Consider the following 60,948-nt stretch of genomic DNA (forward strand, 5'->3'; position numbering starts at 1 on the left):
TTGCACATAGCAACGGGATCTTATTTTCCACAATATCCTGCCTGTGACCCGCGCGCCGAGCCCGGGGAATCGCCAGAGAGAAGCCCAGCGCCGCAGCGAGGAGCCCAGCAACCTGAAACGGAGCCGGAGACTCCCCTTCTGCGCCCCGCCGGACGAGCCCGGATTCGCGGGGTGCCCACCCGGGACCGTGCCTCTCCTTCCCTCCACGCAGTATTTCCGAGACATGTCTTGGGGATTTTTTTCTTAAGTATTTGCCTTCCAAGAGGCCGTTGGCTCTCCCGAGGAAGCAGGAACAAGCTGTACTGGGGACTGGCAAAAGGGGAAGATGGATAATATTTAAGTTATACTCCTCCACCCAACGGACTGAGAGGGACTTGCGTCTGTTACTTGGTGTTTGGAAGGAGGAATTGCATGTGCTGTTGAACTGAGCCAATTAAACTGTAAATATAGGTACAGTCTGCTCCATCCTCACCCTTCCCCACTCCTATTCATAGAGATTTATATAAAAGAAGTAAATTTTGTCCAATGGATGTAAACTACTGTAATTAAGTGCAATTCCTTCATCTGTATATATTGTTCCCGAATCTCTTCTCTTTCTCCCTTTTTTTTGTTTTTTGTGGGGGTTTTTTTTTTGTAAAGGTCAGAGTTGAGGATGGTTTTGGTTTTGTATTTTTCTTCTTCCCTTAAATGAGTTAATTCAAAGACCTGGGCCTATGCAAGGACGCCGGTCAGGCAGCACCGGGCTCTGCTCTGCGGGAGGACAGGCGCACGCGTGCCCTTGCACGGTGACGCCCCACGCGAAGGAAGGGCACGGGCCGTACCGAGTGGAGTCCCGGCAGGACCTGGACGATCCTGTGGGGACGACTGCTGCTACGGAGGTCTCAAGGGACTCTTCTGCTTTTGGGGACTCTGAGATGGACTGGGGTGGGGTGGGGAAGTGCTCAGCAGCCCGGTTGACACATCCAGACCGCTGGGAAGCATTCAGCATCGGCAGTTTTCAGGTGAGCCTGTAGCATTTGCTGCTACAGAGGTGAATGAGGCTGCAAGAAATTCTGGTGGGACCTTCCTCAAATGGGGTTCAGAGACTGCCTCCCTTTTCTCCCCTCCTTGGGACGCAGAAGGGATTGGGTGCCCAGTTGCTACTTTGTCTCCTGCCCAGTAAATGGCCAGTACAGGTGGCTTATTTTCTGCCATTAGCGGGTTGATGATGAACCTCGTTGGCTCCACCCTTATCAGTAAGCACGGTGCTCCTGTCCTCATGATGTCACCTCCGAGCCGCAGCCAGACGGACGGGCACTGGGGTGTGTTGTGAGCACTCTGGTCCGCGGTCCCCGCTGGCTGCCTGCCTTGCCTGGCAGCAGCTCTTGGAGGAAAAGCTTTGCAGCAAGATCTCCAGCTTATGAATGAGCCCACCTCCATGGTGAGGGCGCGTCCCAGCTGGGTACCCGCTGAGGACACCGAGCTCCACACCCTCCAGAGCCCTGAAGGGCTTTAGGTGCCCAAGTCCTATCTCCCAAAGCTGCGGAAGCTGTAAAAGGCATCGTCTCCCCGCCGTGGGACACAAGCCCTCCATACCTGCTCCCCTTTGTAAACGGATCTAACGCTCACCAGCTGTGCAAATTTTTCTCGAACTTTGCAGCGTGTGCCAACTGCTGCGAGTGGTTTAGGAGGTGGAGAGCAGTAGAGGTGCCGATGGACAGATGACCACTGCTAAAAAGAAAACCACTGGATTCTTTCTTGGGGCAAGAAAGGCTCTTTTGCTCTGTGTTTGTACAATGTCTAGCGCAGTGGGACCCTAACTCTTGCTGGAGTAATAGGAGTTGCCCTACGGTGAATAAGTCATCAGGAATTGGAGACCAATATTCAGAATGACATTTAATTTAATGTATACCATAATTAAATACCATTTCTTCTGACTCACTGGTGCCATGTGGTCTGTAAGTTCCCCAGTCTTCATCTGCCGTGCTTTGGCAGACGTCGGTCCGGCAGGCAGCGGGAGGCAGGGACGCAGGCTGGTGGCAGTGACATGTCTCTCCCGCCGTCCCTTGCAATGCTGATCTAGGTTTCTACCTGCCTGAATGTGGTGAATCGAGTATTTCATATGAAGGCCCAGGTATCAGCCAAAAATAGCAAGAGGCTCTAGGAGGTCGGCAGACCTGTGTGCTCACGCTCCTAATGATGCACTAATGATGTTGCCCTTAGTCCAGCACAGTTTATTCCTCATCCTCCGCTAACTTTAGCAGCTGAGTGTTAAGCAAACCAATTAGGAGCTGAGTGCCAGACGCAGCCAAACTCCATCCCTTTTGGATGCTGAGCCCGTGGGTCAGTGAAGCACGAGGGGGAGGCGGGAGGGTGCTCGGCGGTCGCTGTAAAGCTTTTGAAGATCTTTGACTGCAAAGAGCTGACATAGCTGAGTGACCCAGAGCACATCAGTAGGAAAGGGTGGCCCTTCTGAGGATGCAGTGCAGGGCTTTGGTTTTAATCACCTTCAAAAAAGCCTGGTTTTGGTTTGGCACTTTTTTTTTTTTTCCCCATAAGTTAAGTGTGGGTTGCTGTGGGCAAGGCTTTCAGTGCAGCAACCTGTTGCTCACCTTCATAGCCGGAGCAAGACAACCCGATAAAAATCTTCTCACAGAGTTTCTTTGTTTCTGAGAATTTTGTCTACCCCAGACAAAAACTGGAAGCGCAAAGCTGGAAGAGGACGGGAGGCATGAAGACTGCTCAGTCCCTTTCATGCACACTCAGAAGTGATGTGCTCTTTCCAAGTTTGGAGATCAAAGATGCAGGTTTTATCCTAAGAGCCCCTTTGCACCTTCCTGCTCAGCAAGTCCCTTTCAACACACCTGAGTGCCAGGCAGAGCTCAAATTCTGCTCCTAAATATTGCATTCCCAGCAGTGCCTCACCAATTGGGGTGGAAATGACTTGGACTCTTCTACTTATGCCAACAACGTTTTGGTCTGTGGGTGGCTTGTGAAGCTAAACGGGCTAAGCTTTCCCCAGCTGATGCATATCCAGCATCAGGTTGAATTGGTCCTACAGAGGAACGGGTAATCTGGTGGGAAGGGGGGGACAGGAAGAAGGAGGCAGTATCAGTGCTGCTCTCCAGAAAGCCCTGCAGAGAAGGTAAGTGAAAACCTCGGGGAAAGGAGACTTTGAGATGCAGCCCCACCAGAAAGGGACCTGGTGAGGGAAAGGGGAGCTGAGCCAAAAGAAAACTGGGAAAAAAGGCACAGGACAAATGCAAAGACACCAATGGAGAAGGTGACTACCATGGAGGAAAGAGTGTGTGATAAAGCAGGCAGGATAAAGTCAATAATATGACTAGAGCAAATGATTAAGAACAGATAGTGTTTACCCAAGAGGTGTGAATTTATGAAGTTGCCAAACAGCTCATTGTGTGCAGTCACCCACCCCTGGGTAGCAGGAGACGGGAAGGTAGAAAGCATGGCTGGCTGCTAGAGGATGCTGTGGATGCTATGCTACCAACATCCTCATGGGGAGGAAGGCTGCTTTGATTTGGATTTAACCTCTGGCTGAGGAAACCTTTCTGCCCTGGGAAGTACCACCCAAAACCGCTTCCCTGAGCAGCCTGGCCTGGGGCTGAGGCTGTCCCTGCCCAGACCTCACCTTGTGCTGGAGAAGCACTGGGTGGGGTGTTTGCTCCCGCAGACGCCCTACCTCTGGCTGCCTCATTAAGTTGTTGGAAAATAGCATGTAATGTTAAATGAGGCTCCTGGAAGACTTTTTTTTTTCTCCAGTGGCTGTTGGGCATGTTGTGTTTGTCCATGATGCAGTTGTTATGGAGCAAAGAAACTAGCAGAAACATGACAAAGTTCATTTATGACCAATGCAGTTTTACAGGGCTGCGTGATTATTTTAACAGTTCAAAGTTGTTCACAAGGGAATTCCTTGTACACCAGGATTCGCAGGCTGCCACGAGGCTTTATCGATCACTCTTCACATTCATAACAAAACGCAGCCTCCTCCATGGCAGAGCATAGGGACACCGCTGCATTTAGTGTGAAGCGTAGATGTGGATGCAAAGGAAAAATCCCCAAATCCTTCTAACAAGGCCAGGGAGTAACAGCAGGGTTACTGTCATGGCTCCCTGCAATGTGCAGACCTGCTCTCTCCAGGGAGGTATTGCTCAAAGCTCGCTGTGTTTTGATGCTCCTTCCCCGACCGGGATGCGCAGGCTGTGGGGCAAGGGATGCGCATGGGGAAGCCCCGAGAGGTGCCGAGGTGGGATGCAGGAGGGCTGGGCAGGAGCATGCCCTCTCGTTTACCTCCAGAGGAGAGCACAGCCCGCTGACACCTGCCCAGACGGGTAAAATCCCGTGCCCCGGCTGCCTCCTGTTTGCACTGCAGTACTGGCGATGCTGCCAGTGAAGTCACTCGGTCAAAACCAGGTTAGCGCTGCGCTCACCTCCTGCCCCAGAGCTGCAATAGGGCTTTATCGGACCACGAGCTCTCGGCGTGGGGCTGTGGCTGACCCTAGGGAGCAGGGCTCCTTCGCATTTACCACCTCTGTAGTAGTGGGGAGGAATGGAGCCAGGGAAACTCCATCCAGGGCCAAAGCCTGCATGCTGGCAGCTGGCCAGAGGGCTGGGGCACCCCGGGGCTGGGCTCCCCGTCCCCAAGTGTGTGACAGCAGCCCACTGGTGGTGCGAACCTCGCTGCCAGAGCAGTGCCGGGGCTGGAGCAGTGCCGGGGCTCCGCCGCCATCCCCAGTGTTCCAGTGCTGGCCAGGCTCTGGCCCTGCGGCAGCCAGTCTAGCTCGCATCGGCCAGCACCGGGCATGCAGATTGCTAAGGAAGTCCCAGGCCATCCCCGTGGAGGAGCAGACGACCTGCTGGCCGTGAAGGCAACGGCCTCTCCAGTGATACCGAAATACAGACAAGTTATTTCAGCAACTTTAAAAATGTCGTTTGGCACGCATGTAAATGTAACGCGCAGTTGCACAACAGCACCCGGCTCCAAACGTGTGGTCTTTCCAGACTTGTTCTGCCAGTCCAGCCAGATGGCCGGATCTGCTGGAAAATTCAGCAGGAAAACCAGCAGCAGTGGTGCGGGGCTGTGCAGAGCCTTGGCTCTGGTGGGGCTGTGCTCCCCACTGGTGCAGCCGGCACCCCACACACCATTGCCCAGCAGTCCCAGCACTGCCTTGCTGCATGACGGGTCAAAAGGGAAAGCAATGTCAGTCCCCTGCGGACAGCAAACACGCTCTGCCCTTTGAAGCCTTTGAGCGGATTTGGTTGGGCTGGTGGCGGAGTTTGAGGAGTACACAGAGAGGAATGCAGAAAGTGCTTGTGTTGGGAGGCCAGGCTGTTTGCGGATGTTGCCAGCTCCCCGCTGCGCTGCGGTCTGGCCATGGGAGCAGGTATAGGGAGCCAGGGGAGTCCTGCACCAGGCGGGTGGCAGCTTCAGGCAGCGTGCATTGATCCCATCCCCTGCTGACCTGGGGTTTCCACGATGTGTTTGCAGGAGGTCTTCACAAGCCTGTGAAAAGGTTTGACGGAGGGAGAGTTGTGAGTCATAAAGACCAGCAGCAGCAGAGAACAGCACCATAATGGTTTACTGTCCTAAACCAACGCACTGCGGCCAAGCACCTTAAAATGCCCTCAGCAGCCAGAGAAAACCTCACTCTCTGCCTGCTCCAGTGTATCTCCGATTGCTCCTGCAGCTCCGGGTGCTGTGACCTCCCCACCCGCTGCTGCACTGCCCCACATGGCCTCCCCCAGCAGCCAAGGGGCCTGCAAATCTGGGGCCTCACCAGTCTGCAAAGATCTCAGGGAGCCTTGAGCTCACTGTCCTCCTACCATGACAGGCCAACGCTTGCAATGCTCCTCATCCCACAGTGGAGCATCCAGGGCTGCCGCTCCAGTTGCAAGCACCAGCAGGTCCATCCCTGCAGCCCCACACACTCACCGCAGCAGAGTCCGGCCAGCGAGCCCTGTGAGCTGCTCCGCACTGTTGGCTCTGCAAAGGTCCTTTGCAGGCAGATGCTCAAGTCGCACGCTTGCCTCTCGCTGCGAGTGCTACGAGATCTTCCACACAGATGAGATGGGCAAAATGTTGCCGTGGGTCCTCTGGTGACAAAGGATGGACGCTTTGCAGAAGCAGTCTGCTTTCTCTGCGTGTGGTCAGGTTAAACATCTGGAGTGAACGGACTGAGCCACAGACTATATGACATGGGCCAGGGAGCTGGGCTAGCCGCTCTGCTGTGCAGATGGGTAAATGCCTAAATGTAAGCTCAGAGCTGACGTTCCCTGAGGCAGAGACCCATGGGAAGCTCCGGGGCTCAGCTGCCCAGCCGGCACAGGGAGCCTGGCTCCCCTCGGCGCTTGCAGGGTGCGTGTTCATTTAATCCTGAAGGGTAATTTTCCCTCTGTGGATGGTGGAAGGCCGACAGCTCCAGCAATGGGGGGGCCACTGGCATCGGGGTGGGGGGAGAGGTCTCTGATCCCCTAGACTTTATTTCTCTGACCCAGGGATAAAAAAAGTCAAAACACTCAAATGTGCACTAAAGAATTGTCCCATCCCGGTACATGTAATACAAAGCCACACAAAAACCTCTGAACCTCAGAGATTTTACATTTTCTTCTAATTCCAGGAACTTTGATTTTACTTTTATATACAGCAAAATTAATTCTCCTCTCTGTAGTTAATATGCTGCTCAAATGGATTCTTAATTACAGATAAATCACAAATCTACACACTCAACTATTATGCTTTTCAAGTAATAAAAGAGATCATTTGTCTTCCTCAGATGAACAGAGACCAACTAGCACACCATTTCCCCCTTTATGAAGAATTCATTTGCCTTAGAAAGAAAGTCTTTAAAAAAACATTGCAAGGATTTCTTGAATAGGGGATCAAAGCTCCCACACTGCTGGAAACCATTTTTGCTAAATAAGATGTGGGTAAAGGAAAAAAAAGTAAAAGTTTTGTGGTAGTGGTTGGGATTACGACACCCTTGGGAGGGACAAGGACGTGGGGTCAAGAAGTTGTGACCAGGTTAGCAACACAGGGAACAGAAGGGGAGGACAAAGGAACAGAAAGTGGAAATGGACAGATGAATGAGGAAGCATGTTTCTTTGCCGAAAGAGAATAGATGCTACATCAATTCATACTGAGAGCTAAGGGATGAGGGCCTGTTAATGGATTGGGGGACACAGCAGGGATCAGAGGTCATGAGTGCACTCAGCTAGGCTAATTGACTGTTATGTGCATATTAGTGATGATAATGTAGTAGGATAGTGGGACGTGGGGAGCAGATATGCAAAAGTTCCACTGACAAGCGCCATCCTGTAATTCCTGTCATACACCTGCTAAACAAATGCACACACACACACAAAATATAGTGGCCTTAGTTGGCTTGCTTCAGGAGGGGAGCCCACGGTAACAGGTAAGCATCTCTGACCTGATTGTGCATGTGATGAAATAAGCTTGCTTGCCAGATTTGCTTTGCAATCCTCTGGGGTTTTTATTTCAGTCCTATGGGTTGGGCGCAGCCCAATGATCTGACCAATGTGTCTCACCTGGGCTGCTTCTACACCGTCGCAGAGGTCCCCTAAGCACCCCTGTGGGATGGGGAGCTGCTTCGGGAGCGGGAGTGTACCCTGCTATTAACCCCTTGCCTGTACCTGCTGCGATCCCCTGGACTGTCTGCAAGAATAACAAATGAAAGTGGAAAACCATACAGCCTGGGCTCTCCCCCATGTCCCAGTCCAGTCCGCAGGCGTCCTGCCAGCAGCTCCAGGCAGAACAAGGCTAGCGCTTACCCTCCTCTGCTATAATTTTATGCCAGACCCAGTGTGTTAGAAGCGCCGTGTTCCACAGCACGTACAAGCAGGTACGGGAGGGGTAATATAAAGACCACGAGATGGTCCAATAACTACCGTGTTCGCCCCATGTGAGCGTGGCTGCGGGGTGTTAACGCCCCCCTTAGCTGGCACAGGCAGCTGTCTCCTGTTTGCTGCAGTGCATACGGAGTGAGAACTCCCTGGCAGGAGGCAGTTTGTTTTCTTCTTTACTGGTTTGGATCACTTATAGGGAACAAAACAGGTCATCCTTGCCTTGTGGTGTTTCTGCAGTGTGCACCTGAGAGGGCTCCTTCGCTGGGAGACTTTACCTCACTCAGCAAAGCAGGAACAACATAGAAAAAGAGTGAAATTGGTTCCAGTTGATCCAGATACGGGATCAGTTTTGGAGGTCAGGTGCAGTTTTGAGCTCACTTTTGTTGAATCGAGATCCAGCCTGGCAAGCGCTGCTAATAAAACAGGATTGCCCAGGTTATGACAGCTTGCTGGAGCATTAATCACTGCCTCCATGGCTGGGCTGGCCTGTGCTCCCTCACCACGCGCACCCTGCAATGGCCTCATTGGTCATCTGGTGTCAGCGCCGACTTGGCAATTAGCACTGAGTAATTGATAGAGCAGCACCAGGGAAGCACAGCTAAACCTGATGCCATGACAAGAGCAGTTTTGCTTTGCATTAAGTTGCTCCATTTTTATACTTCACTGACTTCTCCCTTTCACCCCCGACACACAACATGACCCCTCGTAGCCCAAGTCCTGGCACTGCCCCCTCCGACTTCTCCAGGGCAGACCGACTTCAGCGTAAGGTGGTTCAGCCTCCGGGGCCGCACGTGCTGGAAGACGGGAGCGTGCTGCCAGGGGCTGCTCCTGCCATAGGGTCCCTCGCTCCTGGCATACGACTTTCTGCCCGCCTGGCACCCAGTGCTGTCACCTCGGAAGCAGAGCTCTTTACTTTTTACACAAAGGGATTTCCCAGTTGAGTGATGAAGAGAGTATTTCCCATTTCCTCACTCTTGAATCTGTTGACAGCATCTCTTGGTGAGTGATGGATATTGGAGATGATTTATAGTTCTTTGTTACACAAATGCCTCCACATTCTTCCCTGTCCTCTCACAGCAACCATTAGTCACTTTTCCCAGAGGAAAAGCAAGAGCCTCAGCGCAGGAATGGCCCAAAGGACACGGTGTTGAGTCTCTCTCCCGTACTGGCTTTATTTGCTGTAAATATGCCAGCAGCAGCAGCTGAGCTCGGGGACACAAATGAGAGAAGCATCAGCGTCTTCGTGCTCTGCATCCACCCAGGACTCCGTGTGGCTGCTTCCACCCGTCTGCTGGGAAGTCAAAAGGTTGGCAAAGAAAAAGCACTATAAATCAGGCAGATAGGGGCTGCGGGGAGGATCGTGTTTATGCTATTTGTCATCTCAAAGTTTGTAATTAAAGTAGTGAACATTACAGGAGGAACAGTCATTGCCTGTATTTCTTAGAGCTCTTGGATTTCAGCAATGTAAACGTTTAGCCCTTGAGACTTTTATTACATAAAATAGTTTTTGTAACGCTGTTGTTGCTTAATTGGATTTCTGTTTGTTTTACTTCAAGAACACCAGGAAAAATATCTGTATCGTTTGATCTGATACAGAGTACTAGGAGACTTACTTGTACTGTTGGATCTCACAGTTTATCATAATGAATACATACATGAATTAAATAAATTCTGATCTTAATCTATGCAAAGTTTCTTGATTGCCCTGAGCAGCTGAGCCAGTTGCTGGGTTGCTCCTGCCATTGCCTCTAGCGTTTCTTTCTTCAAGCACAGTGGTGAGGCTGGATTGTATCAGTGGAAGTCAAGGATTAAACAAGTTAACTGGGCACATTCCTGACTTTCATTTAGGTGTCACTGGGACTGCTAACCGGCTTCACATCAAACACATGCTGAAATGTTCTGTCGATGTGGGTCTTAAAATCAGGAGGGTAGTGCAGCATTAAGTACTTTTTAACAAAATGGGTTTGAATCAAACCAAGAGAGAACATTCCTCTGCTTTCACAGGGAAAGGAGGAGCCACTTGTTACAGGTCACAATGGGACTTGCCCGACAATCCATGAGGAGAATATAAAACAAGGGATGATCTAGACAATGAAAAATGATAATAAGCCACTGTTTTGGCTCCTTAGAAATATCCAGGACCCAAGTTGACATCTCTAAGAGGCAGAGTGGTTGTGTCCGGAGGAGCAGATAATCCCTGCTTGCTGGCGCTGTGATGCATAGAAGAGAGGTCAGTCCTTTGAGACCAGCTAATGATACTGTAAATCACCAAAGCACAGACATGTGCGAACAAAAACTTCCCACAAAAGCTTTTGTCCTCTTATTCAACTGAGCCATTCCTTAAAAATAGCTGAAGCAGTCAGCACAATTAACTTGCCATCAGGAAAACACAAAAGGACAAAATGCTGTGATCGGCCTATAAAGATGTAGAACAGTTTTATGGCTCATATGCTGGATTTGACATTTTGGATTCATTTAGACCTCACGCAGATGATAATAAATAAATAAATAAATAAAAATCAACAAACACCACTCTGCTGCAGTAACGGGGTCTGGAAGGGTCTGGACAGGAGGGACTCACAGCCATACAGCTGGCCCGGAGCCCCTGGGGCTGAGGCCTACCCTGCAGTGGGGAAGGGGTCTCTGCTTTCCGCCCTCGGGCTGTGGGGATGGCCGTGCTTCGCCTCGGGGTGGCTTGTCCCGGTGCCTCGGCCCTGGTGCGGCCTAGTGCTGAGCGCGGCCTAGTGCTGAGCGCGGCCCGGAGGAGCCTAACCGCCTGGTTGCCATGGCAGCACGGCGCCATGATACCCGGCGGGGTGGTTGCTATGACACCCAGCCAGGCACGTGCTCGGTTCCGCCTCCGCGCTCCCGGAAGTCCTCGCCATTTCCGGGGGCGCCGCGGGGAGTTCTGGGTGTGGGGCGGCATGGAGGCGCAGGAGTTGTTTTGGCGGTTGGGTGCCGGTGCTCGCTTTGACGTGCGGCGCTTCGGGCTCGATGCGCGGCGCTTCGGGGTGCGACGCCACCGGGGGTTGGCTGGGACGGGCCTGGGCACTGTTCGCTCCGCGACGCGGGTTTCCCAAGCCCCGTCCCTACCGCGCGGCGAGACCTCGGGCCTACCTGCGGCCCTGTGGTAGCGGTCGGGGAGGCGCTGGGATCTAGCCAGGCCGTCTCACCGTTTTCCGTGCTCTCGCCTCCAGGTTATAAAGGGGAGCGGTGGCAGCGTCTCACTGGAGAGCCTCGACTTCTTCGGGCGCAAGGAGGAAGCCCCCCTGAGGTCTGCCGAGGAGGGCTGGGCGCTCGCAGGGACTGGACAGGAGGTAAAGGGTGGAAAGCAGCAGAAGGAGGATGGAGCGGGGAAAAACAACGGAGAGATGGCAGGAAAGAGAAAAAGAGCAGCAGAAAGCAGTGAAGGGAAAAGAAAAAAGAAAAAGACACGAGGTATTTATATATACGTATATCTTGAAGGTCCTTTCCAACCTTGTGATTCTGTGTGCTTGGCAGAATGCCCTGATGAAGTTCATGCTTCTTGCTTGTTTCGGTTTACTTTAAATCTGCAGGTACTGTAAGTCATTTTACCAGAAAAAAAAGAGGCTTCTGGGTTCCTTGTCTGGCTTGTGTCAGAGCTGATGGAGTAATTGGGCCAAGATTTGGTGTTAAGGCATGGGGATGTGGTTGCCATCCTTCTGGAGTCCTCATCAAATTTAGGGAGAATGAGAGAAAAAAAGGTTTTGAGGTGTCCTTTTTTACCAAATAATTTTTGTCTGGATGTTACTAATGGAAATTTCAATTTTTTGAAACTTCCAGAAGCAGTATCAATGCCAGAGTTGTCAGAAGGTAATGGAATAAAGTGGATGTCCGCTCTGGAAGCAAAATTTGAAGATGCAAAAGACAAAAAACCTACTGCAGAAAAACTTGAACGCTTGAGAAGAGAAAAGGTGGGACCATGGAATTCTAACATAGCAACAGGTTATTTGGTTTCTGTGGGTGTTTCATCCAAAAGTTGAGGTTCATTTATAGTCACTTCTCTCGGGGGGAGGGTGACTAAGTATGGGGAAAATAACCAGGAGATGAATCCATATATATTTAGTTTTATGCTGGCAAAGGAAGAAAGAAAGAGTTTGTCTTTTGCCTTTTAGATAAACCGTTTCAGAAATCAACATAAAATCAATGTTCAAGGAACAGATCTTCCTGACCCGATTGCCACATTTGATCAACTTCAAAAGGAATACAAAATACACCCTAAAATCATGGAGAACATTCAAACTGCTGGTTTCCAGGTCCCAACACCCATCCAGATGCAGGCTATTCCCGTCATGCTTCATGTAAGTCTTCTCATACTATATTTTATTACAGGGAATGTGGCAGAATTTGGAGAGTGGCCTCTCTTTAGGATCAAGGGAGTGGTGGTACATCGTTAGAGATCTATCAACTACATCAGAGTTCAGAACTTAGCCATTACAATATTATGTATTTTGGGTTATTTTGTAGCATTAGTATTTATGTGACTGTGATTTTTCTTTGGTGTTTTTGTGTCTTTCTTTTCTCGTAAAATACCACACCCTTGGTTTTTCTTACAGGGTCGGGAACTTCTAGCTTCAGCTCCTACTGGGTCTGGAAAAACACTGGCATTTTGTATTCCTCTTTTAACACACCTGAAGCAACCTAGGAACAAAGGATTCAGAGCTCTGATCATATCACCTACCCGAGAACTTGCTAGCCAGGTGTGTGTTGAGGGGAAAGGCGTTGTTGTTGTATTGAGGAACTTCAAAGTTTTTTCTCTGAATTGGTAAAGTAGCACCTTAGTAAATATATTTTTCTTTTATTACCCTCAGATATCGGAAAAAGCTAATTTAAACATTTCTTTTAAGTCTCTTCTGTGAAATAGCTACATATCTAGCATCTCAATCTAATCTAGATGATTAGATTAGAGGCTTAAGATTCTTTGATCATATTTTAAAACTGCCCAGTGCTTAGGTGCTCTTAATACCTACCTTCATATTTGAGATTGCAACAAGATATTTATCTGCCCCAAACACAGAATTTCAATGAATAACTTTATATTGAAGCTTTGTTATTAAACTGAAATAAAAATTACAACTCTTTGGGCAGAGTTCCATTTTTATTCGAATAGGAGAGGGGGCTTATGGGAGCTACATCGTTAGAGTCAAAATATGGTAGTAAGACTTGTGAGAACTTTCAAGTGAATAATACATGTTAGAAAGCTGCATTTTATTATGCTAAGAAAACTAGACAGCTTTCTCTTAACGCTGAAATCGGAGTGGTGGTTGAAGCTGTATCATCAGGATTGCCTGCAGTTTTTCTGCTTAGAAAACCTAATCATCTCAGTTTGAAAATTTAATCTCTCTTGCTGCCTTTTCAGACACATCGGGAGCTGGTGAAATTGGCTGATGGGACAGGCTTCAGGATACATATGATCCACAAGGCAGCTGAAGCAGCAAAGAAGTTTGGGCCCAAGTCTTCTAAAAAATTCGGTAATTGTTTTAACTCCTGAAGTGCTTCTAAAAATTTAAAAAATGTGACTGATCTTTCTATTCTGGCCTGTGTGGTTTTAGAGAGGTCGGTTAATACCACTCAAGATGTGCAGTTTATTGCTCAACACTAAAGAAGTAGCTGGCATGGAAGAAATGGGAAATGAGCCTGACATTGGAACCTGTTAAACTGTACCTCTGACAGATTGGATTGGAACTTGGGTTTCTTCATGGCTTTGTTAGTCTGGTTTATATTTGTGTCTTTTTAAAATGTTTTTCTTCTTTTCTCTTTTTTTCTTCTTCTATAGATATACTAGTTACTACTCCAAACAGACTCATTTATTTGCTGAAACAAGATCCTCCAGCAATAGACTTGACCAGGTACCAAGAGTCTCTATCAAATCTTGCTTTGCCACTGAAAAGTGGATGCGTGCGTTGTCCTTGCATCTGTGATGGTCTGTTAGAACTTTTGCCTTCTCCATAAGTGACTCTTACTGAAAAGAAGACCTCTCTGTTCTTAGTGTAGAGTGGCTGGTGGTGGATGAGTCAGACAAACTGTTTGAAGATGGGAAGTCGGGGTTCCGAGATCAGCTGGCCTCCATCTTCCTGGCATGCACGTCCCACGTGGTGAGAAGAGCCTTGTTCAGTGCAACCTTTGCACATGATGTAGAGGAGTGGTGTAAGCTCAACCTTGACAGTGTTGTTCTGGTGTCTGTTGGAGCAAGGTAGGTGTGCAGTTGTATTCTGACTCTTGTGGTTTTTTTCCTTTCCTGGCCAAATTACTTGCTTTCTTTGCATCATCATCATCATCAGTCTGCATGGTTGTATGTCTGTTGTTGGTCTTAGTACTGCAGGTTGGTTGTCTCCAGAAAAAAATGTGTAGGCATACAGATCTTCCTTATGTGTTGAGGAAGGTGGTGTTTTCATTTACCCATTACTTTATTGTCAAATAAACATTAGTCTTAGAAGTGTATACTGATGAAATAAGTTTGTTGTGCAGTATTTCTTATTCACCAGGTAATATTTTATGTTTTTTAGTGTTTATGTAAATAAACTCTTAACAGTAGCACACTTCTGTTGGATTTCTGGTTTCAGAAACTCTGCAGCGGAGACAGTAGAACAAGAGCTGTTGTTTGTTGGATCTGAAACAGGAAAACTAACAGCAATGAGAGAGCTTGTTAAAAAGGTATTTTGGAGAGATTCAGTACATTCTGCTTACTTCTATCAGAGACTCATGATTTCTTAGGGCAAAGAATTCTCTGTGGCACATGTTAAACTGTTGTCTAAATCTGCTGTACAAGAGGAAGAGTAAGGACCCTACCTATGAAAACTGAGACTGTTCCATGTTCTTGGTCTTAGAGTCTTGCTTAGGACCAGTTTGTATTAACAGTCTGTTTAATTTTACTTGCAGTGTGAGTGGGTTCTTCACATTGGGTGGCAAAAAAAAAATCTGTTTGTTTCTGTGGATTAAAATGCAGCCTGATGCTTAAGTGGGGAACCATTCCCTCAAAGGCAGTGGAGCTGAATTTGCTTAGTTCTGACTCCTGAAGATTTGGCTAGTTAAAAAAAAAAAAATATTCTCTGTGATGGAAGAAAAGCCTGGGCTGGTTAAGTCCCTTTAGTAGCTCAGTGTCTGTAACAAATAACAGTAGGAAAAGGACTAGAACCTTAGACAAGCGTATTCTTTCGCAGGGTTTTGCACCTCCGGTCCTTGTTTTTGTACAGTCTATTGAGAGGGCTAAAGAGCTTTTCCATGAACTTATTTATGAAGGCATCAACGTGGATGTCATCCACGCAGACAAAACTCAGCAACAGGTAGGAGGATGTAATTTATTTTCAAGAAACACGTTACAACACCTTTTTTTTCTAATGTACCTTTGACAGTAAATTACTGCAGGGTTTTGTCTAGAGGTTTAGTTTTATTTGTTAACATCATGGCAACTTTCAGGAAACAAGTTCACCTCCTTTGTCAAACTGCTAGTTAGGCTCTTTCCAAGTAGTTTTCTTTTCCTAGAGAGATAACGTAGTGCGCAGCTTCAGAGCTGGGAAGATCTGGGTGCTCATCTGCTCAGCCTTACTAGCTCGAGGGATTGACTTCAAAGGAGTGAATATGGTCATTAATTATGATTTGCCGACAAGTGCGGTGGAATACATTCACAGGATAGGTGAGTGATTGTTGCTAAATTACGTCCTTTTTCTCATTTCCTGGATCTTTAACGTAGATGCTCTTGTGCATGAGCAAAAATCCTGAAACCAAGCATCCTCTGTTGCTGTAGCACTAGCTTCTACATGGCTTGAGCCAGTTAAGCCCAGATATAAACTTTCAGTAAAGCTGCGTTATTTTTGTCAATCTTCTATAAACCTTAAATATTTAGACACTCCAGACATGCCTGTGCTTTCTCTTATTCAATAGGAACAATCTTTGGGGATCTGCTGCTTGGTAGTATACTTAGTATACTAACACATCAGGAGGCTGGGGCTGTGAAGAGGAGTAGAATAAAGGGAGATATTTAAAGTACAATGTCTACTCTTTGCAAAATTTGTGTTTGACAGGTCGTACTGGAAGAGCAGGGCATGCAGGAAAAGCAGTCACTTTTTTTACAGAAGATGATAAACCTTTATTGCGGAGGTAAATTGGAAACATGATGTAGCAAAAATGTTTTTTGTGTTTTGTATACTGTACTGCTGAACCATATGGTTGTGTCTGGTACCACACACCTCGTAAGCACAGTATTGCCATGCTGTGGAAACCCCACACTGCTGTGAAAAGCTTTTACAATGAGAGAGAGAACTCTGTATCAACATGTTGGAACTGCAGGGTGGTACCACAGCATGAGAGAGACTGAGAACTCTTCAATTTTAAGGTTCCTTTGTGAAGCCTTTCACTAGTGCAGCAAGAGAGAAACTAGCGTCCTTTCACTTACTGCAGTTGTGCTGGCTTACTTGGTAGCGTGTTTCAGTGAAACTATTCTGACTTGGACCTTGCTAAAGGGCCGGTTCAACAGTTTTTACAATTAACTTTGTTCTTGTTCTGGTTTTCCTAAATCATTTGCCATGTAGAAAGTATTACTACTTCATGCTGTGCTTTATTTTTTTTTGATCCAGTTCTTCAACTTGCTTGTGTCCAAAATTACTTGTTATGATTCTGTTTTGGTTTACTGCTTTTTTTTTTAATCTCCTTGAAGACTGTAGTCCTTGAGAGTTTCAATTTGTTTAAACTATCCAATTGGGGTCGTTAGTTTCATTTAAGCTTTTTGTTTCTTCCTTACCTTACTTCAGACTTGCTTTTGTGTCTTTATTTCTTGCTTTTAAAAAATAACAACAAACCAAATGAAAAAAACAACAATAAACCAGCCAGTTGTTAGGGATTGCTGTTTTTCACAGAAGATGCTTATCTATTGTCCAGGCAGTCACTGCTAGAGCTAATCTCTTCCCTCCTCTCCTTCCCAGTATAGCCAGTGTTATTCAGCGAGCTGGCTGTCCTGTGCCAGACTACATAAAACACTTTCCCAAACTGCAAAGGTAAGTTCATTTGAATAGCTTACCAGTTTGTTTCCCATTTTAAAAGCCTGCATGAGTGGTGCTGGGTGTGTAAGTGTTACAAAAGAACTAGTAGTTTGCAATATAATTGCAGTTTAGCTGCAAAAGGAATTTTAGACATAGTGGGGGTGGCTGTTTTTTTACCCAGACAAAAACAGAAACAAAAAGAATTCTTGACTTACAGTTTTCCTGGAGCTAATTATTTTTCTCCAAGCTCCCTGAAATCTGCTTTAGACTTCCTAAGCCCATACTCATGAATTGGGCTTCTGATACATGAAAGAAAGTCCTTTGCTTTTTTGAATTACCTTTAGAAAAATTGTTATAGAGGTGTATGCATATAGATAAATAGATTTTAATCAGTGCTGCTTTTCATGCTTTTTTGTAACTTCTAATAGTTTCTAAAACTAGAAAAAAAACCCCTTATATATGTTAGAGATATATTGAAATAAAGGTTATTTGAGTGTCTTGGAGACAATGTGGCTGAACTAATCTTGAAATAAGCAACCCTGAAAACATTCAGAGCCATAAATTCTTAACAACCCGTAAAGGTTTTCATTGTCTGTTTTATTTACTTTGGATATTAATTTTTGCCCTTTAAAGTAATTTAATCCTTCTTCACTAAATGTTGTTCTCAGCAAACAAAAGAAGAAATTCATTAAGAAGCCATTGACAAGAGAATCAATTTGTACCACCCCTCAGTGCTTCCTGAAAAAAGCCAAAAGAAAAACGTAAGTAGTTTTTTCTCAAGAGGATGTAAGAGCTGCTGTTTATCTAGAAAAGGCCCAGCAAGCTTCCCCCAAAGTAACCCATAACTAACTTGGATGGACCACCCAGTCATAATGATTTTAGTGATGGTGAAGTTTTAGTGTCAGTATCTGTCTACTGGAAATTGGATTAATGCTATCAGTTTGCCTTACATGGTGTTACGTATCAGGTGATAGCAGCCTGAGTTTAAACCACTGGCCTTAAAAGCAGACTTCAGGCTAGCCTATCTGTTCCTCTTCTGGTGAAGGGCTGGCTTCGTTTTAAGGCACGGAGTATTAATACAAGAAGCAGATCTCAAGTTGTAACGGCTAGAGCTCACAGAAGATTGGCATATAGCAGTTTGGTAGAGTAGAAGTGGTCATTAATAACAGCATTACCCATGCTTTGGAGTGTTGCTGCTGAAGGGTTCCATGATTCTATGTTCAGCTGCACTAATATGATATACACCAGCTAATATGTCACTGCTGTGTACTTCATATCTTATGTTCAGGTGTCTTGGTCTCCAATGTGTTTCTTGTAGGAAAACTACAAAGCAAAATACTAAGGAAAAAAAGAAAGTTAAAGAAGATAAAAATGGCAGTAAATTACAGACTGTTTCAAAAAGCTGAATAGCAACAGATTACTCGTGAGCTGGGGCTCACCCCTATGTCCATACTGAAGAACAGAAGAACAAAGATAGCGGCAAAAGGGAAGGGAGCAAAATATTTCTTATGTTTCCTTCTGGATGAGGATGGATGTTCACATGCAAGAAAGTCTCTACTGAAATACCAGTCGAGGATTCCTGAATGCTTCTTACAGAAACTGACGAGTGTGCTCTTGCAGTAAATGCCTTGTGTTTTGGAACAATAGTTCAAAAATAGCATCTGTTTGTGTTGCCAATCATGCAGTTTTGTATTACTGCTTGGTAATAGTGTCAGTTTTGTGTTCTAATATGTTTGTCAGATTTGTAGAAGATTCAGTGGCAGAAAACACCCAAGGCTTACCATTAGGCTCGATAAACGCAATAGGCGCTTTAAAATAGACACTTTAAAAAAACCAACGAACCCACTTGTATGTGAAAGTAAAGCCTTGTTCCTCCTACTTTTTTGCTTCTATAAAATAATTTTGAAATAACAAATACTTGACGTGTCTGTAAACTCTAGTAATTTTGTACTGTTTCATATTTAAGCCTCAAACCAGAATAAACAAGGTCAGAAAAGACTAAGAGAGAGACCTGCCTGTCTATACAGCCTTGATGGAACAAGTCTGCAGGCATTATTCCTTAGCCTGTTATGCAAAAAAGGCTCCATGCATTTTCCACCTCCTCATCTGCCATCTATGTTCTCCGTCCACCGTGGTTCTGTCAGAATTCTGGTAATGCAGGAATGGCTTCTCCTTTGCAACTCTAATCCTTTAAGCAAGTGTTCCTGTACAGGATTGTTGTCTTGCTTTGTCATAGTTAATCCAATTTGGAAATGGATCCTAGGTGTGTATAACTCATTTACAGCAGAGCACTGTTAATTGCTCTGCCTAAGTGATGACTGTGAAATTGTGTGAGAAACTGATGTAAGATGCTCTGCATCCTGTTTTGCTTGCTCCTGAGCTAGACTGAGTTTTTGCTTTGCTGAATTGCACCTTGTGTTTGGGTTATATAGGAAATAACATCTTCATTTTGACATCTAGGCAAATTCATTCATGTATAATTTAATAAAAATGCAGTCCTGTATTCTGATAAATACTAAATTGCCTGCTGCAACATATTGATGACAGATATGACGTGGAATATGTTCAACCATGTGAGGGAGACATTACCAATATTCACCTTTAAAGGCACTGCTAATACATAGAATAGATGTGCTTATCCCAGGAGTGATGGGGGGAGAGAAAACAGCTTTTGATTGTGAGCATCTTTGTCTTGCAGCGCAGGATCCAGTTCTAATTCTGTTGAAAGATAATGCCACCCTTCTCTTTCTGAGGGACTTTGTTTTAAAATGAGAGCTTAAATTTCATCCAGCTCTCTCTCTCTCTCTCTCTCAGGCTGTGTTTGATTTTAATGTGATTTTTAGGCTACTCAGGATTTACTGCCCTGTGAAGTGCTGAAAAGCTGTCAGCCTGAACACCCTCTTTGCCCGAGGATAAAGAACAACTCCAGGCCTTCCCCGCTTTGTTGTATTTTAGCAAGCCTTGGCTGACCTTATGAAGAGGGAGGAGCTGCTTCTGCACAGCTGTACGACTACAGTAAATCATACCCCACCTCAGCAGGAGTGCTTATTTTACAATACTTCTGAGGGTTTTGGCTGGCACGGTTACCGTGTAACAAAGTAGTATTTCCAGTGCCCTCAGCAGCGGCATGTTCAGGAGCAGCTGTGGGGAGAGCTGCAGCAGGAGGTCAGGTCAGCCCTGGGGCCGCGATCCCCGCGTGCCCTTGGTGCTGGCGTTGGAAGGGCGGCACCTTTTCAGGGAAAAAAGAGTTTTTAGCTGCCTGAAGTTGACTTGTACCAACAGCCAGCCTGTTAAAAGCGTTCTTGAAGGGAAGGCGAGGCCCCTCTCCTCTTTCAGGCCGGTGTCGCTCCGAATCGCGTTCCCCGGCCGCCCGGGTGTGTCTTCCCGCCGCGGCCGGGCCGTGGGCGGGCCGCGAGGCCGAGGCCGTGGGGCCGGGCCGTGGGCGGGCCGCGGCTGGGCCCGGCCCCGGAAGCCGCCGCCGCTCAGCTGACAGCCGCTGCCGGGGCCGGAGCGGGAAGATGGCGCTGCGGCCGGGACCCGGCGCGGGGGGCGCCGGCGGGGCAGCGGGCGGTGGCGGAGCGGGGGCCGCCAGGTCGGTGCCGGCGGGGCCGGGCCGGGGAGCGGGGCTGGAGGGCTGCGGCCAGCGGCGGTGTGGGGCCGCGGATGAGGGGTGGGAGGGAGTGTGGAGCGGAGGAGGAGGAGGGCGGATGGGGTAGAGATGGGGGTTGCGGGGTCGGGAGGTAGGGGGGTTGAGGGGGACATGGAGGTGGCAGAAATGGTGGGAGCTGGTGGGCCATGATAGGGGAGATGCCGGGACAGAGGGTTAGGGCCCAGGTAAGGCGTGTGGGGAGTCCTGGGCAGGGTTTGGAGGGGTCCCGGGTGGGTTATGTGGGGCCCCAGATGGAGCCTGGGGGTCCCAGGCAGGGTGTGGGGGACGCAGCCATGGAGGCGCTGGGGTTTATTTGCCTTTTTGGGAGTCCACCTTGTCCCCTGGCTCATCTGGGTTTGGGCAGTTTGTAGCCCACTTGCTCTCAGGCTCTGTAGCCGCAATCTCAAATATTGGGGTGGAAGGGGATTTCGGGATTTCCCAGCCCTGCTTGGGTGCCACTGGTGTCAGTGATAAACGTTGCTTATCGGCAGCGGGCAGGGTTGTGGCCGCTGCAGCACGGAGCCTCTGCTCGCCTCGGCTGCTGCAGGGGGTTTCTTTTTCCCCTCCGTCCCACCCAGGGCACCTCAGCGAAGAGGGAGGACTGAGGCGTCAGGAGAAAGAAACGGCAGTAAATGGGATGTGTGAACATGACGTGTTTTTGGAAAGGTTAGGAAGCTGTGCTTCGCTACCTTTGAAGACCTAGTAGTTTCTTTTTTTAACGTAGGCTGTTGCGTGCTATTTATCTGTTGTCCTACTTCTAGGGAGGCTGGGTGAATTTTCCAGTTGACAAAGGGAATTTATGTTCATTGAGTTGTCTTGGATACCTGCAGCCTACGGTTTTGTCAGTGTTATTGGGAACATGAGGAGGGGGGATCTGCACCGGGGTGACCTTCACCCGCAAGGCATGGGTCCGGGGTGTCCCCGTCAGCTGTCTGAGCGGGGTCGCCGCTCTGCGTTTGGGAAGAGGCAGCCCAGGGGTCTGGAATACCTGGGAAGAGAAAAGCTGAGTTATATACGACTGCCTGTGCATGCTGTGGAAGGGATGGGAGGCTGTCTTTGTGTTTCCCCACGTATATAAATCTGAAAAAATTCTTGCGAGGGACTGGATAAACTGTCTAACTCCTTGGAGCAACACTGCCAGCTCAGTAATTTAACAGGAAAGTAGCAAAAATGTTGTCAGCAGACTATAGGTTTTGAAAAGTAAAAGGATTTAAAAATCATTGTTTCCCATTGTTGGTGTTTTGTTTTTTTTTTGAGAATGAAGTCTGGACATAGAAGAAAACTTTCATTCTCTGTGTCTGTGTGGGTTCTTTGCCTTGTTTCTCTTTTATTTTTGTGGATTTCTGCCATACAAAAATACCATGAGAGTCTATATTGTGTTGATAAGAGTTGTATCGATTGGGAATGAAGGTATTTAAAAATCCACTTGTAGACAGGAAAAGTTATGTGTCGTTTCGAGCTTTTCTAGCGCAGTATGAATACAGAAAAGGAGTTGCTTCTCCCTACGCTCCTGCATTTTGACTGAAGCTGTTGGTTGATTTGTTCTGTTGGGTTTTTTTAAGCTCCATGTTTAAAATACTTATCTAATAGGAATTTATGGATTTATATTACTACTTCAAGAGTTCTGCTGTAGTGTAACTGCTTTGTTTTCCTTATATTTATTTTATTTGTGCAGCGTATCACGTATATTACACTTTCCTACTATGTTACCCAAAGTATTAACGACTTGTTGCATGCACCTGGGAGGTAAACTGCTTCTGCTGTTGAGAGCAACAGAAATGTCTGCAGGTGCATTTCAGCCATTAAAAAAAGTAACGAGGAGTAAGAAACTACATTAAACTAGCATGCTTGATAACTGTCAGCCAAGCTATTTGGGGTCATAAAAGTTTCCATTGTCTAGAAAGTGCATTTGGTCATTTTAGAGCATACCGCTATCTGGCTGTTAGTGTTCTTTTAGCCCCCACGTAGTATAGTGGTCCTTGTAGGCTGCTTAATTTATCATGCTTTTTTTTTTTTTTTAAAAGGAGACCATTGTAATTTTGTCTGTTTATTCTTAATTCTCCTGTCAGTGGTGTTATTTTGAGATAACTGGAATTGAAAAGGTTTTCTCTAAAAGAAAGTTACTTCTGACGTTGCTCCTGTCACTCTGTGGTTGTCAAGTTCACTGGTTTTCTCTAGTGCTTCAGTTAATCTCAGAAATGGCTGTGCCTTAACTTGCTTTCTTAGCGATGAGAACCAGCTGCTTTAACTAGATGCGCGTGGGCATTTGTTTTGCATCTCCAAAAAGTAGTTTAGAAATAAAGTTCCTGTTGCTTGACTAAGTAAGCTGATGGGGTTTATGTACGTGCGTCTGTGGCTGATGTTGGCAATCGCACAGCTAAATCTTGGAGCGAGGTCCACGATGAATCTGAGCCGCACGCAGAGAGTACTGTGCTGCAGGAGCTTGCTACTTTTAACTAGCTCTTCTTCCAGTGCCCTCTAATTAGCTGCAGGGGTTTTGTTGTCGATTTTTTTTTTTTTTTCCTCAACAGAGACTTATAAATAAATCAGGAGCTCTGTAGAAAGGAATAAATATTTAATAGTCTAGCCTTTATTTGCTTCCAACAAGCGGTGGTACCTTGCTATGCTTGTTCAGTTTACATTACATTTGCCGATTTGGAAGAAATCTTGTTGACTGGATTCCCCAATAAGAAGGGAAAACATGAAGCTACGAACACTTTTCCATACTTGTGAGCTTTTAAAAAATAACTTTGAATATTTCATCATTCTGATGAAACTAATAGTGGTGTATTCTTATGATGCCTAAAATTGCTGCGCTTGCAGATCTGACTTGCGATAGAAGCTCTACACATCTGAAGTTACACACGTTTTAAGAGGGTATATTGCTGAGGGGACGCTCCGTACTGACAACTATTTCCATAGGTGAAACCAAATGCAGGCAAAATCCAGTTGATTCACTAAACTTCAACCCTTGCGTGCAGAAAACAGCTTTTCTGATGAACACTGGAGTTCAGTCATGGGTCCTTCTGTGATTTTTTCAGTCTGTTTGTCTGCATGGTGTTACTATTTGTATGTTAAGAAGTGGATTAAAATGGCCAAACTGAACACCAGTCAGTCGAATAGACCTTGGCCGCAGTGTGAACCCAATCCAGCGAAGCCCAGCACTTGCTTTGAGACGAGGTGGCGTGCGTCTGCACGCTGCTTCAAACGGAGAAACCAAAAATTGTGGTGATTGAGAAGGGTAAGACCTGGACCCACTAGAAGGCCTAAGTGTGTGTTAGTTGTGGAAGGAGAAGTTAGCGCATAGTGGTCACGGTAAAAGAAAATTTTCATTATTAAGAAGGTTCCAAGTTAGAGGATGAAATGAGAGTAATATGGGTTGTCTTGGTGACCGTGTAACCTGCTGTCTGTATAGTGGGTAGGTGCAATTTGCTCCTGGATAAATGCACAGTTTCCAATTCCTTATTTTATTTTAGTACTCATATTACACATCTCTTGTGTTTATAAACTGGGCTGGCTTTCAGAATTTCCTGCAGGTTTTGAAAAACTGTCTGCAGTCATTTATGATAGCATTTTCACCTTTACTTCGGGCAGTTTCGTTTATATCCGTGCTTGTGCTGAGGAATATTGAATACCTATAAGTGTGCTTCTCTTTCATGGTATTTTGACGTTATAGCTGCCTGGGACACTGAGTGAGGCTCTTGTTTGGCAAGTTACTGCTGACGTGGGTTTCTGAGAGTTGCTTGCAAATCAGCCTTTTAAACTAGATCCTTTTTTGCCATTTAGCAGCACAGCACACGCTTGTGTTTGAAAGTGAGGGCTGGTAATTTCTGTTATGATTCGGTTGAAATTTTAACAGTTCTTCCTTCAGGTGCACTTGGCCCTTGATACTTGAATGAATATTTTCCCCAAGGCACTATTTTTCTTGTCCTTAGATGTAACTGAGAAAACAGAAACTCCATTATTTTGTGATACTCAGTGTTTCAAAGGGGGCAAAAATGCAGCAGTGGTGGGGTTTCATGGATAGTTTATTTCTCTGCAGAAAACTGTTACTAAGCAGCTGAGAACTCTTGCCTGGTGCAGTTAATGGTCTTACTGAATCAGATACTTCCAACAGGAGATGCTTATTCATTCTGCAGTGCTCGAAGGCCTACACTGACAAACTGACCTGTTACCAACCTGCGCAGGTGCCGAAACTCTCTTGTGGGTGATGTCGATGAGTCAAAGCCGCTTTAGTGCTGCCGTGGAGGAGAAGAGCTATTTCTTCCTGGCTTTGCAGCCGGTGGCAGCGCGGAGGGTGCTTTGGGGGATCCCTGGGAGGGGTGGCCTTTCCCCCGTGGTTGGGTTCTGCGAGACCCGCAGGAGCGGACGAATGTGCTGACCAGACGGTGGGAGGCTTTGGTGATGCATACGTCGAGGTGGCTTTTTCATTCATTTACGTTTGTGCTGAAGTGATAGACTTTCACGTACCATTTTTTCCTCCTCCAGCTTCATGTTTCCTGTCGCAGGTGGTTTAGGCCCCCCCCAAGGTATGTATGAACTTAACATTCTGAGCACGGAGTTCTTTGCTTTCTTTAGACGCATTAAACAACTTAAAATAGTTCTGTGCTGATGCTCAGAAGCGTGATTATTAATTGAACTCTATAGCTGTTTTTCCCCTTGAATTCAATACTGGTAAGCTGGCTCTTGCAACTTCATTTATAAATCTTTCTGTGCAGTTTTGAAGAAGCGGTGTTAACCAGAGTGCTAGATGAAAGATCTAGGAAAACTAAATGTCCATTTTTAACCTGAATTTGCCTTTAAGATTTTTGTGTTGAGTGTGGCATTTAACCTCTTTATGCTTCATCTACCACCTGTGCGTACCCATACTGTGTGGGTGTTGCAAGACCTGGTAAATATTTACAAAGCACAGCAAGACCCTGGGACAAGAGTCACAACCTGTGTGGAAAGTAGTAATACAATAGGAGAGCCTGAGCCTTAAATTACCTTTGTTCTCGTTCCTGTTGCGGTGCTGTTTAATTAATGGAAAATACAGAGAGAACTTGTAGGGAAAGCGGAGAGTTTTCTTATAAAAAGTCTCAGGGACTGATTTACGGATTGTTCCCGAGTGTGTCGCGTCCCTCCTGGAGTCCTTTTGCTTGTGATGTTCAGTTATGCACAGTTATAATTATCTCACAGTGTGCTGGTAACAAGTGTATGTCTCCTAAGATAGCAAAATATGAGATATGAAAATACTGAAACAATCCACTTGGCTTTATTCAGTGAATTAATAGATTCTGGCATGATTTGTCCAATTTTGTTGAAGTTTAGCTTTTACTGAAAAAATATTGTAACCATTCTAATATATGTAGTGGGCTAATTAGCCTACAGACAAGTCCCCCAGCCAGATCAGAGTGTGAAGTTGCGTTGTGAAGTTATGAGTTTATTTCCCAAGGCATGTCTTCAAAAGCTGCCAGTTTGTAAGTTTTCCCTTTCAAGAGAAACGGACAATTATCAGCACCAGTCAACCTGGTTAATTAAATCTTGTTAGTTGGAAATGACCCTTTCAAAAGTCATACAGGAAGACACCCACAGAGAATCCTTAGGATGGTGGGAGAATTCATCAGCTTAGTTATTGGGAAAGCCCCATAACATTTCTTCCCTTAGACTGACCAGTATCTAAACTAAGGAAATTCTGTGGATGCCTGCAGTGTAGCATTTTTAGTAGTGTTTTTTTAATTATATTTTTAAACAGCCCAGCAAGGCTGAGAGTTTTTTCCTTTCCTTTGCTGGTTTAATTAAAAGAAAAAAAAAAAAGCAATCCTCCCACCTTTAACACTAACTGGGAGCTTACCTTGTTTAATGTTTCATTCTAGGGATGATTCCTATGCAACAGCAAGGCTTTCCAATGGTTCCTGTCATGCAGTCCAATATGCCAGGCATGATGGGAATGAATTACGGTTCTCAGATGCCTCCTGGACCCATGACCATGCAGGTGCGTGGCAATGAAATGTGGGCTGAAATGAGATACCTTGGTGCTTGTCTGAAGGGTGACAGCTGATGCCGTAGTCCTCTCACAACTGCAGTGGGGCTAAGGGTAGAGCTTGGCTAGAAACTGAAGTGTGGGTATTAGTCTGTAGTGGGACGTCATATTTTGTTGTATTCCCTGGGAAGATGTTTCTGAAAACTTAAAGAATTCTCCAAGTTTTGTTGGGATCTGGATAGAGAGTGTGGGGGAGTTTGGCATACATTACTCACCGTTGTAGAATAGAGAGAAATGAGGGTGTAGTGCAAGGTCAGCATCAGTAATATTTAAAGTAACTTGGACCTTATAGCCCACTCGGAGGTGTCAGAATCTGAACTTTCGTTTAATTATATGTGTTATGACACCAAAGTGTGATAAGAGAAGCATGGTCTCTGAATAAGAAAGGAAACAAAGGCATCAGCAAGGTGTTGAAAAGCTACCAGATGCCACCTACTCCAAAGTGTGGTTAGTAAGAGTATTGAATTGTTAAGTAACTATAATTCAAAACTCCCACAACATACCTCTTCTGTCTTTTTAATTTTGCTTTGTGTTTTTTCTTCTTTTGCTTTGGTTTTATGTACTTAGCATTAAGGTGGCGATTGTGTAGTATTTCAAATGAGACCTTTATAAGCTGATAAGAAGTGACTGTGTACACAATCTGATCGTGACCAATTCACTGAATTGTTTTATCCCTTTGTAACTCAAATGCTGGAATTAATGAAATTAAGTTTCCTGAGTGTCTGTGGCAATTCATAAACTGTCTTTTTAAATACCTTGTTCTAGGGAGCAAGGAATCTCTTAAATGTGCTGTATTTTCTCACATGACTGGTTTTCTCATTTGTCCTGCTTCCTGTGTTTCATTCTTATTCTTTTTCTTGCTTAAAGTAACTTTGTCTTTAACTCTGCTGTTGCTAACTGAGGAATAAGAATGAAATATGAGTAGCTAATATTATGTTTTCTCTCTTTTAATCTTTTGTTTTCTGTGTAGCACCATAATTTAATGTTTTGGCATGGCTTTGGAGCCAAATTGCTATGTGACAAATTGAATTTAGTGTATCTTACCATCTCCTTAGAATCCCTTCCCACCCCCACCTGGAACTTACTAGATTAATTTTGTAAAATTTATAGTAGGAAGATGTTTTTATAAGAACTGGTCTAAAAATAGTAAACAACTTTTGTTCTCTTCCTACGTGTTCTGATACCAAATACAAAATTAAAGAGAAAAGTAAATTATTTTCTGGCCCCTTCTATATTAGGCCAGATTTGCTGCTGAAACTGTACCAGAATATATTTCTTGGCAAATGTTTCTGATACAGGTGCAAGTTTATTCAGACACGTCTCGTCTTGGCTGTTGTCGTATACTGTCTCTCTCCCTTGGACCCCTGGATAAGCTATGTTTGCAAAATGACTAGACCACATTTTGCCAGCATCCATTGTTGGTTAGGAGTGTGCACCTCCAGCAGGGAATTTAAAAGAATTATGCAATCATTTAGAATAAGAAACAAAAAACCCAGGAAAACCCAAAAGCGTAGTACTGAACCATGCACTGTAGGATGCCTGCAACCTTCCTGCTCTTGAGGTAGGTTGTGTAGATCTGAAATTTTGATTTTTGCATTTGACCAGAAGACCATCTGTCTTCTAAAATCCTTTAAGAATTGTAACTCGTTATTGAGAGGGAAGAGTGCCATCTGCTGAATGACCACGGCTTTGTTCTGTACCAGCTAGCCTGTGCTCAGGCACTGCTCATCCAACTCTTCTTAACACTCATAATTTTATGAGATCTACCTAGTTTGCAATTTGGCAGGGTGTAATTAGCGGTGGTTTGGCTTTTTCTAGGGGAAAAAATATAATCTTGGAATCTTATTTATTTTGTTCTAGGGTGGCATGCCCTTGGGGCCGATGCCAGCGACCGGAATGCCTTACATGAGCCAGGCTTCTTTCTTGGGAATGCGTCCAGCAGCCCCGCAGTACACCCCTGACATGCAGAAGCAGTTTGCAGAGGAACAACAGTGAGTGACACTTTACTGACCCTTGGGAAATTCTCCTTTTTTAAGGGGGAGATATAGTCTGGATAGGTGGTCCACAGAGTAAAAATACCGATAGTTTCTCTAGAAACGTAGCCCGTTTAGGGCTGTAGAATATTATTGAGACCATTCCATTGCATTTGAAGGCCATCTATGAAGTTAGTGGTGGCTGTCATACAGCTCAGAGAAGAAGTAGAAATGTGTGCACCAAACCATCTGAATTTGAGATAGAAGAAATGGAAAAAATCAAGCAGAAGCTTGCCATGAAAATGGTAATGAAAAATTATTTTTTGAGATTGTTTTTAATCATTTTCCTTCAGGAAGAGGTTTGAGCACCAACAGAAATTCTTGGAAGAAGAAAGAAAACGGCGTCAGTTTGAAGAGCAGAAACAAAAGCTGAGACTCCTAAGCAGTGTGAAACCTAAGGTATGTCCTAAATAATAAGTGGGGTGTTTCTTTCTTCAGGTGTTTTTTTTTAACAGCTTTTAACGGGATGATCTCTTTCAACAAGAAAATAAGTGGGGAACTTGTATGAGACATCAGGTTACATCTTGAAAAGCATCTGCAACAGTCAGTCCTTTACACACTCTTGGTGTAATGTAAACAAAGTCTGGTGTTTAAAATTAAATCAGCTTTTGGAAAATAAACCAACCTGGTGTGTAACATTTGGGAACAGATTGAGTTTCAGGAATACAGAATGTTTGGTTGCTTGTTTGTTAACTTTGTCCAAAGTTTTGGGCACTTGCAATGAGCTCGAAGGCTCTTATCTGACAAATAGCTGAGTAAGGTTTATATGTTGTTCCTGTGCATAAAGCTGTGTCTAAAGACTGAGAAACACTGTTATGTTGTAGCCTGCAAAATAAATGCTTTCTGAATATGGGAGTTATTGTTGATAACGTTTCAGGAAGGCACTGCTGGGGAAAGAAAGGTTTACTCTAACAGAAGGCATTGCTAATATTTGTATTGAAGAAGTGTGGATATTGAAAGAAAACTGAGCTGTCCTGTGAATTTTTCAAAATGTGTTCTGTGATGTTTCAGACAGGTGAAAAAAGCAGGGATGATGCTTTGGAAGCCATTAAAGGAAATTTAGATGGTTTTTCTAGAGATGCTAAAATGCACCCAACACCAGCATCACACCCAAAAAAGCCAGGTTTGTAATTTTTCTCATCTTCCACCTGAAAGTAAAACTCTGTTTGAAATCCTCAAGCAGGAGGAAACTAATTCCAAGAAGTACTTGTATTTGGTGATAAGAAGTGAGTGGATTAGCTGTTTCGTAAAATAGTGTAATTCTAGGAACTGTTTACTTGGTCAGGTTATGAGGGTGAAATATTAGATATCAGATTTCATTAAAGACTTGAAATCTTTAAAAGAAAGCTTAATGTGCTGTGCTTTAATGTAAAATATCATGGAAATTGATAACACGCTTGTTCTAGTCAAAGCATTAATTAATGTTTTGCAGAGTGCTTTTGAAGGCAAGTGCTAAGACTGATCAAAACATTGTATAATGACTCCAGTGTACTGTAACAGCTTACTTGTGTACCTTTGCCTGGGCATGGTCAAACCAAAGCCTTCTGTATTCTCTTCTCAGTAATTACTACATTTGTAACTACTACTACTAAAGATTTCCTATGGGTTGTAGTATAGTTTGTTCTGTGTCTAGCCTGAAACAAAGCTTATCTAGACAAGCTTTTTTCTCTTTGAAATCTTTCTCTACTGTGGATTTGCTTTTTGATAATTTTGGAGTTACAGGTGGTTTCTGGCCATTTTCCGTTGTCTGTGAATTTGCCCATCCTACATCAGTTTTGTTCAGATGGGTGACTATGGAAGGGATCAAGCAGAAAATTGTCTAAATGAGTAGACATTTCTTTTGTATGAGTTATTATTGAGTTTCTGAAGGTAAAACACACCTTTGAGGGAGAATGTCCTCCTGTGCAGACCCCCATTATGTCCAGTTCAAAATATTATGCCTAGATTTGTTTTTTTGACCCAGCCTGCTTAAAACAACTAGAATACTTTCATAGCCAGAGTTAAGAACCAAGTTTCAAAGTGTTTGCATCGTAAAAATCTGGGAGAGAAGATGCATGGTTGGAAGTGGCTGCTCAATTAGACCTTGTATGTTTGTTATGTTGACAATAATAACTCTTCACATCTCTGTCAAATAATGCATCCACTTGCTGTTTCCCCTCACCCATTTGCTGTGTGTACCTAGTATTTACCGCTTTTCCTACCTTTCCACCTGTGAACCCTTTTCCTCATCACTTTGCATTGTGTGTTCATTCCATTTTACAGATCATCCCACATCATCCCATTCTGCTGTATCTGTTTCCCACTCTGCTTTTCTTGATGATGAAGAATTTAGTGACTTTATACAAGGGCCTGTTGAAATCCCCAAACTGGTGCCTCAACCCACCTCTCAGCCTTTTCAGCCTTTCCATTCTGCTACTGAGGCTGGGCAGCTGCTTTCAGAAAAGGCTGTGGTCCAACCTCTCCCTCCAGCCCAGACTCCAGTATTATCCATCCTGCATGGTACAACTGGGCAGGTTCCTTTTTTTCCTACCTCTGCATCTTCACCCAATATCCATAAAACAGGTAACTCTAAAGTATCTTTTTTTTTTACATGTCACCTTCTGTCATAGAGCTACGCAGAGTCTTTACTTATTTTGTTGGGGTTTTTTTCAGTCTGGATGAAAGAAGCAATGTATAGGCAATTAAGTAAAAACCTGCTGATCCATGTGAAAAGGTGATTAAGTCCCCTTCTTCCTTCCCTTAGAACTGCACTGTAGAAGCAAGTCACATGTGGATCCAAAGATTGCTAAATATGCTTATGACTGATCTTAAGTGAATAGTCTTGTGTGCTAGCATCTTCGTAAGTCTGTGTAGTATTAAAAGATACAATTGAGATGATGGTATAAAAAAATAACTGTTGTGCTAATGTGGAGCACTTGTGCGCTTCCTCTCTTGGAGGCTAAATGGATGTTGGTGAGATTAACGTGAAAAATTTTGCAGATTTAAGAAGATGTTGGACACTTCTGCAACTGTTGCCTAGATGATTATGCAACAGTAATCCTAATAACAGAAAATAGTTTCACGTATTCCTTCTCCTACTTGTTGCTTTTTGTTTGAATTTGTTGTCTATGCGTGGTAAGTAAAGGGCAGAATGAGGCTGCAGAAGTGTTTGAACAGGGTGGTGCTGTTGGTCTGAGCTGGGACGGGTGGATACTCGTCTTGAAAACTCATCAGTGGTACCAAGAATACTTTTCGTTTGAAAGTGTGGAATTGCGATCTGGGTGGTTAAGAACAAAATATAAATAATTCCTCCTGCTGTTTATTCAGGCTCTTCCTTGGAGGAGAAAGTCTTAGATAATGGCTCAAATGAATCTGAACAAGAGCAAACCAAACTTAAAACATCTGAAGTTGGGCATAAAGCCTCAGCTGCAAGCCAAGTTCGTCCCAGTCTAACCGTCAATGACTGGGATGTTGTAGGTGGACATGAAAGTGGTTCCACTGCTGCAGAGGGGCACAAGGCTTCAGAACAAAACATAGCAGTTGAAGAGTGTGGTGAGCAAATAAAACGTTTGACAGAATTTAAATCTAATAAGATGCTGCTTGAATGCTAACACTCTGTGCACTAATTCTGAGGCCAATCCTGCATAATTTTGCTCTGAATGCCTGCTTGAATAATGTCAGTGCCTCCTGCTCCTTGCTAAAAGTATAACAACTATGATTTTGCTCTGAACTTTCTCCACATGAGTTTACTGCTGTAATCACTTTTAACATGTTAGTTTAATCAGGTCTGCTGTTGTAAAATATTCTATCCTTTTTCTTGGGGGAAAAAAAGATGTGCTTTCTAAAGATGATTTTTTTTTTTTAATCATTTAAGGAAACTTTTATTACTAAAGATGGTCAATGTCAGAGTGGGTTTTCATCTTTTAACTTGAGGGGATAAAATCTTGTTAGATTAAAACCCTTAGCTAGTTAATACTTGTTTCCCAGACAATTTGCCACTCATATGCGTTATGTCTAAAACTATCTGTGCTTTAAGGATCAAAATTTCAAGAGCTGGGCTAGATGGAAACTTTAAGAAAGCTTTAGTTCCAGTTTGGATTTTATTAAAGCTGATTATTGACTGTTTGGTTTTGTTTTATTCCAGTCACAATAGATGCAAGATCTCTGGTGCACTGTGATTAGTGCTCTGATGCGGTACTCAAGGGTTATGTGAAATGTGGGCTTCACTGTAGTCAAGTATGATAAAAATACCTGTAGTCCTTTGTGTAATATTACTGGGGGGCGAGAGGAGACGGAGAAGGAGACAAAGCTCTTGGTCTGTAGATAACTGAATTGGGCACTTCCTCAAGCAGTTACTTCTTTCCTAGAAGTACCGTAACTTTTTATCGATAAAGTCGTGTGTTCCTCTTCTCAGTCATTGGATGTGTGGCTTTCAAGATTTTCTTATCCAGTACATTTAAAAAAACATTATTGGATGAAATTAAATGGTCTGAATGGGCATTTTTAATAAGCGGAGGGGCTTTGTAATACACAGTAAGTTGCTAAAAGTAGCTTAACTTTAAAAAATATGCAGCATGAAATAGGAGCTGTTCATTTATTCATAGTTCAGCCAATTGCATTGTTCATTTGGTATAAATTCAACGCAATCTGATGCCTGATTTTTTAAAAAAAAGGGGGGGGGGCATGTAGAGCAAGGCAGGAAAGTACCTTTGTTTAAGAGTGTGAGACAGAGTGAGTTTAAATACAGCCTGCAGATGAAGGTGGTTTTGGAAGTGGTTATGTAGAGCAACGGTAGTTAAGAATAGTTCCAAATGTTGTTAAGGGTGCTTTGAAGGATGAGCTTGGTGAGGAACAGAGTTTATTAGTTAAGTGATAATGCTGAAAAATGGCAGACTCTTAGTCACCTGGATATTATCAAAGTTTTGAGTAAGGCTTTCCTATCTATCAACTAAATATGGCTGAGAATGCCTTTTCACTTTTCTTATTTGGTTTTTAAGGGGCTGAATTTTATCGGAGAGGTTCAAGGGTGAGAAGCAGGAATTGGTAGGATGCAGAAGCGTAGGGAAGGGTGGTTAAAGCTGAAGAATAACGGGACTGGAGAAAGTAGCAAATTTATTGTATTTGGCTGGTGAAGTGGAAGGAATTGCTTATATTAAAATATGCTTGGAGTTGTGGGATGATTAGGAGCTAGACTGCAGTCAGGAGAGGATCCGTGTGGAAGATGAGGAGATGCAAGGGTGCTGGGAAAGACAAGGAAATCTGAAATTATTCTCATTTTTGTCAGAGTTATATCCAAGATGAGCATAAAATCTGCTCAGGGAGACAAGACAGGAATTAAAACCGTGAGACTATGGGGAAGTGCCCACAGAGTAGAGAAGGAAATAACCAGTTCGCAGGGAGTAAAGTGTGGCAGAGCATGTTATGAAGGCCTGTAGCAGTGAAGGCGGCTATGATGTCTTCTGCGTCTGAAGACTAGGAGCAATGAGGCAATGGATATGTTTTTGTGAACATGAGGTAAGATCTTGCTGAGATTCAGTCTAATAGGTTGTTTATGGATTTCCCTGATAAAGGTGTTCTGGTGGAACATTGTGGTTCTTATGATAGGTATGAATTTATTTATTCCACAAGTAGCCCAAATAGCATATAGTTGATGGGAAGATGAAATGTGATATGGCACAGAACTGCTGCTATGAAATTTTAAGAGGCAGTGAGACTTAGGCTTCTGTACAACTTGAAATTAAGGAGGAGTCAAACGAGGAGCTTCTTATTTCATTATGTATATAACTATGTTCTTGCTGTTACTGCCAAATCGTTCTAGTTATTACGTTGAAATACATATTCCTGCAGTTGCTGTTTTTCCTCTGAGCACAGTGATTCCTTATCTGAAATCTTTGCCTGAAATGCTAAACAATACTGACCAACTATGATCTAGTCTCTAAGATCTTTACGCTCTGAATCTGTATATCCTAATACCACCGTCTGTCTTTTTCTTACTGAATGGAATATGTTTAGGAGTTGGAGTATTTCCTTCACAAGACCCAATTCAGCAAATGATGCCTCCTTGGATTTACAATGATAGCTTGGTCCCAGGTAAGGAAGGAAGTGGGCAATGTAAGGTGTGAACGTACGTGTTGCCATTTATTGATCAAAGCATTATTCTTCAGGCATCAAGTGAATTCTGTATCTTTGATACGTTACATATTTATGGTGGCTTTATCTGCATTTGAAGAAATATGGGTTTTATTCAAGCATATTAAATGTTTAATCTAGTATTTGTTATGACAGCAGATTATGCTAGTAGAGGTTGCATTGCTGATAATATTGCTTTCATGGGTAGGCTGGTTTTTGGCATGCCTTGTAATTAAGCAGGCTCATTTCTTAAGGCTATTTATCTTTTATATGCAAATAACACAGTAAATTGAAAATGAAATGCTGTAGTAAATATTGATTACACTGAGGTTTAAATTCATAAAGCTGGTTATAACCATCTTTTTTAATGGATTATCCTGCAATTTCATTAAAGAAACATGTTTTGAAATGGAGCACTAAGTGTATTTTATATAAAGTATTTCTTTGCTTGTGTTAAACTTGTCTGTAAATACCATCCAATAATGCATTTATACCATCCAGTAATGCATTTAGATGAAACATGATGATACAATACAATGCCAGAATGCTGTTGCCTTTCCTTACACTTCGAGTGTTACTAATTTGATATAAAGTTGTTTGAGACAAAATAGAAAAGCAATCTTAAATTCACTTGAAAACAGCAGTTGTCACTGTCTAATACTGACTCCCTCATAACAGAGTTGTATAAGAAAATTTTAGAAACCACATTGACTCCTACTGGAATAGATACAGCTAAACTCTATCCCATACTGATGTCGTCTGGACTGCCCAGAGAGACCCTTGGACAGATCTGGGCTTTAGCCAACCGTACTACCCCTGGGAAGCTCACAAAAGAAGAGCTCTACGCTGTCCTGGCTATGATAGCAGTAACTCAGGTATGACTAACGCTGTGGAGATCAGCACAAAAAGGCAGTTCACTTAACTGATCTGGCACAGGTCATGTGTTAGCACAAGTGGCTGGTATACCACACCTATAGTAAAATACTGCTACCGTTGAAGTCCAGAGGAGAAACTCCTCTTGTAACTTCAGTGAGATTATAATTTCATTCTCTGCCCTTACGTTTCAGTTACTCCTTTCTTTAGTGTCAGTTCAAGGTAGTTCTTGGATATACCTACCAAATACATATATACATGTGTATGTATTTGTAGTATAAAATACTGTCTGTTTTTCTTCTGTTGTGTGCACATCTGTTCTCAAACTACATGGTTCCTGTATCCCTTAGTCTGCGAATAGCTAGACTTGCTACCTCTCTCCTGAGCCAGTGGAGTGTTAATTCTAGGCTTCTGTTCTTTGTCAGCGTAGTGTCAACTCATAGCAGTTTATTTCCAAATACCAGCCCTGTACGAAAAGTAAAGTGAGAATATCTTGAGCAACAAAGATCGAAGCTGAGGTACCTTGTGGGAGTGGTGTGTAGGAAAGATGATGTAGCACACACAAGGTTCATCATAGCTTTGCTTGCCAGTTCTTCCTAGATTGGTTTACTAAAAGCCAAACAAGGATGCTGTCAAATGCCTCTGCCCGCCCAGACAGGTATCGTTACCCTCTGTGTGACTCCAGCAGTCAGGGTATTGAATACGATTCATTTATACAGGCTCTTGATAGCACGTTTTCATTTGGAAGGCTTACTTGAAGCTTGACTGGTACCCTGCTCTTTCATGACTTCAGTAATACAAGCTAGAAGCTGGAATTGAGAATGCAGTATGCCTTTTTGTTGATGTGCACGTGTTGTCTTTGCTTTCTGCCTTTGCAGAGGGGAATACCTGCAGTGAGTCCTGATGTGCTAAACCAGTTTCCAGCTGCCCCCGTGCCTACTTTAACTGGCTTCCCCATGCCGCTGCCTGCCACCGTGAGCCAGCAGCCGCTGCTGCCTGCCGTGCCGCCGGGCTCCATGGCCCTGAGCATCGGGCCAGCCGGGATGGGAATGAGCATCTCAGCACCGGCGGGCGGAGCTGCAGCACAGCCCTCCGGAGGATTCCTCCCGCCCTACCCGCCGAGTCAGGTTAGCTTGCCCTTGCTGCGTGGCAAACCTCTCTTCTCCTGGCCGGGGAATTGGCCTGACTCTTCCAGAGCTATGTAGTCACAACAGGCTTTAAGTAAATGGCAAAAAGTGGAGCTGAAATCTGGCATGTGACGTCCAAAAACATGAAGTCTTACCACTAAGGATGTTCTTTTATTTTTTCCGTTTCTTTCTGGTGGCATTAGAAGAGGTACAAAAGTGCTTTCCGTTACGAACTAACTGCATTGAAAGAGGATTTTAGTTGTAGTTAGAATTTTGTAATGCACATAAAGTGGAATTTTAGGTTAAACTACACAGCAGACTCTGTTAGCTGGTAAAGTAAGTCAGAGTTTTCAAGAGAAGCTGAGAACTATGAAAACCTTTGACTTACAACAGTGTAAATCATGTGGGTGACAAATTTTGCTGTTTGCAAATATAGTTCATCCTTCTTTGGAAAACATTTCTTCTGATGCTTTTGCTGTGTGTATTGATTTTAAATTATTGATTGATTTAAATTATTCATAGTTGTCCTGTATTAAAAGATTACATGGCTATGATCAATAATACATTAATGTAAAAGGAGTAGAGTTCCTTAGTCACCTGTTCTTCATGCATCCTACTTGCAATCCTGTACATCTTGTGTGTATTTTGATTTGGGTGAAGTGCAGGCAAAGTGGAAACACTCACCATGCTAACTTTGCATGCTAATGTTGAAAGGTTTTTTCTTCCTTTTGCCTTTTTTTTTTTTTCCCCTCTTAAGTCAGTCACGCTACTCTGAACCGCTTTCATGCTATATGACAACTTGAAAAGACAACAGCATAGCAATTCACATGTTGTTTGTAATTCAGGTAGTCAAACCAGAAGATGATGACTTCCAGGAGTTTCAAGATGCTTCAAAGTCTGGCTCACTAGATGACTCTTTCACTGATTTCCAAGGGGATGTAGCTGGCTCCTCCAAGGCAGCCAGTTCACAGCACCGGAGCAGGTAGCAGGTCTTTGATTTCCACGCCTTCAGTATTTTAGAACTCTCTTGAGAAATGAAATGTTTTCCTCTTTTGTGGGTAGCTTTCTAGCCTGTAATTTTCTTCTGTCACCTGACTTCTACTCTGGCAGTTTCTTTTGAAGGTTGTTACAACTACAATTAGGCTTTCTGAATCAAAAATGACATTTGATGTGCCATAGGTGGTTGGCCGTTCTTTAGCATTCTAAATTCTTACCTCATCATGCTGAGGTAAATCGTATTTACAAGGCATGGGAATAGGTTTTCAAGTGTTTATAGTACTGCACAGGCAATTGAAAGTTACTTCATACTGTGCATTCAGGTGAAAATCTTACATGAAGCTATTCAGAAAGAATACACTGGGACAGAGGAGATCTGCATCTAGTGCTGTGTGCTTCCGTTAAAAGTATGACCCCATATTTGTTGGAGTTGATAGAAACCATTAGCTGACACCAAGGTCTTTCTTCAGGCCCTGAATATGGGCCCTAAAATTCATGCAAAGAGCACGACATTGTATTCTTAAATGACTGAGAACTCTAGTGCACAGGGTTTTTGTTGTTTCTGCTGTTTCTCTGGACAGTACTTAAACTTCCGATAACTGACTATAAATCTCATTTGAAATCTCATTCAGACTTGAGCAATCTTGGCTTTTCATTTGGGAGACTGCCAAAATGTAATTCCGGGTCAGGCAAATTTTGTATAACAAAATAAGTAAGCATGTTTACTCCCTTTGAGAGTTTACAATTAATCTTTCAAAGTCCTGTGATGACAAAATTTCAGTGTTGTTTCCTTTTACCGCACGTGGCAAACTTTTATGTACCTCCCAGGTGTCTAATTGTAGACATAAAAGTTTTCTGTGTATTGAACTGGCTGTTCTTAGTTGCAGATAGAACTAGGGTTTTCTAGGTAAGCAGTGATTACCAGTTGCTTCCTCCACAGTGACGTCAAATGGCGATACTAAACCAAATTGTTCTGTTACACCATGCCTAAAGGCATTCTATGTAAGAAATTTAATTTTGCTGATGTCAATCAATGCCACATGCATCTGAAGATGCCCTATTTTAAGTACACCTTAATTTGTGTTAGACGTCATTTTGCAATTAAGGCTATTCTGTTACTGAAGGTTTTAACAGAAACATTGTTTGTGAATTCCACAATGGGAAGTAGGGGATCATAAAAAAAAAAAAATTATCTTTCTTTTTCACTGCAGCAATTCTCTTTATTCAGTTGTAAAAGCGTTCGGTTTTGAGCAGAATGTTACAATGAGCTATAATCTAATTGCTTATGGAGCTTTATTTAAAAAAACCCCATCTGTAGAGTACAGATGATTAACCATTGCATTTGCCAAGATTGCATATCTAACAGCCTGTTTTGCAGTGATGTGAAATTTAATTATATTACCATAAGCTATATTTTTTTTGACATTGCACTGTCTGTCTGCAAGCATCACACCGTCATTAGCACGTGTGTGTAAGTGCTAGGTTTGTATGTTGCTTGTAGGCTGCTGATAAGGAGATTTAAATGGCTCTGGAAAGATTCTTGCTTCAGGCCAAAGAACGCCATAAAAATTCATTCACTATTTCAGTGTGCATAGTATTGAATGACATAAACTAGAGGTAAAATGCATCATTCGTATGTAAAGGAAGTTGTTCTGTAGAGCTGCCAAGGTCTGATAAGGGGGCTTGTGCGGAGGGCAAGCAAAGCTCTCGCAGAATGTCTTCTAAATCTTACAGCAGTTGCTAACATGGTGATAGGTTATTATGGCACTTTTACTGTATAGAGTGTGTTTACGTGCAAAAAGATTCGCTTGTGTAACTGTGGGCTAATCCTTATTTTGCTGATTAGATAGCTACCTAAACTCCCTGATGTGCACCGACAGAAATTCAAAGTTATCACTTCCTTCCTTTTGAACAGTGGTTCCACTTTATTCTCTTAATTTTGCAATATGTAATGAAATATAATCAGAAGTAGATAAGCTAAAAGTGTGGAGCTGGCAAAATCTCATGCAGTTTTAACTCTTTACTATATCTAGTTTTATCAGGGAGAATTGTCCTTAACGCTGCCCTGGGCAAAGTGATAAACTGAACAGCAGTGATTCCTGGGGTATGTCTGCGTGCTTATTGTCTCCTGGGCTAAGTCGTCCTGTGGTGTAAAGTTGTGGAGTGTTTTGTTCATGTTTTAGTACTAATTAAAATCAAGAAGGATGAAAATTGACTTCTTGCCTAAAGAAATATGATTAGGTGAGATAAAATGAGAATTCACCCATCAGTTACCCGGCTGTCTGTTTACATGCTCTTATTCTTAAAAGATATTGAGGTAGTTTACATCAGGTTCTTGATAAAGAACTCTTTAGGGTTCAAGCTTAGGTTTAGTGATCCAAATTGTGTAGTCATAGTAAGAAGCTCCTTTAAATAAAACCTGGAAATGTAGTTTCTTATGGATAAATTAAGGAACTTTTGCTTTTATCTCTTTTGTTTTTAGTGTTCCTTCTTTACTAATGCCACTCCCAGGTAATAAGACAATCTCATCAACTGATAAGTATGCTGTGTTTAAAGGAATCGCAGCTGAGAAGCCTTCTGAAAGTACAGCTACTTTTGGAGGTAAAGGGAAAATACACAACTGCTATGAGCAATTTATGGCAATATTTCATATATCTTGGTTTTTGCATTGATAAAATGCTAATATTTTAAAATCAGAGCAATTATGGCAATATAAAATTTATTATATGAATTCCTACTATCTTTATGCAAATGTATTCATTTTCTCATATTCACCAGATTGTGGAGACAAGTATAGTGCTTTCCGTGAATTAGAACAACCATCAGAGAGCAAATACTTAGGTAAGCAGTATGGTTTTTGGTGCTGTTTTAACATGTTTTCATGTTTATTATTTTTGAGCTGCAGAATTTCCATTGCTAGAATTCTAGAATTGTAGTGCTTCCACTCCTCTAAACAACTTAGCAGGAAGTATCCTGAAAAAATAGTGCAATATGCTATTGGAACAATCTCCAAATTGTATTTCTAGACAGTTGGCATCTCTTTTGGATGCTTCTGAGTTTTATTTTATAATAAGAATATGGCTGGAATTTGTTCATTTTAACTAAGGAGTCACGTATGCTTAGAAGACAGAATAAGACGCTTCTGGACAAAATTGCAACTTTTTTCATTATTAGGGCAGAGTTTAAACTTTTCGTGGTCTCTGGTGCCCTAAGAATAAATCTGATCACTTATTTTGAAATTTGTGTTTAACTGGTTTTGATTGGGAAAAGTAAAACCTAGATGGCACCTGAGGTGCAACATCTCTGTAACTACAAAAGCAGAGTCTCCCTAAGCCTTTTCCAGAACCATCTATATCTAACTCATTTATGCAATATAAGTGATAATCTCATCTTTTTAATCAGATGGAGGAAAAATGTTCGTATATTGTTGGCAGACAGATCAGAAGATAAACATACTACTAACTTAACCTGACTTCCTCCGAGTTATGTTATACCCAGCATTTTGTTTCATTATTAGAAGACAACTTCAGATTCTAGAATAAAACTACTTGCCTGAATTTACTCCTTATTTTTTCAAAGATGGAATTCTTTTTTTCAGACACTGATTTTCCGAAACTCCTGTAATGTTTTGTGATGTTTTCATGCTCAGTATCTCTTCAGGATTAAATACCTGCAATGAAATGAAATAACATTTTATCTCTTTCTGTACATGTTCGAAAATATAGAAAATTACTATATTTGCCTGCTCTCCGGGTCTGACCACTCTTAACCCTTTCACCAGCTTACATTTCTAATGGAAAAGTTTTCAATTCATCAGTAAGTTTAGTTTGCTGTGATGTTTTTAGTTTTGATCCATGGATAGCAATTTCACGAATATTTGTATTGTTGCTGGCCAAGTTACTTGATTTGGAGGGGAGGGAGAATGGAATAATGTCAGGTATAATCGTGGTTCTGTACTATCATTATAAAGAGTATTCTTGTAAATCTTGGTTAAACTAATTTAAAGTATGACACTGGTAGCTTCAGAGTTAAATGTTAATAGTGGACTTCTAAAATAGAACAAAATCTGTTTATTGGACACTTGCCTTAAAGTATGCATCAAAACTTTAAAATTACAAGTAATCTAAGTATGTATACGCTGGTGAATGGGTTAAACAACTCAACATTTTTCATGTTCAGAAAAAATTGCTTTATGAAAAAATAATTGTGTATGAACAGGAAGAAACTTACAAAATTAGTACACCAAAATATTTAATGTAAATTCAATGAAAACCTTGTTACCTAATGTTTAATCACATTTAAATTATAATCCTTACATAGTACTATCTTACATTCAGTATGCAGTTGAACTAGAGATCTGCACATCTTCTTAATTATGCTGACTTTCATGTGAAAGTCTATCTCCAAGCTTCCTAGTAAAACTGTAATCAGTCCTAGCAGAAGCTAGAAGACGCCCCAGTTACTACATTTACTGAAGTTCAGGTCACTTAACCCTTTTGTATGTTTAGGTGAACCTGACGGGAGGAAAACATGATAGTTTAAAACGAGAGCTTTAAGATGCTCTAAAACACCACATTAGGATCACTGCCTTGCATTCTTTTCTGTTTGGTGCTTTGTCTCTTCCACCCGTTGTGTTCCCCATTATGCCCAGTTGGATAGGCTTGTTGGCTGGCTGCCTTCCTTCAAGTGAAATTCTTTGGAGAGTACCTTCAGCCACCGGGCAAGTCCAGTTGGTCTCTACTACGTCCCCTTTCAGCTTAGCAGCAGGGTTGCTTTTGTCTCAACCCGCTGCTGACGCCCCATGTATAAACCGTATTTAGGAAATATTTTGAAGGGAGGGAGGGGGAGAACAGCTTCTGTAAGAAGGCAAATACTGTATTGGTATAATTGAAATTCAAGATTACATCCATTGCTTGGCAAATATCTAAAGTATGAGGTGGGAAAAAGAACTTAGGTAGAAGCTGAATGAGACAGCACCTTTTGAATCTATCGGTCATGGTTTGTTTTGATATTAACTCAGTATAAAGGGAATTTAAGGCCATTTGACTTTGAGGCCATTTGAAAAACTTTATTGTTTGCTGGAATGGATATTAGTGAATATTAGAATTGCTGACCTTGAAACTTGTGTGGTTTGTAGAAGTTGAGTTTGCAGTTCTATGTGCATCCTGAGGTCTTAATTTAAATAGTTTGCATAAAAACTTCTGACATTGCATGAAATAATTTGCTTGCTTGCATGGTGTGAGTATGACGTATTTGTTGTCACTGCAGTGTCTTAATATTGTTTTTTTGTTGTTTTTATTCTCAGGAGATAACCTTGCAGAATTCAAGCCTGCAGGAACCGATGATGGTTTCACAGATTTTAAAACCGCTGACAGTATCTCACCATTAGAGCCACCTACAAAAGACAAAACTTTCCCTACGTCCTTCCCTTCTCTGCCTGTTCAGTCAAAACAGCAAACACAAGCAAAGACCTCTTTGAATCTAGCAGACTTGGATCTCTTTTCCTCTACTGGAGAAAACAAGCAGCCGTCCTTTCCACCTGCATTTAATACATCAAAATCGGGCTCCTTTCCTCCACCACCCCTTCCATCCACCACTGCCCAACCAACACCCAGCAAAAGTTCAAGCTTAGCTGATGACTTTGGAGAGTTCAACCTTTTTGGGGAATTTTCTAATTGTGCATCAGCCAGTGGACAAGATGACTTTGCAGATTTTATGGCTTTCAACAGTAGCAGTGGATTTTCTGAACAAAAAACAGATGACAAATGCAATGCACTTAAGCTAGAGGCCGGTCTTGTTCCTCAGTCTGGCGCATCTGCCAGCACGGTGAAGAGTGGGCAGAGTTCTGCCACCGCTGCTACGCCCACCAAATATGATATCTTCAAACAGCTTTCTCTGGAAGGCTCTGGAGCAGGCTTTGAGGAGGCGAAAGACAACGCGCTTTCCTCAGTGAAGAGCGATGATGATTTTGCTGACTTTCACTCTAACAAGTTTTCGTCCACGTGCAACAGCGTGGATAAGTCCCTGGTGGACAAAGTCGCAGCTTTCAAGCAGGCCAAAGAAGATTCTGCTTCGGTGAAGTCTCTGGATCTCCCTTCTATTGGTGGCAGCAGTGTCGGCAAGGAGGATTCTGAAGACGCGTTGTCTGTTCAGTTTGACATGAAACTGGCTGATGTGGGAGGAGATCTTAAGCATGTCATGTCTGATAGCTCTTTGGATTTGCCAACAGTTAGTGGCCAGCATCCACCCGCAGCAGGTGAGGAACTGGTTAGATTGCTCTGGTAACATAGGTGATGGAGATTTCGGTGTTCTTCTGTGTGCTAAATTACAGTATTATGCACTAGTCTTTCAGTAGTGAAAGACTTCTAAATCTGTGCCCCCGCTAGCCAACAGCCCCTTAGCAGGGCAGTGTTTATTTTGTTTGTCTTAGAAGACTATAAATAGATTGAACAGTTTGAACTCCATGCCAGTTTATTTTTGAGATTTGCCAACATCATATTACTGGTACCTGCTAGCTATTGTCACATAAGGGATTCAAGTGGAAAATTTTCTAATGCAAACAATGTCACTCCATTTATATTGGCAAGATGAATGGCAGAGTGTCTCACTTTAATCTCTTGGTTTCAACAAAGCGTTTGGCTTGGGGACTTAACCCGCTCTGCGCTTCTAAAAGGGTAGGCAGACCACTAATTTGTGCTGTTAATGAGAAGCTGTCTAATCAACAGTGCTAGTATATTCCCGTTACAGTGGGGCTTAATCTGTGTAGCCAGTGTTTTGCAGGACTGCAAGTAGAAGTATTGCATACACTTCTTAGAGTTAAAACCCTCGTGGGAATAATTGTGCTAAGGGTCTGTAAATGCTAGTCTCATGAGTGGTAACTCTTGGACCTAAATTTAAAACCATGGGACTTCTACTTTATCCTTATCGGGCTTTCACCTTCTTTAATTTCCCTTTATGAAAGTACTCCTGAGAGTGAATTGACCATCTCCGATCTGATCGCATATCATAAAACAAATTTCCCAAGTGTCCTGCTTTTTCTTTTCATATGTACATAGGAAGATAAGATGTAGTTAAATGTTCTGTGGCCTTCAATAATACGGGAACCATTACTGTGTTCTAGCGACAAGTATTATGCAGTCAAAGGCTTTTCTGAACAGGGGGGAGCATATAAACTGTAAATGTAAAAGCTGTTACTGCAAGAATTGGTTATTTCCATATGAAATATTTCTTCCGTTTTTGCAGATATGGGTAGAGAAAATATACAGTACTGTAATTTTGCATTATATGATATTTTTAAGTAGGGGAGAGAATTAAGTTGGCAACTTTGACATGGAAGATACTCTATAACAGGGTACAAAATATCAGGAATAATTTATTAGCAAAGACATTTAATTTTCATATTACTGCTTGGTAAAATTCCAAGTTGAGCGAGCTGTCAAAAACATAGCACCTACAGTGTATTCTTGAATGTTTACTTTGGTTTTGAAAGCACTTTTTCCTAATATTTTTCTAGCCTCTTTTGGTGGTAGTTTGACTTATGTAGTTCTTCTACAGGATGTGAGCTTTTGCCACAGAAATCAGTGATTAATAATTGCCATTTGTGGCAGGAAAGACTTTTTTGGTTTGTTTAAAGGGGTTAGCCGATCATGTGCTTGTTGCTAAACTTTTGAACTCTGAAGTATTAATTAGAAGCTATTTTTATTAAACTTAAACTAGTCTGTATTCTCCTATGGTGCCAAGCTAGATGTTTTTCCACAGGGAGTTTTACTCCATTTAACTCTGTTCGGATTTCGTAGCGGAGCGTGCTCTGGATGATCCGTTACGAATACTTCTGTGCTCATGTGTTCCTTTATGTGTGTTTGATGCATTTCAAGCTATGAACTGCTGATGTTCAAGTCCTTTTTTTCAGTTTACATAAGGTTAAAAAGCAAATTTTTTTTTTTCCCCTCTTAATTTTCTTCGATCTGTAAATCTAATGTCAAAAAGGGACAGTATCCCTTTGTCATCCTCACTGCTGAGAAATGGGAGACCAGGCACGGGGAACAGTATGTTTGCAAGCACCGTGTAGCATCTCCAGTGAAACAGCAGTGGGACAGAGGTGCTGATAAATGATTTGACTTTTCTGATATATCCTCTGGCTATTGAGATTTCACATTGCATAGCTTCCAGGTATGGGCAGGTAGGTTACTTACGCTGGGAATTAGAAAGAAATCGTTGAGTTGCTTCCCATACGACAGCCTGTGGTCTCTGAGGGAAGAAAGGTTTTCAGTTTTGCTCTCTTCCAAAGGGGATACTGTCTCTTTAAACTTTGCTATAATTCTTTGTGTGGAAGGTAGATTATACTAATGTTGCCTGATTTCTCTTGGATTTACTTCGTGTAACCCTTTGAGCACGGGCTGCATGCTGTTAGTTTCAACCAGGCTGCTTATTTTAAACCAAATTTACATTTCACTCCAAGATGAAAGCATTTTAATTAGCACCAAGTCATGTTGTATGAACCTAATTTGTTCTGCATCCTGCCGACTGTTGCAGCGGGAGCGTACCCTCACCCGGGTATTCTCAAAGGGTTATCCATTTGCTGCACTTACAAATCTGTAAAGTACCTTTTTCTTTGGCATTATTGGAAATCTCTGTATATTTTAATCCACTTCAGGTTTTTTGCTGCTTTTCTAATGTCTAATTTCAACTAAACATTTCCTGTGTGAATGTGCCTTCTCAGATCTGCTTTGGTATCTCTCTCCTGCAAGTATTGACCTGCATGCTTTATTCTGATAACGCCCTTACGAGCTCCTATGTATCACTATCTTTTGTGACCTGTAAGTCCTGCTGTGTTAATAAATACTCTCTTGGCATATTTTGAAAATGTGGGGATGCGTGTGATTTGTTGCAAACCAGCAATGTATTTTTTTTCTCCTGAAAAATACAAAGTTTAAAGTTATAGTATCCCCTTAAGCTGGCGGGTGCCTTTCTCTTGCAGAGCAGCGTGTGGGTGAGCTTCCTTCTCCTCTTCCAACACTTTGACCTCGCTCCCTGTGCGCTTCTGAAACTTTACCTATCAGGCTAAATACTATTTTTCAAAAGAGCCGTTTTTGAGAGGGATTGAATAGAGGAAACGTGTGGATGGCAGGGTTGTTTCTGTGAGTTGATTTTGAGGGTACGGTGGTAGTTCAGACTCAAGACAAATACTGTTTTCTCTACCCCGTTGTCGTCTCCGCTGGATTTTCCTGCTGCCGGCCGAGGTCATGATGTGCCTTTGTGAAGGGGACCAACTGGAAAATGTGTTGCTATCTAGGCCTTTATGAGTAGGAGCCCATTAAACCGTGTTCTGGTATTTATTTAGCTAATCTAGAGTGAGTTAATCGATGCCCTAAAGTAAAGGGCCCTGCTTCCTTTTTCTGTTTGGGAACTCCTGGCTTACTAAATATTGAAGCTTTCAAACACGAATGAGAGCTGCAAATTTGTGTCACGTAATTACCTCACTTTGAATTCTTCTAAATCCTGGGCCACTAACAGTTTGGAATTAACGTCAAATTAGCAGACAAGGTAAAAAGCTAAAAATAATTGAGATGTGGAATAAAGTTAGAGTGTTACACCAGCACAAACTGAGTAGTTCCTTGCCACAAGAACAAAAACCAGACCAGAAACCAGAATATGTTTTGTTTTTTTTTTTTCTTCTTTACACCAATCTTGAGTGACTTTAAGAGGAAAAACAACTAAAACAACACCCCCCTCTCATTCTGGAGAGACAGTAGGTTATGCCTAGCCCTAAAGCTTTTTAAACTTGAGGCTTGAACATAAACCTGAGAGACTTAATTCTGCAGGGCTTGTGCTATTAGTATTTGTTCAGTTAATCATACCTGGAGGAGGGAGAGTAATGTTCATGACTCTCTACTTTATTACATTTTTGTCCAGACTTGACAGTCAAATTCACTCACTTGCTCTCATTTAATGCAATTCTGCAAATAGAAGAACTTAACGCTTACTTATCCTGCGAAGGCCTCTAACAACGGAGGGCGTGTACATGTTTTCTGAACGCCTTCCAAGAGGAGCCGAAGCCCTCGGCTTCTGCAGGACTGAGCTGAGCCCTCTCTGCTTCCAGTGCAAGCTCAGGAGGTCTTCATTCTGCTGTGAAACGTGACTTGTCATGATAATTAAAAAATAATGAGCAACTTCTTTAATTCCCCAAGGTTTGAAGGCTTTTCTCTCCTTTTTCCTTCATTTTAATTTATCTTACAGTCAGCATTCTTGATGGTTTCCACCTTAGCAGGGCTAGGTACTGCCATCTTCAGCGAAAGGAGAGTGGAGTAACTCCTTTGTCACTGACACTGTTCCAGAATTCACCAGCTGAGAAACGGGCTCTGGATTTTTCTGACCGCTGATAGGCATGACACAGATAGCCGTATGTACAAGCCTCTGTATTCTTCCAGTTTCACCTTTTTTGGGTGAAGCCCCACTGGAAGTGATGAGGAGGTGGTGCCTGTCCCTGTCCAGTCTCTGGACTTCTTGCTCAGGCTGCTGGTGATGTTCCCAGGGTAGCAGCTCTGGTTTTGGGGCGCTGATGCTGCTCCACTAGGAACAGAACTAGCTACCACCTGCATCACCCTTCCAACCAAAAAGTGACACGAGGTACATTTATCCATCAGAATTGAATCTAAACTGAAATGTAAGAACTTGAAAGTCTCCTATGTTGGTTAAAATCACTAAGTATATTACAATCTTCTGAACTGTCTTTTTCAGTTTTCTTTAGAATATCACCAATGCTGCCAAGGGCTTTCCTTAAATGATTAAACTGTTGACATCGAATGCTCCAGCTTGTAAATTGCCTCCAGCCATTACTTAATCCTTGTTAGCCGAAATAAATTGTTATAGTTGGCTCAAATGAAGGATGTCAAGTTTTTCTGTAGATGAGATAACACTGGGAAACGGTGTTTTAACTGTATTTCATCTTCTGTCAGTGTTCTGCTGTACCTTCCTTGGCAGCTATTGCTTTGCCTTTCTCCGGCAGCTGCGTGGCTGGTTTGTATAGCTGTAGCTGTCCCCAGGTGATGATCAGGCAGGTTGGACTATGGTTTTGGTAGCTCAAAATGGAGGGAAAGTAAATGGTAAATATTTAAAACCTTTTGCTTTGGAGGAAATACAAAATGGGTTTGGTTTCTAAAGCTTTCGGAAACTTACTGCGCACCAGCATGACACTGTGAAGATCACCGTTTCCATTCTTGGTACACTAGAAAATATTTGTAAGGAAAAAAAAGCGTGGTTACGTGATGTTTGAATGGATCTGACTTTGATTTTTACAGACACGCACGCACCCTTCCCACCCTGCCCCCATCTAGAAGCGATTTGAGAATCGATAGCCAGTGTATTTAATCTGGGGTGTGCTCGTGGTCGCACCAGTGCGAAGCTGACGGTGCCAACGGCATGTGGCTTTCACTCTGTTGGGAGTAAGAGCTTTTGGATTTTTATAACAAAACTAAACTCAAATCTCGTGTCATTTCTGAAAGGCACCACGGAATTGCTATTGAGATTACTACGGAATACTGTTTTGCGGTGAAAATAGCTCACTGAAATCTATTGATGTATCTCTTGAGGTGGGATTATAGGATTCCTAACACATGATCAGTTCAAGATTTGCCCTGCTTCAACAGGGAATGTGCTGTATGCTCTCCAAAAAATGGTACCTAGGAAATCACTTTTAACCTTACAAAACCAGGTTGCGTATCCCCCAAACAAAGCATTTTCGTAGTTTTGAATGGATTTAGGTTTTGCCCATTTTTTTGGATAAAATTTGATGCTTCTCATCAGTTCAGATTCTGTTCGTAGTAAAAGTCTCTTCCAGGAGGAAATGGCGGTAGCTGCAAGAGCATCTGTCTTTGCCAAGTGTGATGCTTAGTTAGAAGTAATTCATTTTTTTCCACTTAATCATCTCCTGCTTTGCAAAAAATATTACAGATACACATGCATCTTAAATTTTGAATTGCCGTACCAGCAAAATGAAGCTTTTATTACATCAGAGGTTAGAACTGCAGCATTGTAACTGGAGCTTTTTTATTCATTACACGTATCTGTGGTCTTTAAGAAAAAGGCTGTTGGTGGAGCAGTTCTTAACACTGCTTAATAAAACAATTTCTTTGCCAATAATAAAGATACCCACATCACGAAGGGTTCTCTGGGGTCAACCAAGAAGCGCTTTTCACATGTAAACTGCTTCTTCGCTTATTAGACTGGCGGCAAGTTGCTCTGCTACCTGTCAGGGGGAAAAAGCTCCTCTCTTCATTATGCAGCAAATGTGCTCAGAGCTCAGATAAGCCTTTAGTTTTGCCACAGCTAGACAAAGGTTATGATTTTACTACCTCTATTCAAAAGCATCTAACCTGTGGAGAATGATTCTATGAAAGACAGTGCATGGCACAGCAAAATGTTGGGGTTTTTGCACTAGAATAAAAATTCTTATAAAAGCCGGTTTGCCTTGGATTATGGACAGTTACGCATACATTCTTATTTTTCATACTTTTCAATAAACTGTTTTGGGACTGCTGTAGCTGTAACCACTTTGTCTCTGAACACCGTATTTTTCCTGTAGTATAGTACTTTTAGGAAAGCTTATTCACCAGAGTACTCCTATCCAAATAAATAAAATGTGTAGAATTGAACTATTACATTTCATCTCGGTTTTTACACCTATGCAGGTGGGTTTCATGTCCGCATGAATTCACGCAGAGAATCTTGAATCTTAGTTTGTGAATAATTAATATATTGTTCTGCCTTCCTTGCCATGACCTATTGATTGTGGGCGAAGCATGGGGAGTTCAGGATTCCCACCGAAGCCTGCTGCTGATCTTGCCTGGTCCTGAGCCAGGATCAGATCAGGAGGAGGACACTGACCTGGTCCTTCAGGATGTGTTTTCACACTCTTAGCAGTTATCAAAGAAATCATTCACAATAGACTGTGCAGGTCTTCACAGTAGGATCATCACTTTCTTTTCATTTCCTGGTGAACACCGAAACAATAGCAGTGCTTAAATCTTTGCTGGGTTTTGGAGTCAACACAATTTAGAGGGGAAAAAAAAAAAAAAAAGAGGTTGCCTAGTACACTGTGGTATTTTCAAGATCCCAGGATTAATTACAGTTGGCTAACATTTTGTAGGTTATTCTGGCGCTCTCTTTAATGCTAGCGAAGCTTTCATTTAGCTTCTTTAAACAAAACCGTATGTTTGAGAGCACAAGGTGTGGTTTCTTGTGATAAATTACTGATGCTTTGCAAGTCAGCTCCTTTTCACCTCGGAGCCTTCTTTCTATTCAGTTTTGCCATAAGGAGGTGATTTCATCTCTTGCCTCTTTACCCTTCCGTAAACTGCTTGCTCTACAAGTTTAGTATTCGAACGGCACTTTGAAACCTCGCTGTACACACGCGGGGTGCTAACGATCGCGACCGAGGCGCTGCCATGTGCGAGCGTGGCAGCGGCAGGAAGACTATCCCTTCGGAGGATCCGGTAGCTGCCGCGCCGCACCCGCCCGGTGCCACGGGCCTCTCCGCTTGCTTGTAGCGACCATTAAACTCCATCGTTAAACTGGATATTTGTTGGACTTTTTAATTAGCTATGTATGTGGGTCATGCCTGGAAAGCAGCCTAAAGCCTAGCGTGCTCTCCCCTTCCGGTAAAATGAATAAATGAAGGCAGAAATGTTTTGTTAAAATGGCTTAATCGTCAGGCTGGTGTGGCCAGACGGAATAAAGAGGGCAGCTGGAAAGTCGGCTTGTTCTCAGCCCGGCTGTATTAAACCAAGCTGCTGCGTGCCAGCCAGTTAAGACCATAATGTTTGTCAGAAGAGCCTCAGTTAAAATGACGCTAAGCGAGTATATTTTCTGCGTTGGGTTTGCTTTACCTCGAGACCGTTTGACCCTAGGCACTGAGCAGCGGCTGAATGTCTAATCCGAGCTGACAATTGTTAGTGCTGGAAAACAAATGTCAAATGTAGTACAGTAGGGCGCTGCTTTTTTTTTTTTTTTTTTAATGCTTTAATGAAAAGTACCCAGCCCCTGGCTGACTGTGCCTTCGCTGTGGATCAATCTCAGTCTAAACGTGAAAGATCGGTTGAGTGAGTAGCGGACGGAGCCCAGCAGACCCTGGTCACTGTGCAGGCTCCTTTGCTGGCGCTCGTGTAAGCTGTAAGGCTGTATCTCACACCCGCGAGAAGAACCTATTGGCCCATATAATTGCCAGGTGAGTATAAATGTTTGGAGCTTTCTGCAAAATGATTGGATTTTCTCTATACCGAGCTGAATAAATAGTCTGTAAAAGCTAAAACACGATCGTCGCGATATTCGTGTCATTCCTGGACCCTGTAAGTTTGGAGTCGGCTGTGCGGCTCTGCAGGAACTGTGATAAGCTTAAACAGGATTTCTATTTTTTAACAATTCTTGCAGCACCTTTTTATACATTATCTGTATCAAAGGATAAAAATTAAAGTGTATTAATACTTTATTGGAGGGAACAGAAAAGTTAGCCCGTCTCCTGTGTGGTTGGTTTTGATTAGATGAAATAATGCGATAAGATGTTTGAGTTGCTAATGTTTACATTTTGATCGTAGATTCTGCAGCCAACATCAGAAAACCGAACTGGTGATCTGTGCAGTCTGTACTGCCTAGAAACATTTATTTTCTTCAGTGTGTCTTCACCACCCGAAGTGGGGTGGTGACTTCCAGCTTAAAATATGAGACAATATTCAAGGGCCAAGGCTTACATTTACTGAATGGAGAAATTTTTGTATTAAATGCTTAGGTATTTTTCAGATTATTTTTGTGCAAGCTCTAGTTTAAGCCTCACTGAAACAACAGTGCGCTGTGTGTGTTCTTGCAGTTCTTTAAGATTCTTAGCAAGTTGCTACTGTTTTTATACAGTGCAGAGAGATTATTAACATTTGAACTTCAGCTTCTAATTGTAGGGGTTTGTTTTTCTCAGATGTAGATGACTTAAAATGTGCCCCATTTGGAAGCTGTAACAGTGGGTCTGCAGTCAGCAGCCTGGCAAGCTATGACTGGTCTGACAAAGACGACATTCATCAGGGCAAGAAGTTCTCCTCCTTTGTCCAGTCTGCAGGAAGTGGATCCTCCGCGGCTACTTCTGTTCTTCAGAAGAAGGAGACCTTGTTTGGCAGTTCAGAAAACATTACCATGACAACAGTTTCCAAAGTGACAACCTTTTCCAGTGAGGATGCTTTACAGGATGTTTCCTTTGCAGCCTTTGCAAACTTTAAAGACTCTGGACCAATATCCAGCGGTCCAAATGACGATGACATCAGAGACTTTGGTGATTTTGCAAGACCTTCATCAGAAGCGCAGGACGCAGCAGCAGCTGACGCAAACCAGGAGGCAGATTTCCTTGCTAGTGGTATCTCTTCTGAACTGCGAAGAGAGTCCACAGATGACTTTGGAGAATTCCAAAGTGAAAAGCCAAAAATCAGCAAGTTTGACTTCTTGGTGGCAACTTCCCAAGGCAAGGTGAAATCTAGTGAAGAAATGATCAAGAGTGAACTGGCTACTTTTGACCTGTCTGTTCAAGGTAAGACCGCTGAGGGTGGAGGAAGCCCATAATGCGGGTGCTTATCAAAGGCTAATTTTTCTAACCAAATTATAAATTAGCCAATTGGGATTGTTCCAAAGGCTACTGGAAACAAGCTGAATCTTCTCATTGATTTCTGTGGCGTTTGGAGCAGGTCTCTTTCTAGAAGAAAAGAATTTTTGTGCCAAAAAATTGTAAGAGTTGTGGAACTGGGCAAATTTGCACCAGTCACTGAGTAAATAGAAGGCTTTGTTCTTCTGGAGTAGCGGTGCATCCCTTGCTTCCACTTTATTCATTTTAAATAGTCCATGCCTTTCTGAGTAAAAGACTACCTTCTTTATATCCTAATTTTTTAGGGTCTCATAAAAGGAGCTTAAGCCTAGGTGACCGAGAAATAAGTCACTCTTCACCTTTACCAGTTTTGGAACAGCCATTTAGAGATCGTTCAAATACTCTAAGCGAGAAGCCTGCTTTGCCTGTCATCAGAGACAAATACAAAGACTTGACTGGGGAAGTTGAGGTAAGGAATTATCTGTAATACAAGTAAATTGGCAATGACTTTCATCAGTGCACTATCAAGGGTGTTCTGTATCCCAGCTCTTTGGGACTATTGAGCTATTTGAATTTAGGACATGATTCTAAGACGGCATCTGGGTAACGTTAGATGTTTTGACTGGAAACTGCTCATAGAAGAGGTTTCTTCTTTCCTGTCTTTAAAATCTTACGAAGTGGGGAAAAAAATGCCGTTGTCTGAAAGTCAGAACCACTTGACCTTGCAGTCTAAGCTTGCAACTGGAAATTAATTACGACTTAAATCTCATCCCAGCTCTGGCACTGAGACCATTGGCTTTGGGAAATGGCTTAACTTTTTTGGCTGTGTCATTTCTCCTGGTCATCTTGAGAATAGGTGGTAAAAGGATTCAGGTGAAATTCTGCTAATCCCCATTTCTATAACAGCAGACCTGTAACAAGTGTGTTGGGAGTAGGTATGTGCAATGCAAGCTTTTTACCCATTCATATATGTCCTTCCTTTTGAGACTAATTCCAACTCCCAGAAATCAAATTTTAGAGTTCAGGAGCAAAGAGAATATTTAAAGAATAGGGGGGAAATTAGGAATAGGTATGTTAAAAGTTTACATAGCTAATTTGCAAATAGTCTGTTAAGATACCTGTCTACTGTACCTCTGTTGTGATAGGAGAAAGGGAAATGTGTGTAGGAACAAGATTCAGACTGTCCTTTTCTTTCAAATAGGAAAGTGAGAGGTATGCATATGAATGGCAAAGGTGCTTGGAGAGTGCCCTGCAAGTAAGTGTATAGTCTCCTCCAAAACCTTTTCCTCCTTCCCGTAGGTACCACCTCATTCAGTGCTGAAGACCGTGCAGGCATAGAAAGGGTGGGAATCAGCCCAATTTTTAAACCAAAAGCTGTCACGCAGCAGAATCGTTCCCTCCTCAGTCAGAGATCCTATACTAATCTCCCCGTCACTTGCGATTAGCTTGGGTTTTGCCTACATTTTCAAGTTAATGAGTTAATTTGGTGTGCGTGTGTTTGGATGCCCAGTAAGGCATGGTGTTGGGGGCTTGACACCAGCACCTGGCTCTTCAGTGCTTTTTGAGAGATGGGCTTGTTGAACGTGCTGTGTGGAGGGGCCGTTAATTTCCTGGGAATGGGTGTCAGATATTTCACAGCCAGATTACTTTTCCTTAAAATTTCTTCTTTGCATTTGAGTGTTAGACAGTCAAAACCGTGAACGCGATTATTAAACTAAGATAGCAGTGAACGCATACTCTTAAAACTAGTATTTTGGTAATGAAAATATTTGGGGGAATATGTTAAGATTTTAAATGTTCATACTTCTCCCCTGATCTGCTTATAGTTACAGCACGAATGTATAAAAACATGTGACGGAGTATGGCAATTATTTCTTATTTGCTTTGCCTCCTTTTTGGTGTAACAGTTTCTGTTGGGGACAATCTTGTTTGTAGTAATTATTTTAAGGTCGGTAACACCACCATTTTATGAAATTCATTTCCGCCAGGTTATAAAGAAAGCAAATGATACCTTAAATGGGATAAGTAGTTCATCCGTTTGCACTGAAGTCATCCAGTCTGCTCAAGGCATGGAATATTTACTAGGTATGTTTTAATGTACCATGTCTCTTACACTGCAAATTCTCCTCTGAAAAACAGTAATATATAACCACTCTTTCCAAAATGGCATTATTTTTAGCTTAGTCTTTGCCTGCACCAAAATAATGAACAACTCTTCTGCTAAATGAATGTAACTGCTACCTTGAAATAACCGTCCGGGACCACCTTTTGTGACCATGCCTGGTTTGTGCTATTTCTGAGTTCAAGTTTCAGGAACCTGTGCTTGCAGCAAATTCTCTGCAATCCTCCACTGTGTTTTCTATCAACAGGGGTTGTTGAGGTCTACAGAGTGACAAAGAGAGTTGAACTGGGTATCAAAGCAACGGCTGTGTGTAGTGAGAAACTCCAGCAGCTGCTGAAGGATATTGATAAAGTGTGGAACAACCTAATAAGCTTCATGTCACTTGCTGCTTTAGCGGTAAGACCAAAAATAAGCTATGTCTCTACTAAAAAAAAAAGTCGTAAGTATATGTAAAGTGACTTCACGGGGTGGCTTAACTTTACAGTTTGTACTTTTCTCTTTCAAAATGGAAATGGACTCATTTGTGATATCCAGTTTAAAGCTTCCTGTAAGAAAACTATTATTTGTATGCAAACATGATGTTATCTTACTTAGTGTCTTAATGATTTAGATGATATCCTATGTGTCTGTGGACCTCTCCAGTAAGGCAAATTTAGTAAAATTTAAATAAGCCATTTTCTGAAGCCAGAATAGTGCAGCCTTACCTTGTCTTTGTAATATCCCTGCAATTAGTTCTAATGCTCACAGTGCAGGAGCACGCAACGTAGCAACACGAGAATACTTAAACTGTTTTGTTTTCTCTCTGCATTTGGAAATGCCGAAGTTTGTTTTGGTTCCTGCTACAGACTAATTAGCTTTTCCTTCTCTGAATAGAACTGCCAGAAAAAGCTCGATTGCTCCAAGACAGTCTGGTAGGAGCTTGGGAGCTTTCTACGTAACTGGGCCAGCATTACAAGGAGGGATGGTGGGGGGCTGTCTGAGGGGTGGTCTTTAAGAGAAGGAGCATCTCACGGGAAGGGTCTGCAAAGGATCTGGGGAAGGAGAGGGGCACACTGGGACCAGGTACAGAATACACACAATTAGAAGGCAAAAAAAATCACCTTGCCATTAAATGTCTTGCACTTCTTTGTGTGTGTACGTTGCAGAAAATACAATGTGCAAAACTACTTTCTTTAACGACGGTAAAACTCGTATTTTTAGGGAATCATCCATCTGTAGGTGCTTGCTATCGTCTTGCATAATGGATCCCTTTAACTCAGTATATCCCTAAGGAGTCTTTAACTCTTAGTTAGTATCAGTACATCACATCAAGCATCGATAAGTAGATCATTACCGTGGTTATGTTTCCACCGAACATTTTAATTTGTGGCTTCCTTCTTGCAATGCAACTATGGCCACTGCAGATTTTTTGCTCCCTGATAAACACTTGTTTATAAGGAAGGCCCAGAGTACTTGGTTTCTGCTTGAAATAGCCATCTTCAGCTCACTGTCATTCCCCGGTATTATAAACAGGTATTATAAACGATGACTCCCTTTTCACACACCTTTTACACATCTTAAACCTCTCCAGTACAAACAGCGGTGGCAGGCAGATATTTCTGGTGATGTCCTGTTTGCACAAAGCCTGTCATAATATGAAATTTATACTTTCAATATTTTACTGCTTGGCAGATGAAGTTGATAGACTGGTATTTATCTGTTTGAACTTTGGCATTGTTGATAGTAACAATCTAAAAAGCTATCAGAATCCTCTCCTGATTCAAACAAGTGGATTAAATTTTAGTTCTTAAAGTGCTTTTCCTTGGAAGATTACAGGGATTACCTTAAAGGCCAAAGTTTGGCCACATGTTCTCCGAGCTGCAGCGGTCCAGATAAATTTTAAACGTACTAGGAGCTGCAAATAGTGACGACTTATGCACACAGAGCAACCTCTGAAGTTACCTAAGAGACAGGGACTCCCGTAGCTCTCAAAGTCACCCCTTGCTGTTTCTCCTCTCACCTGGGTCACCTTCTTCCCCCGGTGCTGCACTCCGGGATCCCAAATGATGCAGAAGTGCCCGTTAAGTAGAGAGAAGTATTCTAGCTCAGAGGCATGTGCTTGGAAAGGTTAATTTTATCTTTTAGAGGATTTTGTTGCAAGGTAATTTTATGCGCAGCCTTGGGGTTTTTCACTGCAAATTACAGGATGACCTTCTCATTTGCTTCACTCATGCGTTTGGTAAACAAATATGAGAGTGCCTTTATTAATCTGATTGATCTACTTAAAGGGTTTTTTTTCAGGATTACAATTATTCTCCAGCCATTCAGCGGGGGAGTGTGATCAGCATACCTAGAGCGTGGATTAAGAGTACATGTGTTCCATGGTCCCACCACTTATTTTAAGCTTCTTGCATTTCTAGTCATTGTTTTTATTTGCACTATCTTCAAGCAAAAACTTCTACAGTTTTATACCAGCCTTACGCAAAGTTTTAAATTACCATTTATCTTGTGGATGAAATGTAAGCTCGTGTACCGGAAAAGCGAGTATATTAATTTATTACGTATTTGCAGGATTATTCTTCCATCCTTCGCCTCCCTTTAACCTGAGCTGGCGTATGGCTGCCGACCTTGATTCTCCTATGGTTTGGTTAACCTTAACATCCCATTTTGTACTGCTGTGCCATATTCTAGATTCGGAAAAAAAACCTTCAGAAAGAATAACAACTGCCCTTTTTTGACCAGGCAATAACAGGGAATTCAGGACAACAAACACTGATACAGACACCACTTCAAATACTGACCGGCGAAAGCTGTGCTGGCCGACGGCTCGCTTCCTTGCAGCTGCACAAATAGTCGTCGCATACCACTGTCTGCGTCCAGCTCCTGACACGCCGCAGTTGAAATGTCGCAGCCGCTGCCTGGGCTCTTTCCTCAGAAGTTTCTTCCCCTTTTGATGTGGGAACGTGGAACTCAACAATTCTTTCCTTTGTAGTCTAACCCTTTTTCAAGAGCTTGAGCGTTATAAATTAATGCTGATGGAGATCGTGTAGCAGGATTGCAAATACCTACTAATGGCTTTGATTAAATCACACATCAGTCTGTGGGAAGATGTGGTACGTCATCCCTGCCACGTTGCTGGTGTGATACCGTGGCGCTCGGTAGCAACCAGACCGATAATTTTTATCATGATGTCTGAAACTTTTTCGGTCGCTGAAAATGCCTACGTTTTATTGTCTCTTTTCTTCAGCCAGATGAAAACTCGCTGGATTTCTCTTCCTGTATGCTGCGTCCGGGGATTAAAAATGCCCAAGATCTTGCCTGTGGAGTGTGCCTCCTAAATGTGGATTCAAGAAGTAAAGTAAGTATAATGGCCTCTACTTTTAAACTCATCTTTAATTTACAGTTTGGACTTTCACTTAGGCCTTGGGTGTATTTAAAAAAGATTAATGGCTATAATTTGTAACTGCAAGTGGCGAAGGCAAAATCTGCCCTATAGATGGGACTCAGATAGTCAGTGTCCTGTACTCATTGGGCTTTGGGTATGAGACAGATGCGGATAAAGGCTTGAGTTAAATTGTTCATAATGGGGAAGAAATCGGGATACTGAGACTTAAAAGGTATATATATTTTTTAAAAAAATAAAAAGTTTTTTATAACTTTTCTTTATGAGATGCATCTCTGAGGATCACCAGGAGGGGACTATTGCAATTAGCAGAGCTGGGAGGGAATCCCAGGATATGTACAGAGTAATGCCAACCAATTAACGTATCTCGGCAGTTTTGCTGACTTTTTGGTTTCAACGTTATTTCAGAAAGAAGAGAAACCTGTGGAAGAGCTTCCTAGAAAAGTATGAATCTGTAAAAAACATATTCTTTATAGAATCATTCTTAGTTGAGTGTGGAAGGCTGAACTGCTGACTGGCTTTCAGCTGTCATTCTCAGTTGTACCAATCATGAATCCTTTTCTTCTAGTCATTTTTTGTGACTGTAACACTTACTCTGATCGACTAACATACTCTAGAGCCTCCCCTTTGTCTTGTCTGCATGCTCGTACCTTGTGAATAGCTTTCTGGTTTTGTGCTCCTTCTGTTGTGTGGTAGGAAATTCACTGCAGTGAGTTTCTGAATTTGTAGCTGCCTGTGTGTCTGGTGCAGAAGAGGGGGAACTGTAGAGTGGTTTTTGCTACAAATATTGACTTTTGGCTATACGTAGCAGGCAGTGGCATTTTTAGAAATCTCTGCAGGAAACCCAGGGTGGTGGGGAGCAGGGTTAGAATATTTTTTTAAATAGGTAGCCGTGAAGCATTGGAAAGTATCTCCTAGCAACAAATACCGAGATGTTCTAAGCTTGTTCACGGCTTCACACGCTCTGTTCAGAAGCTCCTATTGTAAAGCAGATTCAATTAACAGAAGAAAGTAGATCAAATTCAACCTGAAATAACACTAATAACGAGAATTGCACCTGCCGAAATCACAGCAAAAGTCGCCCCAGTGAAATAAATGCAGTAGCTATTTACTGGCTGGCAGAATAAGCATTTATCGTGCACGGGTACATGGCAGAAGATGCAGGAAACAAGGTGAGGCAGTTGCCAGGTGTCCGATCGGGGAGCGTGCCGCTCGGGTGGCTCCTTTCAGACAGCGGCGACAGCCAGCGCGCGCATGGCTGGAGTTCTCGTCCCCCCGCAAACACTTTGCAGGCTAAAATACTGCTTACGGGGTGCTCTGTTCAGAGTGCGAGGGTCCTCCCATGCTGTGCCATTCCGGGGTAATACCTGTGCAAGATCCCTCTCCCACTCTAGTTTCTGGCTCCTGGAGTAGAGGGGCCTGTCACGCTTGTTTCAATTCTTGTTATTTTAGGCCTTTAATTCAGAAACGGATAACTTTAAGCTGGCGTATGGAGGGCACCAATACCACGCGAGCTGTGCAAACTTCTGGATCAACTGTGTGGAGCCCAAGCCCCCGGGTCTCATTCTGCCAGACCTGCTCTGAAAGCAGTTGCGCTGGAGATGGAGCGTCGGGTCTAATAATTCAGGACACTTGGGGTAAACTGTGTGATAGGGTAAGTGGAAAGGCTTGAGGTGTGGTTGGTGTTTGAAACGTTTTGTTTTGACTTTTGTACCGTAACGGGTTAAAGCCGCTGTCGCGTACAAATTGCTCATGAAGGATTTCACTCGAAACGGCTGGGGTTTCAGAAATAACGGGAAGAAATTGTAGTGTGGCAAAAAAATGCGGCATTTCAGTCTTTCTCAGGATGAAAGCGGGCTGGTCTTTGTAACAAACCAGCCTGCTAACCAAGTGCATAAATCTCTGAGAGAGGACGGTACCTAGCTTCCAAGAAAAACTGAAATGCTAGACTGATTTGCATAGAAGTGACCACTTAAATACTTGAAGTACGTATTTGCAAACAAATCTTTACTTTTGTGGTTTTGGTATATGGACCGTGATATTTTTCTTTCAATATTTGCTGCTACATTATTACAATGCATACAATGCACGAGTCACAGCGACTTTCAAGACAAAATGCATTATTGACTTAGAAGGAATGAGACTGCAGAGAGCCATCGTGTATTTATAC

At 42.8% G+C, this 60,948-nt stretch overlaps 3 protein-coding genes across 7 annotated transcripts in view; all 3 read left to right on the forward strand.

Annotated features, from left to right (window-relative positions):
• HNF1B (HNF1 homeobox B) overlaps positions 1–1,165 on the forward strand; it is a 19,169-nt gene extending 18,004 nt beyond the window's left edge. Inside the window, exon 8 of the mRNA XM_082008597.1 lies at positions 1–1,165. This exon is cut by the window's left edge and continues 41 nt beyond it. The gene's annotated coding sequence lies outside the window, so the exon portion shown is untranslated.
• A 9,619-nt stretch (positions 1,166–10,784) lies between these two features.
• On the forward strand, positions 10,785–18,459 carry DDX52 (DExD-box helicase 52; the record flags this gene model as incomplete). The annotated part of the gene is made up of 15 exons (XM_082008443.1): positions 10,785–10,871; positions 11,058–11,298; positions 11,665–11,795; positions 11,997–12,182; positions 12,438–12,581; positions 13,241–13,352; positions 13,658–13,730; positions 13,871–14,074; positions 14,445–14,535; positions 15,042–15,164; positions 15,364–15,514; positions 15,903–15,978; positions 16,800–16,871; positions 17,525–17,617; positions 18,175–18,459. The coding sequence occupies 15 exons, from the start codon at positions 10,785–10,787 to the stop codon at positions 18,260–18,262; spliced, it is 1,872 nt and encodes a 623-aa protein (XP_081864569.1). The 3' UTR covers positions 18,263–18,459.
• Positions 18,460–20,374: 1,915 nt separating this feature from the next.
• SYNRG (synergin gamma) lies at positions 20,375–60,362 on the forward strand (the record flags this gene model as incomplete). Of its 5 annotated transcripts, XM_082008561.1 has the most annotated exons (23): positions 20,375–20,448; positions 24,994–25,034; positions 26,361–26,479; positions 28,388–28,518; positions 28,854–28,959; positions 29,572–29,683; positions 30,823–31,122; positions 31,867–32,091; positions 34,552–34,629; positions 35,347–35,543; positions 36,420–36,668; positions 37,514–37,650; positions 40,147–40,265; positions 40,443–40,505; positions 42,970–43,920; positions 52,624–53,223; positions 53,580–53,743; positions 54,476–54,529; positions 55,263–55,359; positions 55,644–55,792; positions 58,623–58,733; positions 59,187–59,222; positions 60,231–60,362. In XM_082008561.1, the coding sequence occupies 23 exons, from the start codon at positions 20,375–20,377 to the stop codon at positions 60,360–60,362; spliced, it is 4,245 nt and encodes a 1,414-aa protein (XP_081864687.1). The 5 variants fall into 5 exon arrangements, with proteins under 5 accessions (XP_081864687.1, XP_081864688.1, XP_081864689.1 ...); XM_082008562.1 differs by lacking the exons at positions 30,823–31,122; positions 31,867–32,091; XM_082008563.1 differs by lacking the exons at positions 30,823–31,122; positions 31,867–32,091; positions 59,187–59,222.
• Between the last annotated feature and the right edge of the window lie 586 nt (positions 60,363–60,948).

This window comes from Phaethon aethereus (assembly GCF_964289735.1).
Source record: "Phaethon aethereus genome assembly, chromosome: 19".
Classification (NCBI taxonomy): Eukaryota; Metazoa; Chordata; class Aves; order Phaethontiformes; family Phaethontidae; genus Phaethon; species Phaethon aethereus.